The sequence below is a fragment of the Capra hircus genome, chromosome 17, assembly GCF_001704415.2.
Source record: "Capra hircus breed San Clemente chromosome 17, ASM170441v1, whole genome shotgun sequence".
Classification (NCBI taxonomy): domain Eukaryota; kingdom Metazoa; phylum Chordata; class Mammalia; order Artiodactyla; family Bovidae; genus Capra; species Capra hircus.
In genome coordinates, this window is record NC_030824.1 from 32,033,314 (window position 1) to 32,105,402 (window position 72,089).

Below are 72,089 nucleotides of genomic sequence, written 5' to 3' on the forward strand. Positions count from 1 at the left end.
ATTTATTACAAGCTATTGGAGTTGGACATGACTAAGCGACTTTATTTTCACTTTTCACTTTCATGCACTGGAGAAGGAAATGGCAACTGACTCCAGTGTTCTTGCCTGGAGAATCCCAGGGACGGCAGAGACTGGTGGGCTGCCATCTATGGGGTAGCACAGAGTTGGACACAACTGAAGTGACTTAGCAGCAAAAGTCATTAAATTACATGTCTGTACAATGGATTTAAACCAAAGTGAATAAACCTTCCATTTCAACTATTGGAAGAAAATTAAAAATATAGATACCATATATGATAAAAACGAAAACAAAGGGGGTGTTTTTTTTAATCAATGGGAGTAATTCAGTAAGAAAAATAATTCTGATTATAAGTATCTGTATTTTGTACACCAAAGATATTTTATCAACCTTTTGTCACTGTAACTCTTCCAATAATTGGATGGCATATTTCAAGGCATCAGTCCTATAAAGGAATGTGACATTTTTTCATTCATTTATAAAATGAAAACATACCAAGACCTAGTATATGTCATTTCCTGTGCTAGTTGTCTGAGATAAGGTGAGTAGGTCATGGCACATGCCACCAAGTGGCTCATAGTCACCTTGAAGTCCCTTTTAAATCTATCCTTTGTTTTTGAAACAGACTATCAGAGCACCAACAGAGTTATGGAAAAGAGGTCCTGTAGCAGTAGAGGAGAGGCGAAAGTTGGGGAGTTAAGGAAAGCTTACCATAGGAGATGATATCTGACATAAGCCTTAAATGAGGGAATAGATAGAGAGCATTTGTTTAAGTGGAAGCACAAAGAAAGGCATGAAAAACTGAAGACACTTGCAAAAGTTCAATATTGCAGGAATCAATGGTTTATGTGGATAAGTAAAAGGCTTAAAGCATCCAGATGTTGCAAAATCTTATACGACATGTAAAAGACCTTCATTTTGTGTATGCAGGTAACAGGAAAGTAGAATTTAAAAATTCTACTTTTCATCCAGTTTTTCAAAAGTGGTCTTTTCAAACTAGATGAAGCATGTGGTTTGGGAAGTAATATGTCAGATCTTTAAATTAAAGCTGCTTCACCTTTTGGTAGTTCATTATTTGATAGATCACTATTACGGTCAATAGAGACCGTGTCCTAAGTGATGTATAAATCATAAAATCCACTCTGCTATCTCTAGTATGAGGCCAAGATTCAAAAACAATTAATAGTTGTATTTATTAAGAAGTAATAATACTAACTCAGTCTTTATGAACATTAATCAGATCTTCCCTAAATGACTAAACTTCTATTTGATTTAATCATTGTATGAACCTAGACCTCACCAAGACCCTATACACTCATGTATTTACTACTGCCTTTCCAACCATGGTAAGACTTCACATCCAGACTTAAATCAATTTGTTTAAGTCTTTAAAAATAATTACAGAGGTTTTTCTTCCAGATAAATGAAACTAAACAGTTTAAAAATTAAGATAAATCTAACCACACAAGTGATTGCTACTTTCCCACTCCATTTCCTGATCAACCATGCAGATAATCAAAACAATGGAAGATGTCTTGGATCAGTTAGCATAATATAGTTGAAATACATTTACATACCAAATATACAGAGGATGTTCCTCTTTGGCTTAAACTTTCTTTTCTCTTAATTAATTTTAAATAGGAAGAGTCTTGTATTTTGAATGTTAAAAATATGGCTGATTCATGTTGAGGTCTGACAGAAAAATTCTGTAAAGCAATTATCCTTCAATAAAAAATAAATTAATTAAAAAATAGGCAACATAAATTTGATTTTTAAAATAAGAATATATTTGAAAATGATGACTTTGAAAACTTTTACAGAGGGATCTTTTTATCAGTTTGAGTTTGAAATATACAGTTTAAATTAACTTTCTCAATATTTTCTCATAGTACTCTATTATAGAGTTTAGCAATTTCTTCTGCATTTGCTCTTAACGCAAACCAAAGTAAATCATTAATGGGAAATATATATTTCTTTTTTAACATGTGATATTGGTCAGATTAAAAAAAATGTGCAATTGTGAGATGTACATTTGAATTTTTTTTTTTTTAAATCTTTAATTCTTACATGCGTTCCCAAACATGAACCCCCCTCCCACCTCCCTCCCCACAACATCTCTCTGGGTCATCCCCATGCACCTGCCCCAAGCAAGCTGCACCCTAACCAGGTTTACAAAAATGACTGGTATTAGAAAGATTAAAAAATGTCATATGGACTTAGATAAATTATAAAACTCATGCACTTATAATTTTTAACTTAAAAATATACATTACACTTATTTGATTGACAGTGATAAAGTAAGCACCTTAAAGGAATATGCTGGAAAGATACAAAGATCAAGGTTTGGCAATGACACATATCAGGAAGCTCTAAATGATCTCAGAGAAATATTTACAAGAGTTTCATGGGTTCTCCATCATGTTCGGGTTACCAATTCCAAATTTCCCAAGTTTCTCTTGGGACTCTTAGCTGCTACATAGACCTGGTATATCTGCACGAGTCTTCCTCCCTTAGCGGGCATGACATTTATTGAATGGATATTAGGGATTCATGGAACTGGTTGGAGGAAGAAAGCTACATTGGAAGAACAGGCAGGGACCTGGAAGCTTGCGAGGACTTCACTGCAGGATCCACAGGCATGGTCACCCTGCAGAAACACTCTGATCCAAATGCTGACACTGTGATGAAGGTCATCTCCACCAGTTTGGCAACTCAGGTTCAAAGTCCAGGAAGAGAACTTCTGAGGAGCCTGTTCAGTAATTGTGCCAGAGCAGGAATGTAACATTATTGCTTTGGCTTCCACAGTGGGATGCGGGAGCCACCTTACAGGATGCTACACAAGGATCCCTAAAGATAGGGACTGACACTATCTTTTGAGGGTTTGAGACTGGACAATTAAGAAACAACACATGTTTATAACACAGATCTATCTTTTCTGCCCTTCAGATACACACAGTTGACATACATCACTATTTATTTATGTGTTTATTCATTTATTGGTGGTGAGATGATGACTAACAATGATGTATGTAAATCTCATTAAATGTTTAAGCCAGTTGCTTGTCCATGAAGATTCACTATTCTACCTTCTCTTTACTCATATATTTGAAATTTTCTGTAATTAAAACCTTAACAAATATTTTGAAAATTGCTCTTAAAAATTGTTGAAGTATCTTTTCTTACCTATGTGTATTGAATTAATATGACCAAGTAAGATTTCCAGAAAAGATGACTCAGAAATCTTATTTCTTTTAAATAATAAAAACAATCAAAACTAAAAAAAAAAAAAGTTAGTTGAGGGATATGCTGGCTCTAAACCAAAATATGTAGTGGAAAGAAATATATCAATAATCAACCTTCTGAAATATTGGCATTTTTCTCTTCTGACATTTTTTATATCTTAACTCCATTTTTAAAATCTTCATTTATAAATTCATCTTTTGCTTATTTTTCCCCTTACTCCTATATTCCATCACCACCTAAAATTTGTCCCTTTAGGTATGTTTGAACTAATATAACTGTTTACAATTGGGCTATCCATGAACCAGGCCAATACATAAGGATTTGCCTTTAAGTAGTATATTTGGGAGACAATCTCAGAAACCTTCATCAGGGAGTTGCCACAGAGAAGGGAAGTAGTAACCAAGTCACCACTGTGGGTAACTGGAGTTTGAGCCCACTGGGAAAATCTGGTAGCCAGGGCAGAACAGACATATCAGTAGGATTCCAGATGAGGAGAACGAGATCTGAGATAGTTTATATTCCAGTTTACATCCATCATTGGTTTAGATTCTCCCATGCTTCCCTGGTTTGTATACAGATGGTGAAAATGAGCTCTTGCAAAACAGAAAATCATAAGGCAACAGAATGCAGTGCTAGCGGTTGGCATTCAGCCCATGTAAAGTGAAATGGTAGGGATGAGGGATTATGCGTGGAACACCTGTGGCATCCACTACAGTCATAGAGCTCCTCTTTCCCTGCCTCTAGGGGCGCATCAGCTGCCTTGTTGGCTCTACTGGAATAAGATGAAAGTCCTGACTGAGCACAGAAATCGTAAATACTTGCTGCTGCTGCTGCTAAGTTGCTTCAGTCACGTCTGACTCTGTGCGACCCCATAGATGGCAGCCCACCAGGCTCCCCCATCCCTGGGATTCTCCAGGCAAGAACACTGGAGTGGGGTGCCATTGCCTTCTTTGAGTTAATATTTAGGGACATGGATACAGACCATAAGCCATCAGGACCAAGACTTGTAAAAGGGTGAGAAGATTTAGGATGTGAGCAGGATATGGGAGTGGCATTAAGTAAACAAAGATGGGAAAACTGGGGACCAATGGGAAACTAAGGTAAATGCAGAGATGCTCTTCCCAATCCTCCCATCTGGGCTGTGACCCTCATCCCCAGATGATGGGGTGTTGCTGGCTGACAGCCCACGACTGAGTCCTTCTCTGCCAATTGCCTTTGAAAGAGAGTTGTCTCTCCTGGTGTTAAGCCATGTCCCCATCAGCAGCCACTTCTAATGACTCATTAATATAGGGTTAAAAGGCTCTGATTTCTTTCTTGGGGCATCTTTGAAGGGTCAGACCTACTTAAGAACTCCCTGGTTGAGACCACTTTTGAGACTGAATCCACTCAATGTCTCCTTCTGCCCAATCCTTCTCACTTTACTTTTTAAGGCAAATTTTTATTATTTTCCTAACAATAATACCTGGCAAACATCCTATAAACAAAAGTACTTCTAAAAGTCTGTTTTCTGGGAACCACAGCCAAAACACGAACAACAGTGGAGTGGACTACTGACAAAAGTGGAAGTATGAATCTTATTGAGCTTTGCACAGGCATAGTAGATGGTAATTGCCATTACGTGTATTTATTTACTCCAAGCATACACAGAGATGAGTTCTGATGCTTACTCTTAGCCCATGTATATAGTTATTAGCGTTTATTGATGCAGGGCTTCCCTGGTGGCTCAGACTGTAACTGGGTTCAATGCCTGGGTGGGGAAGATGCCCTGGAGGAGAAAATGGCTACCCATTCCAGTATTCTCGCCTGGAGAATACCATGGACAGAGGACCCTGGTGGGCTATAGTCAGAGGGTTGCAAAGAGTCATATATGATGGAACAACTAACAGTTTACTTCATCCTACCTGTATGCTAATATTGAGCACTTGCAGCTTACAATTCTATTGTATGCAAATACCAAATAAATGTTGAACCATGGGGAATTATGAAAAAGGAATTATTTTATGGGTTGTCAAGAGTAAAAAGCAGCTCAGAAAAGATTTCAACAGAAAAGTAAGGTTGTTATCCAGGGAGTTGGTGTTGTTGGGTGTATCACTCACTTGTCAGGTCTTATTTTGTTAGTGCCAATCTATTTCTTTCTCAGCAATATTGAGAGGAAAATACTAAGCAGGTTATTGCAATTGCTTTTCTGTAAAAATAATGACCTACATTACCGGGAATCTTAATGTCACCATGTTATTTACCTTCCATAGTTTCTGGTTCACAGGTAATTAAAGCCTTGCAGTAGACTTAGCAGACATTTATTTTAGTATGATGTTCTCCAGCCCCTTCCCATTTTAAATTAAAAAAGAACTTTTACTTACAGTGATTTTGCCTCATCTATACTGTGAAATCACTTCTCTACTGTAGGAACTCAAATATCTTGCTGAAAAGTCTCTCTCATTTTCTCACTGTTAAAATCTCATTTCTTTCTTATTTATCTTAATATACCTTACATTAATAGTTCCATGGGTAAAGAAGTAGGAATGAGAGTGGGGGAAATATTGCAATTCTTGAGACCTTCTTTTCAGAATAAAAGTAGGTTTGACCTCTTTTTTTCAATAGACTATCTTGGAGCATTTCATAGATTTTAGGAACAAAAATAGTGTTGGGAAGACTGGGACCAAAGACCCTTTATATTCTCTTCTTCTCAGCCGTGTTAACTTTAGATAAAAGATTTAATTACAGGAGAAACCTTAATATGATTGTCTGGTGTGTATTTTTACTTTTTGTCAAAAAAGTAAATGAAAGAAGTTTTAGAATTTCACCAAAGTGATGTCAAGGACATAATGAGGTTAAGTAGCTAAAATTAGGCTCTTGGGCTTAGAAAAGAAAATAATTGACTTGTGAAAGGAGTTGTTAATTAATGAAAGTGACTTCATCCAAATAGCACAATTTGCTAGTAAGAGATGAGAAGCTGTGATAGGTCTGCTAAGAGTAGATGATGATAATGTGATGTTTTCTGAGATCAAGAATCAGTGCTCATTTCAACGCCCCTGCATCCATCAGCAGTCTGCAACTGCTGGAGAAAAAGAAATACAACAGAAGGAATTAGCTCTGAGAAAGACACAAGCACCACTTTCATTCTGGTGTATCGCCCACGCTGCAAATCTGTATGCATTCATTTCCTAGGTCTGCCAGAACAAATCACCATAAACTTGGTGGCTTAAAACAACAAGACTTGTTCTCTTACAGTTCTGGAGGCTAGAAGCCTGAAATCAAGAGGTTGCCAGGACAATGCTAATTGCTAAAGGCTTTAGGGAAAGATTTTCCCTTCTGGTGGATACCACTTGCCTTTCTTTGGCCTGGTAGCTGCGTCACTGCAGTCTTTGTTTCCAGTGTCACTTGGCATCATCTGTCTGATTTTCTCTGTGTGTCTGTGTGTTTTGTCTATTTCTTCTCTTTTTCTCACCATGTGTCTGTTTTGTTTTCCTATAAGGACTCCAGTCATTGAATTAGGGCCAACCCTGTTCCAGGATGATTCACCTAATCATATCCTCAAGGACTCTATTTCCAAATAAGTTCACAGTGTGAGGTTACTGTGGACATGAATTTTGAGGGGACAATATGCAAAACGGTACACTGTATAAAAATATTTCTGACAGAACTCTTCAAATTAGGACATTTCTTAGCAGTAAATGATATGATTTTGACTTATTTCCCTTTTTTCTTGGACACCCTGTTATAATAATTTAAAAGGAATATACAATCTATAACACTATGCATATTTGAGTTTCATGATTAAAACAAAATAGACATCTAGGGTAAAGCTCTTTAAACCTCTGTTCAAATTATTGTGTTTAATAATTCACTTGGAAATGAAAATGAGAATAATTGGTTCCTAGAAAATTGAAGATATATTCTATTGAGTTTGAATTTGTGCCTAACTTTTAAGAATACCAATGGGGCAATGTGTTTTTTTTATTACTTTTTAAAATTGAAGTATAGTTAATTTACAATGTTGTGTCAATTTTAGGTATACAGTAAAGTGATTCAGTTATACATATATGTCATATATGTGTATATGTATATATATATATATATATAATATATATGCAACTCCTGATGGCTGAGACAGTAAAGAACTTGCCTGTGATGTGGAAGCCTCACATTATCAACTCAATGGATGTGAGTTTGAGTAAACTCTGGAAGATGGTGAAGGACAGGAAAGCCTGGCCTGCTGGAGTCCATGGGCCTGCGAAGAGTTGGACACAAGTGAGCAGCTGAACAACAAAATGTATATACATATATATGTGTCTCTCTCTATATATTCTTTTGCAGATTATTTTCCTTTTATATGTCATTAAAAGATATTGAATATAATTCCTTGTGCTATACAGTAGGTCCCTGCTGTTTATATACTTTATATTAACTACATAAAAATTCACAATGTGAAAATTGTTAGTTAAGTTGTATGTGGGACAAAATGAGGAATATAGCCCAGGATACAGCACCTCAGATAGCTCTGAGAAACTGCTCCAAAGAGGTGAACAGTGGGGCATGGTGGGGGGTGGTGTAGGTCAGTAGTATATGTGGCTTTGGTGGAGGAGGAGTACATGCAATCAAGCACATAATTTTTCCAGGTTCTGCTAGTCTCATGAAGGTTTCTGCTAGTCACAAGGAACATGAAGGACTTTAGTGCTTTTCTAAATATGAGGAGATGCAAGAACAGGACTCATAAAATCTTCTGAAATTATCTAACTGAAGACCTGTTCTGCCAGTTTTTCCCAGAGCACAAAGTACCTCATTTCTTCTCTCCACCTTGAATTATTCTCTCCACCTTGAATTCCTTTCAGGGGTGTTGAAGGTCAGCAGCTGCAGAGGCACATGATTTAATCCTTGTAGAAGTTGATGGCCAGTGCCAAAGGCAAGTGCCAATTTGTAGTTGACAGTATATCATTGGATGTATCTGTTAATTCCAAACTTCTAATTTATTCCTTCCAACTCTTTTCCTTTTGATAATCATAATTTGTATCCTATGTCTGTGGTTCTGTTTCAGTCTTGTATTTAAGTTCATTTATATCATTTTCTTTAAATACCACATATAAATGATACCATACAATATTGGTCTTTCTATGTCTTACTTCACTTAATGTGATAATTTCTAGGTCCTTATATGTTGCTACAAATGGCGTTATTTCATTCTTTTTATGTTGTTTTTGTTGTTCAGTTGCTCAGTCATGTCTGACTCTTTGTGATCACATGGACTGCATCACATTAGGTTTCACTGTCCTTTACCATCTCCCTGGATTTGATCAAACTCATGTCCATTGAGTCATTGATGCCATCCAACTATCTCATCTTCTCCCACCCCCTTCTCATCTTGCCCTCAATCTTTCTCAGCATCAGGGTCTATTCCATTCACATCAGGTGGCCAAAGTATTGGAGCTTCAGCTTCAGCATCAGTCCTTCCAATGAATATTAGGGTTGGTTTCCTTTAAGATTGACTGGTTTGATCTCCTTGCTGTTCAAGGGACTCTCAAGATTCTCCTCTAGCACCACAGTTCAAAAGCATCAGTTCTTCAGCACTCACCCTTCTTTATAGTCCAACTTTCACATTCAGACATGACTACTGAAAAAACCATAGCTTTGACTATGCAGACCTTAATCAGCAAAGTGATGTCTTGGCTTTTAAACACTCTCTCAGCTGTCATAGCTTTTCTTCCAAGGAGTCTTTTAATTTTGTGGCTGCAGTCACCATCTCCAGTGATTTTGGGGCCCAAGAAAATGAAATCTGTCACTGTTTCCAATTTTTCCCCATCTATTTGCCATGAAGTGATGGGACCAGATTGCACGACCTTTTTTTTGTTGTTGCTGTGTTTCAAGCTAGCTTTTTCTCTCTCCTCTTTCACCTTTATAAGTGGCTTTTTAGTTCCTCCTTGTTTTTCACCATCAGGGTGGTATCATCTGCATATCTGAGGTTGTTGATATTTCTCCCAGCTTGTGCTTCATTCAGTCTGGCATTTCTCATGATGTACTCTGCATGTAAATTAAATAAACAGAGTGACAATATACAACGTTGAACTACGCCTTTCCAGTTTTAAACCAGTTCACTGTTTCATGTCTGGTTCTTTCTGTTGCTTCTTGACGTGTATAGAGGTTTCTCAGGAGACAGGTAAGGTGGTCTGGTACTCTCATCTCTAAAGAATTTTTCACAGTTTGTGGTGATCCACACAGTCGAAGGCTTTAGCATAGTCAATGAAGCAAAAGTAGATTTTAAAAAAAATTCCCTTGCTTTTTCTATGATCTAGTGGATGTTGGCAATTTGATCTCTGGTTCCTCTGCCTTTTCTAAATCCAGCTTGTACTTCTGGAATTTCTCAGTTCATGCATTGTTGAAGCCTAGCTTGAGCATAATCTTGCTAGCATGTGAAAAGCATGCAATTGTGCAGTAGTTTGAACATTCTTAGGCATTTCCCTCTTTGGTATTGGAATGAAAATTGACCTTTCCCAGTCCTGTGGCCACTGCTCAGGTTTCCAAATTTGCTGACATATTGAGTGTGGCACATTAATAGCATCATCGTTTAGGATTTGAAATAACTCTGCTGTAATTCCATCACCTCCACTGGCTTTGTTTCTAGTAATACTTCCTAAGGCCCACTTGACTTCACATTCCAGGATGTCTAGCTCTAGGTGGGTGACTACACCATTGTGGTTATCTTGGTCTTTAAGACCTTTTTCATACAGTTCTTCTGTGTATCTTGCCATCTCTTCTTAATCTCCTTTTCTGTTAGGTTCTTGCCATTTCTGTTCTTTATTGGGCCCATCTTACATGAAATATTCCCTTGTTATCTCGATTTTTTTTGAAGAGATCTCTAGTCTTTCCCATTCTATTGTTTTCCTTCATTTCTTTGCATCATTCACTTAGGAAGGCTCTTTTATCTTTCATTGCTATTCTCCGGAACTCTGCATTCAGATGAATGTGACTTTCCTTTTGTCCTTTGCCATTAGCATCTCTTCTTTTCTCAGTTGTTTGTAAGACCTCCTCAGACACCCACTTTGCCTTCTTGCATATCTTTTTCTTGGGAGTGGTTTTAGTCACCACCTCTTGTACAATGGTATGAACCTAAGTCCATAGTTCTGAGGGCACTTTGTCTACCAGATTTAGTCCCTTGAATTTATTCATCACCTACATTATATAATCACAAGGGATATGATTTAGGTCATTCCTGAATAGCCTAGTGGTTTTTGCTACTTTCTTCGATTTGAGCCTGATTTTGCAATAAGGAGCTAATGATATGAGTCACAGTAGGCTCCAGGTCTTGATTTTGCTGACTGTATAGAGCTTCTCCATCTTTGGCTGCAAAGAATATAATCAATCTGATTTCAGTATTGACCATCTGGTGATGTCCATGTGTAGAGTCCTCTCTTGTGTTGTTGGATGAAGGTGCTTGCTATGACCAGTGTGTTCTCTTGGCAAAACTCTTTTAACTTTTTCCCTGCTTCATTTTGTACTTCAAGGCCAAACTTGCCTGTTACTCCAGGTATCTCTTGTCTTCCTATTTTTGCATTTCAATACCCTATGGGAAAAGGACATCTATTTTCGGTGTTAGTTCTAGGAGGTCCTATAGGTCTTCATAGAATCATTCATCTTCAGCTTCTTTGGCATTTAGGGTTGGGGCATGGACTTGGATTACTGTGATATTGAATGGTTTGCCTTGGAAATGGACAGAGATCATTCTGTCATTTTTGAGATCGCACCCAGTTACTGCATTTCAGACTATTTTGTTGACTATGAGGGCTATTCTATTCCTTCTAAGGGATTCCTGCCCTTAGGTATAATGTAGATATAATGGTCATCTGGATTAAATGTGCCCTTTCCCATCCATTTCAGTTCATTGTTTTCTAAAATGTCAATGTTCACTCTTGCCATCTCCTGTTTGATCACTTCCAATTTACCTTGATTCATGGACTAACATTCCAGGTTCCAATGCAGTATTGTTCTTTACAGCATCAGACTTTACTTGCACAACCAGACACAACCACAACTTGGCATCTTTTCTGCTCTGGCTCAGGCTCTTCATTTTATCTGGAATTATTTCTCCACCCTTTTCCAGCGGTGTATTGGAGACCTACTGACTCAGTGGCCTCATCTTTTAGTATCATCTTTTTGTCTTTTCATACTTTCCATGGGGTTCTCAAGGTAAGAATACTGAAGTGGTTTGCCATTCCCTTCTCCAGTGGACCACGTTTTGCCACGTTTTGACTAGCAGAGACATGTCCTTCTGGTGCTCTGTGTAGCTAGATTACATGCCTGGTGCCCTGGTGGTCCCACTGCTGGTCCTCCTTGAGTGCGTAAACTTTCACCAGCTGTCAGAGATCGGTCTACATGGCTGCTGGTGGACTGAGGCAGCAGCCCTGCTGGAGTCACCAGGAAGAGGGTCCAGAGAAGGCTGGAGCCAACATTGGAGGATGCCAAGGAGTGGAGGGCTCTCTGGTCTCACTGCTGCCACTGGCCGCCCTGGGACTGACCCATTAACCAAGAGTGGAGAGTACCCTGTCCTCTTCTCTGCCATTGATATAAATTGATGTACAACATTTTTGGAGACTTATTTTGACAGTAGTTATTAAATTTTTAAATGCTATTGACCATTCTCTTGATTATTAGGTCAAACCATTTTAAATTTCTGTTTTTTAAATGTCAAAACTGGCTTAATTTCCACTACTTGCTTGTGGTGCAACCCAGTGCTAGAGCAGGTTGAGTAATATTCCATTGTATGTGTACATGTATATAAAGTATGCATTGCTTCCATGTTTTGGCTACTGTAAATAGTATTGCTACGAACATTAGGGTGCATGTATCTTTTCAAGTTAGAGTTTTCATCTTTTCCAAATATAAGGGCAATTTTTAGTAATTTTTCTATTTTAGGAAATTTCTAGATTTATAGAAAAGGTATAAATACAGTATACAGAGTTCTCATATTCTGCATCTTTTTTTTAAATTTTAATTTTTACTTTACTTTGCTTTACAATACTGTATTGGTTTTGCCATAAATTGACGTATATCTGCCACGGGTGTACATGAATTCCCAAACATGAACCCCCCTCCCACCTCCCACCCCATATCATCTCTCTGGATTTTCCCCATGCACCAGCCCCAAGCATCTTGTATCCTGTATTGAACATAGACTGGCAATTCGTTTCTTACATGATAGTACACATGTTTCAATGCCATTCTCCCAAATCATCCCACCCTCTCCCTCTCCCACAGAGTCCAAAAGTCCGTTCTATACATGTGTGTCTTTTTTGCTGTCTCACATACAGGGTTATCATTACCATCTTTCTAAATTCCATATATTCTGCATCTTATTTCCCTGATTGCTAACTTCTTATCTATGTCTGAAATATTTGTTGTATTAGTGAATTAGTATTGATGCAATATTATTAGACCATATTTTTAAAATTTCTTTAATTTTTTCCTTATGCTGTTCTATCCCAGGATCCAAAGCAAGATGCCATGTCAACATTCAGTAGCTGTGTTTGTATGGAATACTTTTGGCTGTGATCATTTCTCAGACTTACCTTGTTTTCAAGGACCTTGACAATTTTGAATAGTACTGGTCAGATATTTTGTAGAATGTGGTTCAGTCTGGGTGTGTCTTACTTTTTTTATTTCCCATGAATAGACTGAGGATATGTGTCTTGGGAGAAAAGTCACAGATAAAGTGACATTTTCATCAAATCACATCAAGGATATGTATTCTCAACATGATTTATCATTGTTGGTGCCAACCTTGATCACCTGGCTCAGATAATGTTTGTCCACTTCAGTTTCCAACTTAGTTACTCCTTTGCCGCCTTTTCATCCTGTGTTCTTTGGAAGGAAGTCACTGAAGACTGGTGGGAGGGAAGGATGTGATGTTCCACCAGCTCCACCATATTAAGGGGAGAGTATCTACATAAATTATTTGGAATTCTTCTATACTGGGCATATTCTCAGTCATTTATTTATTTACTCAATCATTTATTTAGATGAGTGTGGACTCAAGGTATTTATTTTATGCTTTGAGTCATAATCCAATAATATGTTATTTGCTTAATTATTAGAATGGTTCCAGTTTTGGCCATTGGGAGCTTTTTCAATTGATTTCTGTTCCCCCTTTACATGCTTCCATCAGTGTGTGTATGTGTGTGCGTGTGTGTGCTTGTGTGTGTGTGTGTGTGTGTGTGTATGTGTGCGTGTTTAATATAGCATTTCCTACTTTTTGGATTAATTATGCTCCAGGTTCATATTGTGTATTACATTCCCCAGGCCTAGAATCAACCATTCTTTGCAAGGAGCTCTGATTCTGTACTGATGTGCTCATTGCACCTAAGTCTTCCCAGGCAACATTTTGCTCCAAATATTGCTGAATCTCTCCATCTGTATTTATGTTAAATTGAACATGAGTTCATGCTGGAGGCACCACGTACAATCCATAACCATATGGGTTCTTCTAGCTACTCCCCCTGCTTCTATGTAAACTCTGCCCCCCCAAGCAGTGAGGCTCCTGGCTCTTGTCATTTAGCATCCATTTACCTATGTGTTCAATTCCAGCATAATCTAGGGTTTCACAGTTATCAACCTATACTCCTGTAAGAAACAATGCTACCTACTGGAGTACAGTGCTTACATGCAGTTTCTTTCTTTCTCCACTTATTTCCAAATTTGCTTCAGTTCAGTTGAGTCACTCAATCGTGTCCGACTCTTTGCGACCCCATGAATCGCAGCACGCCAGGCCTCCCTGTCCATCACCAACTCCTGGAGTTCACTCAGACTCGCGTCCATCGAGTCAGTGATACCATCGAGCCATCTCATCCTCGGTCATCCCCTTCTTCTCCTGCCCCCAATCCCTCCCAGCATCAAAGTCTTTTCCAATGAGTCAACTCTTTGCATGAGTCAGAACATTTTCCACACCCTTCTCTGAGAGGTTGGGTGTTCCCTGGTGGTTCAGATGGTAAAGAGTCTGCCTGCAATGAGGGAGACCCAGGTTCAAACCTTGGGTCAGAAAGATCCCCTGGAGAAGAAAATGGCAACCCACTCCAGTATTCCTGCCTGGAAAATTCCATGGATGCAGGAGCCTGGTAGGCTACAGTCCATGGGGTCTCAAAGAGTTGGACACGACTGAGTGATTTCTCTTCACTTCTCTGAGAGTTTATATTACACATTTGTAATACAGTTAGATTCTCTTGCCACAGTTTGCATTCCATTTTGGGATCCCTGACCTCCTTGAACTTTTGTTTGTGTATATTAAAGTTCACTTCCTGTCGTGAAAGATTCTATGAGTTTTGACAAGTACATAGTATAATGTGTCTGACACTAGTATCAAGCAAAATAGTTACAGCACTGAAAATTCCTCTGTGCTTCAACCAACCAACCCTTCCCTTACCCCCAAGACCCTGACAATCACTAATCTGTTTTCCTTCTCCATAGTTTTGTCTTTTTCAGAATGTCATTTAAATGGGATCATAAAGTATGCTGCCTTTTCAAGACTTGCTTCATTCACTTAGTGATATTCCTACAGTTCATATATGTTGTTTTTTGGGTTGATAGTTCATCCATTCATATCACTGGGTAATATTCCATTATACTAATATACCATGGTTTATTCATTTATTCATCTATTCAAATACATCTAGGTTGCTACCAGTTTTTAATGGTGCTAAGTAAAGCTGATTTATAATTTATTCATGTGCAGATTTCTGTATAAGTTTCAAATCAGTTGGGTAAAACTGGAGTTATTCTCTAGCAAGCTATGTTTAGCTTATAAGAAACTGCCAACATATATCTCAAAGCAGTTGTAACATTTTGCTTTCCTACCAGCAATAAATGGGAGTTACTGTTGGTCCACATGTTCATCAGTGATGGATACTGTCAGATTTTAGATTTTAGCCATTCCAGTAGGTGCACAGTAGTATGTCGTTACTGTTTAATTTCTATTTCCTTAAAGATACATGACATTGAGAATGTTTTCATATGCTTATTTGCCACCTGTATATTTTCAGTGGTGAGTTGTTTATTCAGTTTTTTTGTTTATTATTGTTTTCTTAGTATAGAGGACTGAGACACTTTATTATTATGTAATTTTGTATATTTTGGATATTAGTTATTTACTAGCTAAGTGATTTGCAAATGCTTTTTTAATCTGTGATGTTTCATCCTCTTAACAGTGTTTTTTTGCAGAACACTGCTTTTTAAAATTTTTTAAAAATTAAATAAATTCCACTTTTTGCCTGTGGATGCTGCTGGGTAAGCATCACTGAAGCCTCTCCCTCTCCACTGCAATCAAGTCTAAGTCAGAGTTTCCCAAAGAGTCCAAACAGCTGCAGAAGTTCTTCATCGGAGGACTGAGCTTTGCAACAACCAATGAGAGTCTGAGGAGCCATTTTGAGCAATGCAAAATGCTCACAGACTGTGTGGTAATGAGGGTTCCAAGCACCAAGTGCTCCAGAGGCTTCGGGTTTGTCACACAGGTCACTGTGGAGGAGGTGGATGCGGCCATGAATGCAAGACCATACAAGATAGACGGAAGAGTTGTGGAGCCAAGGAGGGCCGTCTCCAGAGAAGATTCTCAAAGACCTGGTGCCCACTTAACTGTGAAAAAGATGTTTATTGGCGGCATTAAAGACAACACTGAAGAACATCACCTGAGGGGTTATTTTGAACAGTTTGGTAAAATTGAAGTGGTTGAAATCATGACTGATTGAGGCAGTGGCAAAGAAAGAGGCTTTTCAACTTTTGATTACCGTGACTCCATAGACAAGATTGTCATTAGAAGTACTACACTGAATAGCCACAACTGTGAAGTAAGAATAGCCCTGTTTAAGCAAGAGATGGCTGGTGCTTCATCCATCCAGAGAGGTCGAAGTGGTTCTGGAAACTTTGGTGGTGGTCGTGAAGGTAGTTTTAGTGGGAATGACAACTCTGGTCATGGAGAAAACTTCAGTGGTCGAGGTGGCTTTGGTGGCAGCCATGGTGGTGGTGGTGGTGGATATGGCAGCAGTGGGGATGGCTATAATGATGGACGCAGTTTTGGAGGTGAAGCTACAAGGATTTTGGTAATTACAACCATCAGTCTTAAATTTTGGACCCATGAAAGGAGCAAACTTTGGAGGCAGAAGTTCTGACCCCTATGATGGAGGTCAATGCTTTGCTAAACCATGAAACCAAGGTGGCTACGGTGGTTCCAGCAGCAACAGTAGCTATGGCAGTGGCAAATGGTTTCAATTACTGCCAGGAAACCAAGCTTAGCAGGAGAGGAGAGCCAGAGAAGTGACAGCTTCTCCACCAAAGCAGGTTGCAAATAAATTTCAAATGGAACCTGGCATCACCCTGAAGGAATTCTAACCTCCTACTGTTGGGATAGTTTATTAAAATGGCTTCAGCGTAGACAAACTTTACATAGCACATTAAAAAAAAGAGACATACATTTATTCAGTGTCATGATCAGACTATTACATTTAGCCATCAACAGCATGGGTACAAAAAAGAAATCTACATTAAAATCCTTTGTTGAAATGCTTTATGCTTTCCACAGAACAGAAACTGAAATGACCTGTTATACAATTGGTCACAAGTACAGTCCTCAATATTTGTGCCCATATACATGAGTATTGTCTAAAGCATTTCTTCTTTGTAGCAGCTAGGCCCTGCCCCAGTTTTGTGAACTCAGCCAGGGAATGAAGCTTGTGTATCACCCATTATTATGTGTAAACAAAAAAGATTTAATACCCTCCAAAAAATTAATAAATTCCAACTTTTATGTATATTTTTCTTCCATAGATTTGCTTTCAATGTTGAATTATATCTAAAAACATATCACTAAATTGCAGGTAATGCAGAGTTTTTCCTATGTATTCTTCTAGAAGTTTTGTAACTTTGCATTACATTTAGGTCAATGGTATATTTTGAATAATATTTGCAGAAAACATGAGATCCATATCCAGTTTCTTTATTATTTTTTCTTTCTTTATTTAAAAAGATGGGGGCTTCTTATTATTCCATCATCATCAATGGAAAAGACTATCCTTGTGTTATATCTGTTATATTGCCTTTTTGCTTTTGTCAAAAATCAGTTGACTTCTAGGTTGTTTCCATGTCCTGGCTATTATAAACAGTGCTGCGATGAACATTGGGGTACATGTGTCTCTTTCAATTCTGGTTTCCTCCGTGTGTATGCCCAGAAGTGGGATTGCTGGGTCATAAGGTAGTTCTATTTGCAATTTTTTAAGGAATCTCCACACTGTTCTCCATAGTGGCTGTACTAGTTTGCATTCCCACCAACAGTGTAGGAGGGTTCCCTTTTCTCCACACCCTCTCCAGCATTTATTGCTTGCAGATTTTTGGATCGCAGCCATTCTGACTGGTGTGAAGTGGTACCTCATTGTGGTTTTGATTTGCATTTCTCTAATAATGAGTGATGTTGAGCATCTTTTCATGTGTTTGTTAGCCATCCGTATGTCTTCTTTGGAGAAATGTCTATTTAGTTCTTTGGCCCATTTTTTGATTGGGTCGTTTATTTTTCTGGAATTGAGCTGCAGAAGTTGCTTGTATATTTTTGAGATTAGTTGTTTGTCAGTTGTTTCATTTGCTATTATTTTCTCCCATTCAGAAGGCTGTCTTTTCACCTTGCTTATATTTTCCTTTGTTGTACAGAAGCTTTTAATTTTAATTAGATCCCATTTGTTTATTTTTGCTTTTATTTCCAGAATTCTGGGAGGTGGATCATAGAGGATCCTGCTGTGATTTATGTCTGAGAGTGTTTTGCCTATGCAGATGAATGGATAAGAAAGCTGTGGTACATATACACAATGGAGTATTACTCAGCCGTTAAAAAGAATTCATTTGAATCAGTTCTGATGAGATGGATGAAACTGGAGCCAATTATACAGAGTGAAGTAAACCAGAAAGAAAAACACCAATACAGTATACTAACACATATATATGGAATTTAGGAAGATGGCAATGACGACCCTGTATGCAAGACAGGAAAAAAGACACAGATGTGTATAATGGACTTTTGGACTCAGAGGGAGAGGGAGAGGGTGGGACGATTTGGGAGAATGGGAATTCTAACATGTATACTGTCATGTAAGAATTGAATCGCCAGTCTATGTCTGATGTAGGGTGCAGCTTGCTTGGGGCAGGTGCATGGGGATGACCCAGAGAGATGTTGTGGGGAGGGAGGTGGGAGGGGGGTTCATGTTTGGGAACGCATGTAAGAAAAAAAAAATAAATAAACATAAAATAAACGTAAAAAAAAAAAATCAGTTGACTTTATCTGTGTGGGGCTATTTCCAAGTTCTCTGTTTATTGCTTAGGCTATATGTCTATTCTTTCACCAATGTCATGCTCTCTTGATTACTGTTGCATGACACTGAATCTTGAAATTGAGTGTTTGCTTTCTTAGTGTACAATTATTGTAATTGGTTTGTTGTTACCACCAAACAAATTGCTAGTATTTTAGCAATAGTGTTGTATTAAGTCAATAAATACATCAATTTGGAAAAAAAAATGACTTCTTTACTACTAAGAAAAGTAGTAATTGAGTTCTCCAATCCATGAACACAAAATCTCTCCATATACTTCAGTTCAGTTCAGTTCAGCTCAGTTCAGTTCAGTCGCTCAGTTGTGTCCGACTCTTTGTGACCCCATGAATCGCAGCACACCAGGCCTCCCTGTCCATCACTAACTCCCGGAGTTCACCCAAACTCACGTCCATCGAGTCAGGGATGGATGCCATCCAACCATCTCATTCTCTGTTGTCCCCTTCTTCTCCTGCCCCCAATCCCTCCCAGCATCAGAGCCTTTTCCAATGAGTCAACTCTTCACATGAGGTGGCCAAAGTACTGGAGTTTCAGCTTTAGCATCATTCCCTCCAAAGAAATCCCAGGGCTGATCTCCTTCAGAATGGACTGGTTGGATCTCCTTGCAGTCCAAGGGACTCTCAAGAGTCTTCTCCAACACCGCAGTTCAAACGCATCAATTCTTCAGTGCTCAGCTTTCTTCACAGTCCAACTTTCACATCCATACATGACTACTGGAAAAACCATAGCCTTGACTAGACAGACCTTTGTTGGCAAAGTAATGTCTCTGCTTTTGAATATACTATCTAGGTTGGTCATAACCTTCCTTCCAAGGAGTAAGCGTCTTTTAATTTCATGGCTGCAATCACCATCTGCAGTGATTTTGGAGCCCCCAAAAATAAAGTCTGACACTGTTTCCACTGTTTCCCCATCTATTTCCCATTTACTTAGTTTTTTTTTTTAATCAGCATTTTTTTGTTTAAAATTTTTGGTACGATTGTAAATGAAATTTTAAAATTTAATATTCCAATTTTCTTTGTTGATTATAGGAAATCAACTGATTTTTTAAAAACATGCTGACTTTATATCAGCTACCATGCTGTATTCATTAATTATTTTTCATTGTTTATCCATTTTATTGGTTATTTTTCAGGCTATCTACACAGTCAATCACCTTTGAGTAAAAACTGTTTCATTCTTTCTTTTAAATTTTGTGTATCTTTATTTTTCTCTTCCTCATCTTATTGAATGTTAGGACTTCCAGTACAATGCTGAATAGGAACCCCGAAACAAGATATTCTTGTCTTACCCCTGAATTTATGTGAAAAGAGTTAGTCCTACTCCACAAAAGATGATATTAGCTATAAGGTTTTAATTTTTTTAATATGTATAACTTGTATAACTTATATTTCTCATTTTCTTTTAAAGTTTTTATTATAATTGATTACTTTTTTCAAATGGTTTTCTGCAATTATTTTTGAAATTATTCCATAAAATGTTATGGAAGAACCCCAGAGGAATACTTGGTGAACTCAGAATTTCTTTACTAACCATTTAATGTGAATGGGATCAGCAGTAAAAACTTCCCTCCTTTGTGGCTAATAGTGGTAATATATGTCTTCTTCTTTTTCTTATCTAGCCTGCATAGAGGTATCAATTTTATTGATTTTTCAAGAAACCAGCTTTTGATTTAGACTAATTTTTTTTTTTAGTTTTACTGTTTTTAAATCCATTGATTCTTTCATTCTAATTTTTCATTATTTCTTTTCCTCTTATTGTTTTAGAGCTCTGTTTTGTAGCTTCCTAAAGTAATTACTTAGGTTGTGGCCAGTGTACTTTCTGCAAAATCAGGTTTTATAACGAGATATGTGATGGGGGTTCTGATACATACCTGGGATTTGACATTGCTTTGGTGATGGCAGAAAGCAGAAGGCAGTCATCAGCTGCCCCTGATATTTCAACCTTAGGTAATAGACCAACATGGATCATATTGCTAAGAGTGCAGATGAGGAAAACAGAGGGCTAAGAACAAATTAAATGTCTGTATAAAGTCAATATGTTTTCAAAGGCACATTCAACTTCCAGTCCTTTTGAGAGAAAGGACCATTCTGCTCATGACTTCCACACATTCCTGCTGATACAACAGTTCCAGGATGGTATCAGAGTTGAATCATTACTTAGTGAATTCAGGATTTCAGACCATCAGAGGATGAGTAGAATCCTCAGTTAACCATGAATGCCCAACCATCTGAACTGAGAGAAAAGGGTCCTTCCACAGAAACGATGCTGTTCATGGCTGCCGTGATTTTGCTACCTAAAGCTGATTTACAGGACCATGTGACAGTGGTATACATTTACATACATGTAGAATAGAATAACTGAGAAGGCAATGGCACCCTACTCCAGTACCCTTGCCTGGAAAATCCCATGGGAGGAGGAGCCTAGTAGGCTGCAGTCCGTGGGGTCGATGGACGTGAGACTGAGTGAATCCGGGAGTTGGTGATGGACAGGGAGGCCTGGCGTGCTGTGATTCATGGGGTCGCAAAGAGTTGGACACGACTGAGTGACTAAACTGAAACTGATGGACTGAATCTCAAGGCTGTGTTGTTAAAATAATCAAAGAGATAGAGAGGATTATTAGAGAAAATGATGAATGATTTTAGTTTTGTCTTATAACTGAGCTAATGGCCAGGATTGGATATCAGCTGGGATGAGAAGTAACTGTGCTCTTGCGCTTGGAGAGAGTCAACAAATGCATCCTCAAGAACCTGTGCTGACAGGAAGTGACTTGGGACCTTGGAGAGTGGGGTCCCCTGAGTCCTAGTTCTGAAACTTTGTGAGGCAAGCTTCTTGGACCTCTGCCTTTGATATCTCCTTTACTGTCACGTCTTTTAGTTATTGCCTCAGCCATGTGGAAACATGGATGCTGTCTATTCCTGGAAGGACAAATAATCCCATCACTAATCCCATATGTATAGACAGTTGAAGCTTTGTAACTGTTTTAAATAAGGAATGTAAAGGTTGGTTTCTGCTAAGCTGGGTGGTGATGTCCTGTTACTGAAGTCCTATACTAAAGAACTTGAGGAGAGCTATATCATTCACCTACACAAATCCTCTGTGCTTAAAGTTCATCACATTCAATGCTCATTGTCAGGATAACAGAACAGGATAAACTAAATGTATAACAAGTAGATTCTTTCACATCATTTGGTCCCGTGCTTTTTTCCAGCATGCAGTTTAGTCTACTTCTCCTTTAATGTATAAATCTAAGGTTTGCATCGTGTTTTGTATTTATAATCTGTGAATTTTTCTACCATCCCTACCACATTGCTTCTTATTTATTTATATTTTGTTTTTGCACTGTATTTAATAAAGTGATTATCTAGAGCAGCTGAACACTACGCTCATATTCTATGATAATGTACACAGTGTATTTTTTCTATTTCAGTTCAGTTCAGTTACTTAGTCGTGTCCGGCTCTTTGCAACCCAGTGGACTGCAGCACTCCAGGCCTCCATAAATATTAGAGAAATGACTCATTATGGATAGTGTAGCTGTTCATTAATTTACCTGTTGTTTTTTATTCATTCATTTCCTTATTTATTTACTGTCTTACATTTAATAGAGTTCTGGCATTTATCTGTAAAAATACTGGAGGACACATGTACAAAAGATGAGTAACGTATAGTTAGATGAGCTGACCTTCTAGTCGAGATAATCATAATAGAATTTAATGAGGACTTTGTGACAAAGGAATAAAATGCAGAAGTAGCATAGATGCAGGAAGCATTTCTTACTAGGAAGGATAAGAAAAGTCTTTTTGAAAAGAAGCAAATTTTTGAGGGAGATTTTCAAGGTGAACTAGGATTTGTTTATGTAGAGGATCAAGATGACCCTAAGGGCACAGAGGCATACAAACACAAGGCATAATCAGGAGAAACCAAATTTCTCCCTTGGAATTGAAGTAAGAGATAGCAATTAGGGACTGAGAAGTTGATTGGAGGCATTTAGCACAGAGGAGCCTGGTGGGCCACGGTCCATGGGGTCACAAAGAGTTGGACACAACTGATTATGAACATGCACCTTTTGACCAGCTTCATCCAGTTCCCCTTCCCTCCCCCCTGCCTTGGATAATCACAAATCTGATCTTGTCAAGTTTAGTCTTTTTGGTTTTGTTAGTAGATCCTGAGTTATCACAAAGAAAACATTTTTTTTTCTATTTAATTTTGTATCTATATGGAATTATGGATATTTGCTAAACTATGTGATAATCATTTCATGTATATGTAGGTCAAATTATTATACTGTACACCTTAAACTTATGGACTGCTATATGTCAATTATAATCTCAATAAAATTGAAAAAAATTAAAAATGAGGCCATAAGAATGGGGCCTTAATCTAATATAACTTGCGTTATATTTAGAACCCCTTAGAATATAATATATTATATTAGAAAGAAACAGCAGGATGTGCATAGCAGGGGAAAGCCCATGTGAGCAATAATGAGAAGGAGGCTGTCTGCAAGCCAGGGAGGGAGCCAGAGAAGCCAAACCTGTCAACACCCTGATCTTGGGCATCCAGCCTCCAGGACTGTGAGAAAACAGTCACCTAGTCTGTAGTGTCTTGTAGCAGCCCTAGAAGGTTAAGACAATTACTAAATTATTTCACAGTATTTTTCCTCTCTTTGACCTCAATTATTGCTCTCTTTGGTCATCTTTCTGTCTCTTTCCTGACTACTTCTTTCCTGTTTTCTTCTTCGGCTCACTTTCTTTCTTAGTCTCCTTAAATGTTCTCTTTCTAGATGTTGGTATTCTCCTGGTGTTTGCTGCTGGTGATGTTGTGTCCTCAACCTGTCTCATTCTCAGTCTATATGTCTCCTTGGTCAATTTTATCTGATTCTGTGATTTAAATACTGCTCATACACTGATGACTTTAAATCCCAGTCTTAAGTTCAGACTTTCCTTCTGAGCTCCTGACTGATACAGACAGCTTCCCTTTCCACGTCTGCACGTATACTACTCACAGAAGTGGCTTAAACAGCACATTCCAAAATGAATTATGGTATTCCAATCTGTTTCTATTTGTGTGACCTAATTCAGAATATATTATAGCCATTTACACAGTCACCTAAACTGAAATTATAAGTCATTCTATACTCATCCAGTAGTCCACATTCCGCACACAGGTTCAATTAATCACCAGCATCCAAAGGCACTCTCTGTATAGCATTTCTACTATTGGATTTTCCTGTTAATTCCTTTGGTACTGCTTTAAATTAAACAACTGATTCTTAGACACCCTGGCCTTTCTAATCAGGGGGGCATTTCATTCTATTAAAGTTAGTAATTTTCTAATATCTTATAATTTGAGATACTGACTCAGTAGAAGATCTCTGTGATTGGACAATTTAAATTCTGTTTAGGTTTTGATATTTCATGCAATGTAGGGTTTCCTACCCAAGATGAATAATCACTGTAAAGTTGACGTATATGCCTCCAGGGTTATTTCAGCTTAAAAATTTTAGACTGCTTAGTGTGATATTGAGTCATTAAGGATCATTAGTATAGCACAACTTCCTAGAATAAGAGACATAATTTTCTCTTATAATGTGATCTTTGCTTTATAATTTACATGTGTGACTCAGACTGAAATTTAAATAATGCCTTTTGGAAACTCTTGGTGCACTATCTTCCTTAAGCAAAGCTGCAAGAGAAACATAACAGCTAGTTAGTTAGTTAGAAATGAATTAACATGTTCATTCACCTAACACACTTGGTCAGTCACCATTGCCTAGAATAAAATTTTAACTTCTAGAATCTTCTAACTTTTTAGTTCATTTCTTTTCCCTGCAAGATAGACTCAGATCTGCTTTATAGTTCCATTCATTTCTTTTTCCTGCTCTATTTTTGCTTCTCTAGGTCATAAATCTGGTAAAAGTTTCAAATGTCTTGGTCTTCACAATTCATGAGTGGTGGTAGTTCAGATCTTTCAGGCTGCGATATAGTAGTGTGTCAACTGAATGTGAAAAGAAAACCATAAACTTTTGAACTAGAAGCCAAATGTACACAAATAAAAGCTCTCTTATTTCTTCCGTAGTTTCAGGCCTTGCTAAGAAGTTTCTTATATCATTTTCATGGATTTTGTGATGCTTCATCAATGTACTGCGAACCATTCAGTTGGAACATGGGAAAAAAGCTACTGAGAAAATGCAAATGTCAGTAGGTATCATTTTTATCAATCATTTTTATTCATAGCTGCCTTCTAAGTTCTATCATATTTTCCATTGGATATACATGATTTTGCATTGCTGTTGTTTTTATAGATGGGAAACAATCATTGGACTAATTGGTTGGGCAAATCAATAAGGTAGTACAGATTGTTTGTCTGTGACAGGAAGAAAAGCTATGATTCTGAAAGCACAGCATTTCTGTTACCTATAAAGAAGAATTACTGGTATGCAAATAATAAAGAAGATAATTAGAACTGTTTACCTCATGCTTGATGTTGTAGTAAAAATTGGCAAAAGAAGAAGTGGACATTTCCCCCTAAGCCTTACCCTTCCACTATCAAATATAATTTAGAGCTCAAAAGTAAGCCATGAGCAGTTCTATACCTTCAGTCTTGACATAATGAATAGAACAGCCCTTCTGTCTCCCATTATGACTTAGCCAGTTGAAAAGAAAGCACAAATAAAAGCAAGTGCCTCCCAGATTTGATGCTTGCTTTCAGTACTGCTGTAGCTTTAGGCTTCTGCAAGATGCCAGTGTTTTAGAACACAGTCATTTCTGAATAGATGGTTGGTGAGCACCGTCCAGTTACTGACAGGAAAGGCAACGGTGCTGAGAAAAGGAACACTGTCCATATATTTTTTCTCTAGATACATGTATTCCATACAAAAGAAATCACGAATTATTGATAGTAAAGCCCTTGAGAATGAAAAAATGTAGAGGAATCATCCTTTAAGCAAGAGAGACTGAACAGTTATCTTTACGTCGCTATCTGCTCTCTCATGATGTGTGACACAGCACAGGATGAAATACTATCAGCCCTCTGTGTCCACAGGTTCCACATGCTCAAAAAAAATGGCTTCCAGAAACCTCCAAAATGTAACACTTTAATTTTGGTGCAACAGCAACTATTTACATAACATTTATATGCATTAAGTTTTATAAGTAATACAGAGATAAAGTATATGGGAGGATGTATGTAGGTTATATGTCAACATTATGCTATTTCATATAAGAGACTTGAGCATCTATGGATTTTGGTATTGGAAGGTTGTTCCTGGAACCAATCCATCATGGGTACAATGAGATGACTGTATATTATGTATTGAAAACTTTGGATCCTTGGATTAAGAAATGATTGGATTGAAATCTTTGTACTCTTTCTTAACAGTATCTTCCTAAGCAAGTGAGCTAACTCCTCCAAGTGTCAATTTTCTCATATGTAAAATGCTTGATCCATTTGTTGTAAGGATTAAAGAAGATAATGTATTTTAACACTTACTGAGCACTCAGGAGAGGGCAATGATGATCAGTAAAGTGGAATTTCCTCTAGAGTAAGTTTATAATTCTTTTTCATAAAATGAACAAAGAAGTCCCGATAAGATGCATTTCCCTCTAAAGTTAGACAGTCTCCAACTACATCTGTGTCACTGTACTAATTTATATTTTCTTGTATCCAGTATAGAAGCTGGATCTAGACTAGGGATATTTAAAATAGATTTATTTAAACAGTAAAATGAGAGCTACCATTTATTGAATATAGATTGTGCCCAACATTTTGGTATGTGCTTTATAAGAAAGTTAAAAAAAAAAAGACTAAAATCACATAACTTAGAAACTACGAATGCAGTATTCAAGTCCATATAAAAACTCATGCTCTTAACCACTTTTGACAAAATTCTTTTTAAACTGCTGTTTTCCTTCTAAGCTCTAGAGCAGCTTAGTACCAGGAATGTTGATATGTCTGGTAACTGAGGTGAAATTTGGTATAAAGTTGGTGGATAAAACTGGAAAAGCTTTATGGGAAACAAAAACAACTGTGTTTCCAAGTTATTTTGGGGATTAGATCAAACTATCTCAACTCTTGCCTATGAGTTCTGATTTCTCTGCAATAGAAGTTTGAGGATGCTCCTTGGAAACCAGCTTCTCTGTGACTTAATATGCTTATCTAGTATGGACCCTCACAACTACAGTTTGCCTCGGATCACTCATTGTCTAAGACCCATTCAAAGAAAAGACATGATGGCAATTTCTCAAATGCTGATACGAGTCCTACACCAAGTTGGACTTTCAGGATGTATCCAACTTGCATACTATTTAGAGTGAAATCTTGACCATGTGTAACCTTCAATGCCTGCTCTCTTTTTAGTAAACGATACTACAGATTATATGCTTGGTCCACGTGAAACCATTATCAAACATGAGTGGTGATGGCCTTTCTGTGAAAATCTTTCTGACTTTGCATATATGCAGCCATTCTTACGATTGGTTATTGAAGCTGAAATAATATTTGTTAGCATCATGCACATTCAGTTTTGAAAAGGAAAGTGTTATTGGACCCTGAGCACTTCCCCAAACTCAAAATTCCTTCGTATCAAAAAGCTCCAGCAATCTCATAGAAGCCTGTTCCTCAGCTCCATACTGATGATTTGGTGAGCTTTGATCTTCTGTATAAAGCTGCAATCCCTTTTGAGCAAACAAACAAACAAACAAACAAACAAACAAAAACCAGATGAGAAGAAAAGCTGGCTTTTTACAAGGCTGCAGGAAAATGGTACCCTAGGAGTGAGCGTGAGAGACTGAAACAGATCAAACATGCCTTTTTGTTATGTATTATTAATGTGACAGATGACGGTAAGATCAAACCTGTCTCTCGATGCAAAATTAAGGAAGTAAAGCAAGGAACATATAGTTTGTATAGAATGGGGAGGTGTTACAATTGGGGTTTCTTGCTTTTCTTGTGAGGAAGGAGGACATAGCTCTGGGGAAGGATATATAAATGTGTTCAGTGTATAGATAGCATGTGTATATATAGGATATATTGTATATAATGTATATATGTGTATGGATATGAACGTATATGAACACACACATTAAAAAAAACAACAACTAGATGACTGGTTTTATATCAGTTTTCCTAGTTTTATCTCATTACTTTTGATATAGCTTTGCTCTAATTGGTACATAAATAACAATTTGGCACAGACTTGAATAAAAAAAAAAAGGACACCCTATTCTGAGAAGCTTGGTCTTAAAATCTCAAAACTTATTTACACATTGAGGTCAGTTAGAGGTAGGGTAGGAATATCACTGAAGCTGGAAAGTTGGGTAGAAGAATTTTACCGCTTTGATTAAAAAACCATCTGAGTACTTACTATACTCAACATTTATGTTAGACTCTGTCAAGTAGAAATATGCCACTAAAAGACATTACTTCTCCTGCAATCTGCCCTGAAATATCTGATAGAAAATGAAAAACCATTATGGCTCCCTGGTAGCAAGTCCAATTACAAATGACTCCAGAGCCCTCTGCAACGCGACCTGACTCTAAATCGTCCTTTAGGGTCGTCATCCAGGCTGCCGGCCTCTGCATTCTGCCTGCTCACGGGTAATTGGGAAATGGAAGGCACTTATCTGTCTTGTTGATGGCACTGTGCTCATTTGATAACAGTTTCTCCACAAGTGCACAAGACGGAGAGTACATTTGCTGGAGCTCTAAATTCACGCACTGGAGTGAGCAAAGCCTAGGTACTGCAATTGGACAAACAGACATAGGGCAAAGAGGGTAGGGTAGGACTAACAGAGCTTCTTTTTTTTAAAAAAAAAAAAAAAGGGAAGAAAAGGTGCAATAAAATAAACCTCCCTGTGACCATCTTTCTTGACCTCTTTTATCTTATTCGTGAAAAGTACAGACGAAAGGAGAAATAGGAGAACAGCAAGGACTTAGGAAATTCACAGACATTTGTATTCTTGGCGGAAGGAGATTCGAGACATTGGAGAAGATTTCACTCTCTTGATCCAGTTATCCTTCCAGGATTCTCCTGCTCCCATCTGAGGTTCACTTTGTAGTTGTCGTGTCACTGCACGTAAAAATGCTCTCTACTTTTTGGTTCCAGCAGGCTGGTCAGGAGTCAAGTCTTATTTTGCAGTGGAATCCCGCACAGGACACATTTCTTGTTGGTCTGGAGAACTGGAGCTTTGTGAATATTCACTGCTGGTGCCTGGTTCAAGAAGCCAATTTTCATAGACTGAACAGGTAGTAAAGGAGTCTATTTAGATGTAAGGGTTGAATGGAGGGGTTTTACATTTCTATACATTTTTTATGAATTATAAAAAATAAATGAACACACAAAACCACATCTGCAAATAATCAGAAAGATCTAAGACTGTGTTTAGAGACTTGAAGAGAATTTTCACTTCAGCAAGCATCGAGAAGGAGTGTTTTGCTAAAGTGCTGTCACAGCCATAAAAGCAAGAATTTCACATCTTTTATTAGCACTTCTGATTTAGGAAGCCGAAAAGCACTTTGACTCATATGTGAAAATGAAAATACTGAAACCCAAACGTCTTTCTTTCTGGTAATAAATCTCCATTTACTTCTGAGGGTTGTCTCATATGCTTTTTTGGCATATTAGTAGCAAAACTGTTTCTTACAAACCGAAACAAATACCTTTATGTGTGTCTTTGCAAGAATGCTTTATTTCTAAAGGAAAAAAAAAGAGGAGTAGGATTTGGTGAATCCATAGACATTGTTGCTTCAATGACTTAAAATTCTTTGAAGAATTCAGATCACTGTTTTCTCATCAGTATAGTATTAAAGCATCAGAATACTAATAACACAATTGATAACTGGAAATCACATAACCTTGATAAATCCTTTCCAATTTAATATTACAAAATACCAAATTCATTCAAGCACTGCTGAAGTGATTATTCTGAGTTTCCTTTTGCATCTGAAGTTTTGTAAGATGAGGACACTTGCCTTAAGCCCCAGACACAGCTGGGACTGAAATGATTGAGCCCTTATTCCTGGTCTTGCCTTTCTTTCTCTTCACTTGACAACACATCGTCCAGCAAAGGAGCAAATCAATAATAGTGAAAACTTCCTCTTTTTCCCTGGAGTGTTAAAGAGAACAGGTTCTCAGACCAGTATACATAGCAGCACTGGCTGTTCCTTGACCAAGACTAGCTATTTTAGTGTGGATCTAGTAGGGAGATGAAAAAGACAGTAAATAATGACAGTGGCAGACAGTACAGCCCTGTGGGCTAAACACAGGCCATCTGAGCTCCGAAACCAATTGGCTGTGTGACTTTGGGCTAATGGCATAATTCCTCTGTGCCTTAACTTGGCCACAAGCAAAATGGGACCTGAAGGCAGAACAGTCTTGCTTTCCACAGTTGTGGTATTAGATCAATCTTTGCCAAATACTTGCAAAACCCAGGTGCTGGGGGTAGTATTTTCTGTATTGATTTTCATTTTAAATCAAGCTGGCATTTAAACAATCTTTATTGGAGGCTTTATTAATGTCTAAATTGTTTGGGACAAAGTATGATGAGTTTGAAAATAATGACAAGTGTAAATGAGACCAATGTGGAGAGTGCAAAAGATTTTTAAATGCTAAAAGGAATATTTAATTTTTTTCCCTAAATGGCAATGTTTCAATCTAGCACAAGGTTCCCTTAATGAAGTCCCTATGTACTGTTTTAGGAACTGCAATGTGCCTATCCAAATATCGCAGGGAGCAGATCCCTTTCTCTACCTCCTATTCACTCAGTTGGGCATGGAAAACATTTCCTACATGAGGGTGGATGCAGAGTTTGAAACCTTCTATGCTTATCTCCCTTTCCAGTGATTTTGCATAAAATTCTTCCATCTTTTTATCCAAAATGGAAACTTAAATAAAATTAAAAAAAAGCAACTCAGCTTATAGTAGTTGGTGGGATGTGGTAGGGGGATGAGAAGAAGACAAAGCTGAAAGATTGTAGGAGTCAGTAGTCATTGGTAAAACACGGACCCTTACATGTGTTGCCTAGATACACCTGGCATTAACATACATAGAACAGTCCGTACAGATTCCCACCATTGCCAAACTATAGCAGGGGTGGGAGGGACCACTCCTCCACTTTGGAACCATCTGCACTTGCCCCATCAGATTCCACAGGCACACTTGATGATTTCTGAAGTTCTTCAAGACCTCTTGAGATATTCATTTTGGTATTGATTAGACTACGTAAGAGTGTCATGCTTGTCAAATGAGCAGCTGTCAAGAGAGTTCTGCAAGACTGACAGAGGAAACTGCAGTACTGAAACCAAGCAAGACCATGAGGGGCCTTCCTGGAAACAGACACACTGACTCTTCTTTGTAGAAAATCTTTAGCCTTATAGTCTTCCCTGTGTTTGAAGAGCTAATTTTATAAGAGAAATGAGAAAATTCAGAAACAAAGGAAAATAAATTAAGATAAAATAATGAGTTTAGCCATAAAACAAAGTCTCAGGGCTATAGATAATATCTCGAGCCATGCCCTTAAGTTCTTTTGCAGATACTGAAACCCCCATGAGGTGGAGGGAATTAACTACTTCCTGCCCACCAGCATGTAGACTGCAGACAGGTTGATGATTGAAAGTCTTAAAACACCACCCTGTTACCTCATTACCAACCAGTCAAAGAATTGGTCATGAGCTGATCAGGCACTCCATGATCCTCTCTATCACACTGTCCTAAAAACCCTTCCCTGAAAGTCATTGGAAAGCTTGGGTCTTTTGAGCATGAGCAGCCTAGTTTCCCTGCTTGGAATCTGCAATAAGTGCTGTATTTTCCTTCACCACAACCCAGTGTCAGTAGATTGACTTTGCTGCATGTTGGCCAAGCAGACTCAAGGTTGGTTTGACAATAGCATCTATAGTGAGAACTGATAAAGTCATCCCTTAGGACAAAGACAATTTGATACCTGACCTCTTATACACTTGCTATTGAAAAATAGTGGCTAAGGTCTCAGAGCTGTACACATACAAGGACATCTCAGTTAGGTGGAAAGTGAAAGCACAATGGTTGTGAGTCGACTTCAGGCATGAGCAAACCAGAAAGAGAAAATGTGGCAGTAAGTACTTTGAGGACTAAGCATGTTCAATTCACCATGATTTCGAAGAATAGAATTCTCAGAAGGATTCTGAGGCCCTATTGCTTGATCATAAGATCAGTTCTGAGGCCTCCCTGGTGGCTCAGATGGTAAAGCACCTGCCTGCAGTGCGGGAGACCTGGGTTCAATCCCTGGGTTGGGAAGATCCCCTGGAGAAGGAAATGGTAACCCACTCCAGTACTCTTACCTGGAAAATTCCATGGACTGAGGAGCCTGTGGGCTATACAGTTCATGGGGTCGCAAAGAGTCAGACATGACTGAGCAACTTGGATTAATTAATTAATTAATTAAGATCAATTCTAAAATATTGTCTCCTTTCTTCTTGCGATGGATACCTTAAAGGATGATTTTCTGAATGGCTTTCTTTAAGGAAATTTTTTGCGTGCAATTCTATTTAGAGTTGCCTCGGTCATATCTGTTAAGATTTCCCTCTCCACCCACTTTCTTTTCAGCTACTCTTGCCTCAAAATCCTCATCCTGCTTTTCCCACTTTTGTGAGGTCCTCCGCCTGCAGCTCTCTGTCCCCGTTGTCACTGTGTCTGCAATTGTTACTTGCCCAAGCTGGGTGAGACTTTCAATCTGCTGGAACGTGGGCAGTGTGGACCTAGCAAGTTGGAGCTGTCACTTGGTGTGGATTCTGGGATGATTCCAGCAGCCTGTCGGCTCATTTTCAAAAGAAAGCACAGTATCAGCAGAGTTGAAGCTGATCTCCTTAGGAAAATAAACATCTCTGACTGCTCTTATAAAACTCACAAATTTTGTCAGAGTAAGTTCGATGTTGCTGACAGATCATCGATTAGAGGGTGCATATGTGAAAACAAATGTGGGAAGTGACTGGTGTGTGGCTTTTCATGGGGGTGACAATGGCTCTCACCAGATTAAGACACAAACTGAAATCCATTTTCCACTCGGTTTTGACTGAAACACAGTAGAGCTAGGTTTCAAAGAGCAGGGATTAACTTACAAAACCTCATCACCTCTTCCCCTTAACTAATATCCATGGATTCCAGAAAAGTACCAGCATAAAATTAGCTAATATTATATCTTTACTGTATTTTGTCCTTACTTAATACTATTATTTATCTGTATGTGTTGTACAAGTTCCATTCGAGCAGTGTGGACTGATTTGGACTGTGCTACTAAGATTAATCAGATTCATGTCTGCTATAGAGTAGATGGTTTTGATTCACCAAGGGATGGCTCTAAGGACTTACTGGTGATTATTTCAAAGTTTAAATATTTAATCACAGTGACAAACTCTTCTTGCTCCATCTACACTGGAACATTACTAATGTGGCAATTATGCCTCAGCTGAATATGATGCATCAGAAAGAGTATTGTTATGGAGGCATACTGACTTGTGCTATGTATGCTGCCTAAAAACAGCAACTTCGGCAATTTATTTTCTTAGAGCTTTGGTTTTAATATCAGTAAACTGGGAATAATAGCGCCTATGTTGCAATCTATTGTTAAGATTAGAGAGGTGAAGCAAAACAAACACAGAGAAATTTCTTTAGTCCTTGGCAATCTGTTCAGTTCAGTTGCTTTATTGTGTCCTTGACACATAATTGGTATTTAATGGTTCTTCAGTCAGTTCAGTCACTCAGTCATGTCTGACTCTTTGTGACCCCATGGACAGTGCCATGCCAGGCTTCTCTGTCCATCATCAACTCCCAGAGCCTGCTCAAACTCATGTCCATCTAGCTGGTGATGCCATCCAATCATCTCATCCTCTGTCATCCCCTTCTCCTCGTGCCTTCAATCTGTCCCAGCATCAGGGTCTTTTTCAAGGAGTCAGTTCTTTGCATCAGACAGCCAAAGTATTGGAGCTTCAGCTTCAGTATCAGTCCTTCCAAAGAATATTCAGGACTGATTTCCTTTAGGATTCAGGAAATCAGTTTAGGATTTAGGATTTAGAATGTAGGATTGATCTCCATGCTGCTGCTGCTGCTGCTGCTGCTAAGTTGCATCAGTCATGTCCGATTCTGTGCGACCCAAGAGATGGCAACCTACCAGGCTCCCCTGTCCCTGGGATGCTCTAGGCAAGAACACTGGAGTGGGTTGTCATTTCCTTCTCCAATGCATGAAAGTGAAAAGTGAAAGTGAAGTCGCTCAGCCGTGTCCGACTCTTAGCGACCCCATGGACTGCAGCCTACCAGGCTCCTCTGTCCATGGGATTTTCCAGGCAAGAGTACTGGAGTGGGGTGCCATTGCCTTCTCCATTGATCTCCATGAATAGCGACAAAAACCCATGAGACTGCACTAATAGAAATTTATTGAGAATCCGGACACTAGAATTCAGTGATGAAAGATATTGCACTTAAGAGCTCAGGAATTTACAGCTTTGTAGCCAAGGTATATCTTGAACCATTTCCACAGGTTAAATTGCTAGAAGTACTGCTAGGATTCCTCATAATTCCTGTGTAACATAATCTGAGGCATGGACCTCTGAATTTAATCTTAGGACCATATACAGAGGAATCACTAAAAATAATCTGCCAAAAAGTTTTTGCCTCTAGTAAATGAAACTGTCTTTAGAAAGAAATCACTTTATAGATGTTTTTCCTGAGTTTTCACAAAATATTAGTTTCAGAATGACTATATTCCTACTTTCTAAAAAAGTAACTGAAGGACAGAGTTTTAAACTTGTGTCAGCAAGACAGATTTCAGGCTTTGTAATCTCCCAATCTTTGTCCATCCATTATCACTCACTTCTTATCTTTCCTTTGTTTCTTTCCACTGAAAAGACGAATGTTTCAAACAACACACAAGACAATATGTAGTTACTCATCAGTGATTTAAAATATAAAAGCTACTTTTTCGTATCCAGCAGAGGCTTATGGTTTCAACAGGCTTGTGCATTTAGAGTTTTTTTCCATTTAGAGATTTTTAAAGAATACAAGAGAAAACCGAATATTTGGAGGTAGACTTTTCTATTATAGTGATAACATTTATTAGAAGAAAATAAATGCAATGCATGGGTTAAAATTGAAAAATGTAATTGAATTATATTCTTGCTTTGTTCCTTTCTCATAAATGAATTTAATTTAATAAAAAATTTTTCTTTGAGACAGTCAAAATTAAATTTATCCAGAAAGGTATTAAGGAGACTTTGATAATTACTTAACTTTATATTGGTAGTTTTCAAAACAATTTTAGGCCGTGTGTATATGTAGTTAATAAATCTCATTATTAGGACCACCTTAATATGTATATATGTATAAAGTCTTTGAAATATTTCTAGGGTATGATATATTTCAGTAAATTCCATCAATATTGCCAAAAATTGGGAAAAAAAGATACTCTGGTTATTCAGCAAGGTTTAATTAAGCCCATAACACAGGTAATTGAATACATAAATATTTCATTGAGTGATAAACTTCACACAAGGAACTCTTCTAAGAGTTGGTAATATCGAACTTGGTGACACTACAGGTTCATCAGAAAGCTAATCTATGTGAATGATTGTGTCTCTAAGGGACAATGAGCTTAAACTAGAAATAAAATGACCTGAAAGATAGCTTGAAGCCTGAATTGAACTCTTTTTTGAACTGCTTTTGATATATATCTATTTCTTTCTCAGAGGGTAATTGTAATTTTTAGCATCTCTGCATTTAAAAGTGCCATATAAAAATACCAGTAAGCTACTGGAGATTTAAATGTCTTTATAAGGAAAAGATATTGGCATCACTGAATTACAATCTAATTTACAAGACTTTCACCTACATATTTGGATACGTGGTGTTTCCAGATAGATAACTGATAAATACAAAGATATATATTTTTTTATGAATTTAGATCTATGTCTTATAATTATTGTTCACATGCCTTGATGAACTTAATAAAGAATCTTATCTGAACCGCAGAACAAAACCAACATTAAACTTACCCTATTTTAATAATTCCTTTTGGAACTATCTTTCACTACATCTTAACACTCAAGTCTTGAGTAGTCTGGGATGTTCATAATGCAGAAACCCATCATACATTATTGTCTTCAGAGACTGGTTTAGCTCCTTACCATGCTGCAACTCTTATATCTGTCAAATATGTTTTGTAGGGGAAACAAGCAGAGGAAGTGAATACTGGAGAGAAGAGATGCCTGTTTCCAGATGCAGAGGGCACTGGAAGCTGCAGCTGTCCTTTCCATGTGCTCTGGGTGGTTATGTTAAAGGTGGATGGGGCATCTTTGTGTCTGCCATTCATCCTCCTACTGTGCCTCCATCCTGCACTTTTACACCACATAAGGCTTTTCATTAAATCTTCCATATGTATTTCAACTAGGCTTCCCTGGTGGCTCAGTCAGTAAAGAGTCTACCCACAATGTAGGAGACCTGGGTTCGATCTCTGGGTCACGAAGATTCCCTGGAGAAGGAAATGGCAATCTACTCCAGTATTTTTGCCTAGAGAATTCCATGGACAGAGGAGCCTGGTGGGCTACAGTCCATGGGGTCACAAAGAGTCAGACATGACTGAAGTGACTTAGCACATGTATTTCAACATTCAGTATGGAAACATTAATCTTATTTCCAAACTAATAACATTTGCAATTCCTTTCAATAGTGGGTGGAGCTACAGTTTGCAACTGTTGTTTTGATAGATTTGCCTTGTAGGCTGCCTGATATCTGTTGAAAATTCATGTCCTCACAGACAGTGTATTTTGTAGCCTTTTTCAGCTTGATTCAAAGTCAGGGATAGAAAGGCAAGAGGTCAAATAAGCAGGAATCATGTAAATTCTAACCTGGTTTCTGCAAGGTCTTGGGAGCCTTGGCTTTAACCTTCAATTGGGGAATATAAACATAGAACACCCTCTGGAAAACTCATTCTATAATCATCAAATATTGCTTTCTAGTCTAAAAATAGTACCTACATCTTAGAATTAATGAGTATTAAAAAGACACTGTTTTTTTTTTTTTTTGGTGATGCTGGAGTGTGGAATCTTAGTTCCCCAACCAGATATTGAACCCACAGCCCCTGCAGTGGAAACACTGAGCCCTAGCCACTGTACCACCAGGGAAGTCCCCCAAAAAGTCAATTTAAAGAACTTAACCAGTTTTAAGTATATACAAATTAGTAAATGTTATTCTTGATGAAAGTGAAAGAGGAGAGTGAAAAAGTTGGCTTAAAGCTCAACATTCAGAAAACTAAGATCATGGCATCTGGTCCCGTCACTTCATGGGAAATAGATGGGGAAACAGTGGAAACAGTGTCAGACTTTATTTTTGGGGGCTCCAAAATCACTGCAGATTGGTGATTGCAGCCATGAAATTAAAAGACCCTTACTCCATGGAAGAAAAGTTATGACCAACCTAGATAGCATATTCAAAAGCAGAGACATTACTTTGCTGACTAAGGTCCATCTAGTCAAGGCTATGGTTTTTCCAGTAGTCACGTATGGATGTGAGAGTTGGACTGTGAAGAAGGCTGAGTGCCAAAGAATTGATGCTTTTGAACTGTGGTGTTGGAGAAAACTCTTGAGAGTCTGTTGGACTGCAAGGGGATCCAACCAGTCCATTCTAAAGGAGATCAGCCCTGGGTGTTCTTTGGAAGGAATGATGCTAAAGCTGAATCTCCAATACTTTGGCCACCTCATGCGAAAAGCTGAGTCATTGGAAAAGACCCTGATTCTGGGAGGGTTTGGGGGCAGGAGGAGAAGAGGACGACAGAGGATGAGATGTCTGGGTGGCATCACCGACTTGATGGACGTGAGTTCGAGTAAACTCCGGGAGTTGGTAATGGACAGGGAGGCTTGATGTGCTGCAATTCATGGGGTAGCAAAGAGTTGGACACAATTGAGTGACTGAACTGAACTGAAATGTTATTCTTATACATATAGCTTGATCATTCAGGAAATTAAGTTCCAACCTTGTTGATTCTAGTATAACATGAGTTAAAAAGCCTCCCCTTGAGATTTCCCTGGTTTTCCAGTGGTTAAGACTTCACCTTCCAATTCAGGGGTGCCAGTTCAATCTCTGGTAGGGGAGCTAAAATGCCTCATGGCCAAAAATTGAGAACAAAAATAACAGAGGCAATATTGTAACAAGTTCAATAAAGATGTTACATCCAAAAAAAAAAAAAAATCTTTGAAAAGCCTCCTGTCCTCTTAATCCATTAGCCCCCATTTCTAGTCTTTAGTCTGTCCAGTATTTCTTGTAGATTTGCAAACTGGAATTCACTTGTTACTTAGAATACTTGACAAACTAGGGGATATTAATAAAACAGCTTCTTATTCACCTACTCAACATCAAAATGTAACAGACTGATTAAAGAGAAGGAAGACATGGATAATATGACAGAAGGCACATTAAATTTTAATCACTGTAGGTTCATCAAAGACATGAAGCTGACATGCTGAAAAGGAATTATATTTAGGTCAGGGAGATGGCAGTGTTGTTTTAGAAGCTGGTTGAGTTCATCCAAATTAATGGAAAGGTAGTGGTGGGATTAGGGCATGAAGAATAAAAGTAACTTTCTTTTTTTTTTCTTTAGTTTAAATTTTATTTTTTTACTTTACAATACTGCATTGGTTTTGCCATACATTGACATGAATCCACCACAGATGTACATGAGTTCCCAGCCTTGAACCCCCTCCCACCACCCTCCCTATATCATCTCTCTGGGTCATCCCAGTGCACCAGCCCCAAGCATTCTATATCCTAACTTTCTGATTTGTAACACAAACATTTAGACTTTTTGAGCCCCAAACTAAGCCAGATGGTGTTTTTAATGTCTATGTATTTGGAAAAAAAATGTGTATGACATTTCAAGAAATTTTACTGGAGTAGAATCTTTTGTCACCTATATAATTTAGCTGAAGAAAAGTTCCCAGAAAGTCTGTGGGGAAAGAAATACCTGAAACAGTCCCTATCTGTCAGAGACAAGCAGTAAGATGAATTTCAACTGACAAAATGTTTATTACAGAATGCTAGGCTATCGATTAGTGTGAAGTTGTACATTTTTTAAACCATGTCATTTAATTTATTCCTTCAAAGAAACTGACATGTTTGTCAGAATGAGGCATAAAGCTATTTTAACTGCCTACCTAAAAGTTCTCAAATTCCTCAGCATAAAATTTAATGGAATCCACAATCTGAATCCAATCTACCTTACTATCCACTTCTCATCTACAGTTTCAGTAACTCATTAACCATCAGAATACCCACTGACCTCAAACAGTGGGGAAGGGTCATGCTAGAAAAATCTACCCCTTTTTTTTAAAGATCAAAATGTATGTTGTATTCAAGGCTGGACTCAAATATTTCATTCTAAAATCTTTTCTGCTCTCTTATATTTTATTTTCCAGGAAAAGAGTACATAGCGTCTCTTTGCAAGCTTCTGTCAATTTGTCTGTATTTATCGTTTGGAACTTATCACTTTTGCAAACTGAAGAATGTCAGCCACCATTTGCCTCTATAAGGATTAGATCATTAACCACTGCAGTCACTGATCTTTAACACCCCCGAAAGGAGTTCAGGAATGAGGTACTCTGTAAGGAAACTGGCAGAATAGACCTTCAGATAATTAGATATTTTCAGGAGAAGATCTTATGAACTCAATTTCTTGCATCTTCTCATACCTAGAAAAGCACTAAAATTATTAATGCAGACATCTGCTCCTCACAACTAGTAGTGAGTTTCTACAGAGATGTGTGCTTGACTGCATGTACCCCCCTCACCAAAATCACATATGGACTGACCTCGCTGTTACCACTTGGGAGCAGTTACTCAGAGCTAGAGAGGCCATCTCCTGGGCTATAGTCCTCATTTTGTCTCAAATAAAACTGACCTCCCAGATCTCACATTGTACATTTTTTTCAGTAGACAGTTTTCTTCTTTTATGCTAAAGCTGAAACTCCAGTACTTTGGCCACCTCATGCGAAGAGTTGACTCATTGGAAAAGACTCTGATGCTGGGAGGGACTGGAGGAAAGAGGAGAAGGGGACAACAGAGGATGAGATGGCTAGATGGCATCACCGACTCAATGGACGTGAGTTTGAGTGAATTCCGGGAGTTGGTGATGGACAGGGAGGCCTGGAGGGCTGCAGTTCATGGGGTTGCAGGGAGTCAGACATGACTGAGTGACTGAACTGAACTGAACTGACTGAATAATTATTAATGTATGCTCCTTACTAATTGTTAAATAATATGTTGCAAAGTAATTCCTTACTAATCTTTCAAATAGTATGTTGAAAAGTAAATGACCGTGTCTTTTTATCACTGTTCACTCTATATCCTGCAAACAGTCATCTATTCATACAGTCATTTAATAATTCACTCATTTGTTCTAAAAACTCTTCATGTTCCATGAATGTTTCAAGGCTCTACAGATATTAAGCTGAGAGAAAGAGAGGCATACAGAGGCAGAGACATAGGGTTCTTATTCTGAAGAGCTAATACTCTAGGAAGAGAGAATACATGTTGCCAAGTACTTATGTTTTGATTATAATGGTATTTGAGATAAACAAATGATTCAGCATGATAGGAGCAAAGAATACTCATGAGAGATGGTAAGAGAAAGCTGAAGGGTTAAAGATGTGGTTTGGAGCCTTTATATACTGTAAACTATTTTGATTTTATCCTAAAGTTAATGGGCATTTGATGAAGAATATTATGTTTCAAAATTATACTCTCTAATTATGTGAAATATGGTTCTTAGAAATATAACCATTGAGGCAGTGAGTATAGATTAAATGTTGTTGAGGTTAAAAACAAAAAAATAAATGACAAATAATAAAGCTCAACTTCAGACAGTAGCAACAGGTGATAAAAAAGAGACAATAGATCTGGGAGCTAATTATTATAAATGTCTGACAAAGTCTAGGTTTGAAATGGGAAGGATGGTGATGGAAGAATTAAGAATGACTCCAAGTTTCTTGGCTCAGGCAACTACCTTGTGATATTAATGCAGAAGAAAATGTAGCACAAGAAGTAGGTATGGGAGGAAAAGAATGAATTTTAAACCAAATGAGGTGTGTGTGTGCATGCATGTGTGTGTAAGTGTGTATCTGTGTGTAATGGAGATTACAAGTCCTGGAATTAAGTCAAACAACTGTAAGATTAGAATCCATAGGGAAGTGGAATTTGTCATCCAAAAATACGTCTTTTTGGTGTATTAATTATTTTAAGCTAGCTGTTTTCTAAGAAACAGAAGGCTTGGGAGAAACTATGGAAACCACGAAGGAGTTACTCTTTGGTAAGAAACATTTACATTTATAAGGGAAATTTCTATTTGTAGAGGTATCTCCCTTGATGAACAAGGAAGAGACATGTAGACATTCTACAAAAGACATGTAGAAACTCTTCAGTGGAGACAGCAAAGACCTAAATCTGAATAACAATCTTACCTTTGTTAACTGTGCTTTTCCTGGTCACCTGCCATAACTTTCTCCTCCATCAACATCTTCTTTTGGCTTTAGCTGAGGAAGATATTAAGGCAAGTGCTTTGGCCACTTTCCTGAGTTACTGAGTTTCCCTAGTTCTCTCCCATGTACTTATGTTGTTAAAGTTTGTTTGGTTATCTCCCATTAAACTGCCTCATGTCAATTGAATTCATAAATCAGCCAGAAGAACTTAGAAGGGTAGAGGAAATTTGTCCCTCCTTGACATAGCCTAAGTGGCTCATTCACAGGAATGTTTAAGTTGACTGGCAAGGTGGGAGATGTTGGGTAAGTTCAGCTCAGTTCAGTCGCTCAGTCGTGTCCGACTCTTTGTGACCCCATGAATCACAGCATGCCAGGCCTCCCTGTCCATCACCAACTCCCGGAGTTCACTCAGACTCACGTCCATCGAGTCCGTGATGCCATCCAGCCATCTCATCCTGGGTTGTCCCCTTCTCCTCCTGCCCCCAATCCCTCCCAGAATCAGAGTCTTTCCCAATGAGTCAACTCTTCGCATGAGGTGGCCAAAGTACTGGAGTTTCAGCTTCAGCATCATTCCCTCCAAAGAAATCCCAGGGCTGATCTCCTTCAGAATGGACTGGTTGGATCTCCTTGCAGTCCAAGGAACTCTCAAGAGTCTTCTCCAACACCACAGCTCAAAAGCATCAATTCTTCGGTGCTCAGCTTTCTTCACACTCCAACTCTCACATCCATACATGACCACTGAAAAAACCATAGCCTTGACTAGACAGAACTTTGTTGGCAAAATAACGTCTCTGCTTTTCAATATACTATCTAGGTTGGTCATAATTTTGTTCCAAAGAGTAAGTGTCTTTTAATTTCATGGCTGCAATCACCATCTGCAGTGATTCTGGAGCCACCCCCCCTCCCCCGCAAAATAAAGTCTGACACTGTTTCCAGTGTTTTTCATCTATTTGAAATGAAGTGATGGGACCAGATGCCATGATCTTCGTTTTCTGAATGTTGAGCTTTAAGCCAACTTTTTCACTCTCCTCTTTCACTTTCATCAAGAGGCTTTTTAGTTCCTCTTCACTTTCTGCCATAAGGGTGGTGTCATCTGCATATCTGAGGTTATTGATATTTCTCCTGGCAATCTTGATTCCAGCTTGTGTTTCTTCCAGTCCAACATTTCTCATGATGTACTCTGCATAGAAGTTAAATAAGCAGGGTGACAATATACAGCCTTGATGTACTCCTTTTCCTATTTGGAACCAGTCTGTTGTTCCATGTCCAGTTCTAACTGTTGCTTCCTGACCTGCATACAGATTTCTCAAGAGGCAGGTCAGGTGGTCTGGTATTCCCATCTCTCTCAGAATTTTCCACAGTTTATTGTGATCCACACAGTCAAATGTTTTGGCATAGTCAATAAAGCAGAAATTTATGTTTTCCTGGAACTCTCTTGCTTTTCATGATCCAGCAGATGTTGGCAATTTGATCTCTGGTTCCTCTGCCTTTTCTAAAACCAACTTGAACATCTAGAAGTTCATGGTTCACGTATTGCTGAAGCCTGGCTTGGAGAATTTTAGCATTACTTTACTAGCGTGTGAAATGAGTACAATTGTGCAGTAGTTTGTGCATTCTTTGGCATTGCCTTTCTTTGGGATTGGAATGAAAACTGACATTTTCCAGTCCTGTGGCCACTTCTCACTTTTCCAAATTTGCTGGCATATTGAGTGCAGCACTTTCATATTGAGTGCATCATCTTTCAGGATTTGAAATAGCTCCAACTGGAATTGCATCACCTCCACTATCTTTGTTCATAGTGATGATTTTTAAGGCCCATTTGACTTCACATTCCAGGATGTCTGGCTCTTGGTGAGTGATCACACCATCATGATTATCTTGTTGTGAAAATCTTTTTTGTACAGTTCTTCTGTGTATTCTTGCCACCTCTTCTTAATAATTTCTGCTTCTGTTAGGTCCAGACCATTTCTGTCCTTTATCGAGCCCATCTTTGCATGAAATGTTCCCTTGGTATCTCTAATTTTCTTGAAGAGATCTCTAGTCTTTCCCATTCTGTTGTTTTCCTCAATTTCTTTGCAGTGACCGCTGAGGACAACTTTCTTATCTCTTCTTGCTATTCTTTGGAAGTGGAGAAGACTATCAGCCAACGGCAAAAATTCTTTGGAGAAAGTGTGTGAATTACCAAAGGTTAATCCATGAAAGAGTGTTCCCTGGTGGATCAGATGGTAAAGCGTCTGCCTGCAATGCTGGAGACCCGGGTTCAATCCCTGGGTTGGGAAGATCTCCTGGAGAAGGAAATGGCAATCCATGAAAGCAACATGTTAGAATATCTGAAAGGACTGATCCTTCAAATATATGTTACAAAATCTACCATAGTAGCATAAGTTAGTAACATGACCATTGTTTGATTAGGAATTGGGTTTCAAGATTTCTATCAGAAACAATACAAATACATTACCTAGGAGAAAACAATGTATCACCAAGTAACACTTTAGCATTAAAGATAGACCTTGGCAAGGAAAAAAAAAAAAAAAAGGCAGAGGAGGAAAACAAGGAAACATTCATTGAGCACCTGTTACCTTATGTCACCTAAATTGCACAGCCAACTTGAAGGATTTATTATTTTTTACCAATGAAAAAATATATCCGATGTGGCTAAAGGTCTTGCCCTATCTCGTACCCAAAGTGACTCAGCTCCTAAAATAATTCTCTTTCTATTGCAGCAGCATAACACTGAGAATGATGATAGTGTTGAAAAATACCATTTCCTAGGCACTTTGCTGGAGAAGGCAATGGCACCCCACTCCTAGCCTTGCCTGGGAAATCCCATGGAAGGAGGAGCCTGGTAGGGTACAGTTCATGGGGTCACTAAGAGTCGGACACGACTGAGCGACTTCACTTTCAGTTTTCATTTTCATGCCTTGGAGAAGGAAATGGCAAGCCATTCCAGTGTTCTTGCCTGGAGAATCCCAGGGACAGAGGAGCCTGGTGGGCTTCCTTCCCTGGGGTCACACAGAGTCGGACATGACTGATGTGACTTAGCAGCAGCAGCAGCAGGCCCTTTGTACCAAGTTTGGTGGTATGTGCCAATACACCACATTTTATTTAGTCTTAGCATTTCTAAGCAGTAGGTGCTATCCTCATTTAAATTAAAGAAAACTGAGGCCTATAGGGATTGAATAACCTAGTCATTATCATGTAGCTAATGAAAATGGTGAAACAGATTCAAACCTGGATGGGACTGGTTTCTTAGTACAAGTTTTTAAACATTAACCTCACTGCTTCAGGGACTTACGCTGCTGCTGCTGCTGCTAAGTCACTTCAATCGTGTTTGACTCTGTGCAACCCCATAGACGGCAGCCCACCAGGCTCCCCCATCCCTGGAATTCTCCAGGCAAGAACACTGGAGTGGGTTGCCATTTCCTTCTCCAATGCATGAAAGTGAAAAGTGAAAACTGAAAGTGAAGTCGCTCAGTCATGTCCAACTCTTAGTGACCCCATGGACTGCAGCCTACCAAGCTCCTCCATCCATGGGATTTTCCAGGCAAGAGTACTGGAGTTGGGGTGCCATTGCCTTCTCCACAGGGACTTATGATTCCTAGATAAAGATGAAGAATGTAACAAGATGATTTCTTTTAAATGCTATGATTCAACGCATTGGCAGCATCTTATTATTTAACATACAGTTAAGAAATCAGGTATTTTTAACAATTGAATCCTTGCCAATGTCAGCTCTCATTACATCCTTATTGCCCTTCACTCAAGAAAATTCACATCATATCCAAATAGGATATAATATCTTGTAATAGTGTCTTGTGCTTCACCTGGAAGCTCATCTGAAGTTCATTAGGAATGTCTATTTTAATCAGGTTTCTACCTTGCTGTACCAAGTGAAAAATCATCTTTACTTTTTGACAACTCAAAGAAGATATAATCGATTTACAGTTGCATTTAGCATGGTCATTATGCTCTCCTATTGGAACGGTTAACATTTATTCAAAATCAAAGAGCTAACTGTGTTGGGAAAATAACACTGAGCCATGACTTTCTCAGTCAGCAAAAAGACATAGCTGAGGCAAGTTGTTATATTATAGGAAAACACTAGAATATGAGAGAACATGGAATAATGATATTTATAGGCTAAATCATGTTAATTATTTGCCAATCAAAGTGAACTATATTTAAAGATAGAATGACCCAGCAGACAGTCAATTGATTTTAAATAGATGGACTATGCCATATTTTGTTCTTTTCTTTCAAGATGGTTAAGGAATAACATGAGTATTTTTATGTCCTAGTGGCCACTAGGACATTAATGGAATATGTTTAAGAGATTAGCATACTTATCAACACCCTAGATTTAGAAGCAGGAATCAGAAGATTAACCCATGAATGAATCAAGCAACCATGAAAAAATCTCCTTGCACTCTGAATTTAAGTATTATACACATTATTCTCAAGCTGTACTGCTTCTGTTTCAATGGATTGATGAAAAATGTTTCATCTCTGTTGCCAAGGAGTGAGAAAAATGCTTTGTGTTTTAAAACCTTAAAAATTAAAGTTTGGTTAAATGATAAAAGCTATACTCTTGTTTTAAGTTCGCTATCTCTACAAGTTATACTTTAGAGCTTAATTCCATTTAAGTTGGGTTAATTTTAGTAGATTCCAAGGAACTTCAAGTGATTCTAGAGGCACTTGATGAACTCATGTTTAATCTCATACAGATTATGGTGGGGTGAATTTAATTGGTATGTATGCTAAGCACTTACTAAAATGTTTTCAATTCATAGATAATTGTTCTTCCAATGGTATCAGTTGTAGAAACTCATTATTTTGTACTGCACAGACAGTGATTTTCCAGTGTTATGAAGGGAGAGATAGCACCTATCAATTTAAGTGCATTATGCATGATATATAATGAATTTTAGAAAAATTGAAATCAAGAACTATTGAATGGAGACTCTACCTATAGAGCAGTGAAGACTTAATTAGGAGTAAAAACTTGCAATGTTATTTAAGTGGTCTTTAGTTGCACTGACTCATTTTGCTATTGTAACAAGCTGCCAAAATCACTGCAGATGGTGATTGCAGCCATGAAGTTCAGAGACGCTTACTCCTTGGAAGGAAAGTTATGACCAACCTAGATAGCATATTGAAAAGCAGAAACATTACTTTGCCGACTAAGATCCGTCTAGTCAAGGCTATGGTTTTTCCAGTGGTCATGTATGGATGTGAGAGTTGGACTGTGAAGAAAGCTGAGTGCCAAAGAATTGATGCTTTTGAACTGTGGTGTTGGAGAAGACTCGAGAGTTCCTTGGACTGCAAGGAGATCCAACCAGTCCATTCTAAACGAGATCAGCCTTGGGTGTTCTTTGGAAGGACTGATGCTAAAGCTGAAACTCCAATACTTTGGCCACCTCATGTGAAGACTTGACTCACTGGAAAAGACCCTGATGCTGGGAGGGATTGGAGGCAGGAGGAGAAGCGGATGACAGAGGATGAGATGGCTGGATGGCATCACCAACTCCAGGGACATGAGTTTGAGTGGGCTCTGGGAGTTGGTGATGGACAGGGAGGCCTGGCGTGCTGCAGTTCATGGGGTTGCAAAGAGTCGGACATGACTGAGCGACTGAACAGACTGATCACCAATTGAGCAGCTTAATCATCACCTATTTATCATCTCATTCTCCACAGGTCAAAATTTTGGCACAGCCTCACTAAGCTGATTCTTGGCTTGATCTCACAAGGCCGGAATCAAGATTTCAGCCAGGCAGCATTCTTTTCTGGAAGCTGTAAGGGAGAATCCTGTCCCAATTCATTCAGGTCATTGCCAGAACTCAGTTCCTTGCGATTGCAGGACTGATGTTCCCCTGTAGTTGTCAGCGGGGTTTGCTCTCTGTAGCAGTTTCCTGAATTCTTTAGCTCATGGTCCGCTTTATCTCCAGAGCCAGCAATGATGAATTGAGTCCTTCTCACACTTCTGATCTCTCTGACTTCCTCTGTTGACTTCCTCTCTTGTGCATTTGTCTGACTTGATTCTCTGCCTTTCCTCTATTCTCCTAGAGGTAGAAGTGATTATAATGAGCTCACTCAGATTAATTTCTTATTTTTATACCTAGTTAATTAGTAACCTCAATTCCACCTACAAATTTCCATCACAGAAGAAATTTAATTAATTTTGACTGGATAGCCGGGTGATGGAACTCTTTAGGGGACACCTTTTGAATTCTATCGGAGACAACATCTACTTCGATTATATTAGGACAACAGAGGAAAGAGTACAAGGAACTCTTTGAAAAGAATCCAATCTTCAGAGAAAAATGGTTTTATATTTTCTACAGCTGTGTGGACTGAAAAAAAAAAAAAAGCACCTCAGGGATTTAAAATATGCGTCTCCCTCTCTTCTCAACATCTTCCCTACACAAAAATTAGTCATATATCTGGTGATATACAAAATTTTAGTGTACTTGGCTAGCATTTACATACCTAGTTAAAAAAAATACCTAGTCATTTTGAAGCATAACACATTTAATTATGTGATTTGATCAGCTTAAAATAAGTTAAAGTAAATAATGTTACAATGATAAGTTAATGGTGAATAATATTCTCCAAACATTTAGTTTTATTTCCTTGGAAAGAAAGTTATGACCAACCTAGATAGCATATTGAAAAGCAGAGATATTACTTTGCCAACAAATGTCTGTTTAGTCAAGGCTATGGTTTTTCCAGTGGTCATGTATGGATGTGAGAGTTGGACTATAAAGAAAGCTGAGCACTGAAGAATTGATGCTTTTGAACTGTGGTATTGGAGAAGACTTTTGAGAGTCCCTTAGACTGCAAGGAGATCCAACCAGTCCATCCTAAAGGAGATCAGCCCTGGGTGTTCTTTGGAAGGACTGATGCTGAGGCTGAAACTCTAGTACTTTGGCCACCTCATGCGAACAGTTGACTCATTGGAAAAGACTGATGCTGAGAGGGATTGGGGGCAGGAGGAGAAGGCGACAACAGAGGATGAGATGGCTGGATGGCATCACCGACTTGATGGACGTGAGTTTGAGTGGGCTCTGGGAGTTGGTGATGCGCAGGGAGGCCTGGCGTGCTGTGATTCATGGGGTCTCAAAGAGTTGGACATGACTTAGCGACTGAACTGAACTGAACTGAACTGATAGTTACATATGGTCTTCCTAGGTGGTGCTAGTGGTAAGGAATCTGCCTGCCAATGCAGGAGGCATAAGAGCTATGGGTTCGATCCCTGGGTTGGGAAGATCCTTTGGAGGAAAGCATGCAACCCACTCTAGTGTTCTTGCCTGGAGAACCTTATGGACAGAGGAGCCATGCAGACTACAGTCCATGAGGTTGCAAAGAGTCAGACTTGACTCAAGCAACTTAGCATACATACATATATACATACATATATATATATATATTTTTTTTCTGTAGACAGAAAATGAAAAGAAGAAAAAGGGAAATAAAAAAATCAAGAAGCAGATGGAACAGATGCCTATTGTGACATTCAGAGGTGTTGCACAGATGCTTCTCCAGTGCACTTTGAGCTCTCCTCAAAATATCACCTTTTTGTTAGATGTAGTGTCTGCAACAGTAGGACAGTAGCCTGTTAAGCTTTTCATGGCTTGATGATGTCTTGTTTGAATAGTCCTTGGGTTTTTCATTTCTTGGAAAAAAAAATCTCTCAGGTATATTCCATAGGATGAAACAGTGCATGCTTTCTAAATGTGTTCTTCCTATAGGTTGCTACTGATTATGTCAACTTTACAGAAATGTTTTAGCTTTCTTTGTTTTACCTGAATTCTTGCAGCTGGCATTCTGCTCTTCTCTTACACATCACTTCTGGCAGTGATTGTCACCTCTTTTCCTGTGGCAGTTTTTAATCTTGGCTGCTATCTCTTCTCCTTGACATGCCTGCCTTTTGCTGTTATTTTTCTTCTCTTCTCTATGTCCCTCTTCCCTCTTGTTACCTATTTGTTGCCATTGTAGCAACCCTCTCCTTTTGTCAAAAGTTCTTGAATGTAAAGAATATCTTTAACCATTCCCTTTTCTTGTTCACACAATTCATAACCCAAGAATTGAAATATTCTTCTCTTCAAGGATATCAATGTCACCTAAGTGAAAATATGGTATATACTTTTCCATCCTATCTTCCTGGGTCAATGTGTTACACTGTGGAGTCTCCTTTCATCCTTAAGTGCCTTGCATTTCTTCAGATTCTTTCTTACTATTTCTGTTTTCTATTTTCACTTCCCACAGTTCTTCTCCCTGTAAAAAACAGTGCAGATTCATAAGGCATGGTGTCCATGTATGGTGATCACTCCCTAAAAGGTATCCATGCCAAGACCTCTCTTCTCAAGGTCCAAGTTGACATGTCTGTTTCTCTGGAGCATGACCCTGCTGTCGTAGGTTGCATTCTCCAGAAGTGAATGCAGAGAACAGAGTTAGGTGTGTAAAATTATCATCAAGCATTGAGAGGAAGGGAGAGGAAGAATGCTTGGGCAGAGAGAAATGTTGGATCATGGTTCAGGCTGAGGAAATCTCAGCTGACTCAATGGGATGCCTCAGAGCAATTACTGCCTATCAGAAGAGACCTGCAGTTGCTCAGAATGGCCATATTCTTAGACTCCCACTTTGTATAGTAGATGTACAATGCCATGTAAGGGAAAGTGTGATTTTGGCTGTCAGAGGCAGATCCTGAAGCAGCTCATGACTGCAGACTGTCTGCTGAAAGCTTTCCTTGCAGCTGGGGAGCTGGTCTTTCCTCGAGGGAGGATCTGGGTAGCATATCACCATGTTGACAATGCCGCCTGAATGTCTCCTAATTAACTAAAATTCACATTTCCCTGATGTTATCCAAGGTCTTCACTGCCCCTTGGTTGAAATTAATTAGTCTCTCCCTAGTGAATTTATTAATTCAACTAAAATTTATCAAATGCCAGACCCTGTTCTAGACACTAGAGATTCATTAGCTCTCAAGACAGACAGTCTTTCCTAATGGGGCTTACATTTTAAACAAGTAATCAAATATACAATGTTTAGGGCACTGTGACCAACTTTCCCCTGTTTCTGTGTCTCTGTGGATGAGCTCAAGCCCATGTGACTCTCTTGGCCTCTCTGTTCACATGGAAATTCATTCTTTCCCCTGCCTAGCAGCAGAGTACTGAGAAGCAGCTGTCATGGTTAGGAAAGGAACAAAACAGATCCATAGCACACTCCCCTATAGGCTGGGGGAGAGGACCCAACATTGTCTTTCTCTGCACTGAAGCTGAAGCTTTGAAATTCATCTTTTTTCTCCTCTGCTTTAATTTTCAATTCAGTTTAAATGTGGGAGGATAAGGGTTGGGTATTATATTTTGAACTCCCTAAAATTCCACCACATAACGTGTCAGGTGGAGAAAAGTGTCAGGAAAGATAAGACCAGGGTGAAAGGGCAGAGGTTGATGGGAATAGGTGGTAGATACAGGGTTATAAGGAGCTGTCTTTCTGAAAAGAAGACATTTCGCAAAAGCCTTCTTGAAGTGACCTGAATTCAGTGACCTCTGGAGAATGACAGTCTGGTCCACAGGTTTCCTCTGTTTTTGATCTTGATTTCCACAGGGTTGGCTCACTTTTACACTCAATTATTTCTCCAGATTCACAAGGACAAAGATCTCACCAAGTACTGATCAGTCGAGTTGACTTTACTGGAGATGGGTAGGTGTTCACAGAGGGGCCACATCACTCAGCTCTGTAAACTTGACTGGCTGCCTGTTGACCCCACCACTTCCACTCTACTCCAGATTCTTTTCCCTTTATAAAGGAGAAGAGTCTAAACATCAAGACTTCTAAAGCTGGAAGCTAACTGACTTGTGGCCCCCAAAGTCGAGGTAGAACATTCTATAACTCACTCATAAAAATTTATGGCCTTTTTCCCTCATAATAAAGTAACTCTTTCTTTATTAATCATTTTAGTAATAGTTAGGCAATACTGCTTTCTCCACATTATTTCATAGCAAAAATGTATGGCATCCTTACTCAAAACTGTTTCACAAACCACCTCTTATCTCAGTGGTGAAGAGGAACCAGGCACAAAATTTGACTCTGCAACTTAAATGTCCTTACCCAACCTTCTCAGCTTGACCAGGGCTGAAGAATTATCTGGGACACAGGAATTCCAGAACTAAAACCAAAGAATCCCAGACAAGCTAGAGTTTTCAGATTTCCTTTGACTTAATTCCCAAATCTCCTGCTTTGAAGGTGTGGAGGGACTCTTTGAGGACCCTAGTTAGAGTATAATTTTTTAGCTCAGTTCTAAGGCTCATTCCTGGAAAGAGTTGCTTGCCCACTGGTTGCTTGCCTCCAGGTTTACACTCTTCCCACTGGGCCACTTTTCCCCTAGATCCCTCATATAGAGGTCCTGCCAAGTATCCAGAAGTTTCTTGTATGCCTTGGGTGGCTGGGAGATGCAGCTTTGGGCACATTTATAGAAGATCTAAAACATAAGCAAGTATCAGTTCATTCTCTGCTCTCAGAAACAGCCCTTACTGATGTTCATGATCTTTCAACACTAGGGTAAACTAAATGGGATTCACTTGTCCTATTCATCTCCCCGATAAATATCTCTATTCTTTTACAGATTCTTTTCCCTTATAGATTATTACAAGATTGAATACAGTTCCCTGTGCTTACAATGAGTCCTTTTTTTTAAAAAAAATCTGTTTATATATACTAGCATGTCTCTGTTAATCCCAAACTCCTAATTTATCACTCCCTGCTTTACCCTTTGGTAAGTTCAGTTGCTTAGTCGTGTCTGACTTTCTGTGATCCCATGGACTGCAGTACCCCAGGCCTCCTTGTCCATCACCAACTCCTGGAACTTGCTCAAACTCATGTCCATCAAATTGGTGATGCCATCCAACCATCTCATCCTCTGTCATCCCCTTCTCCTGCCTTCAATTTTTTTCCTTTGGTAACTACAAATTATCTTCTATTGGGTTTATTTCTCTTTTAAGAAGAGGGTTCCACCTCACTTATCCTAACGTTCCCCCCCCCCCCCCCAACTTCACTTTCTGGATAACTGTTTAGGGTTTATGATGGATAAATTTCAGAAACTAAAATAGAAAGATTGTTGCTTCACAGAGGTCTTTGCACTTTTCTTCCCCAAGTAGAAAGGAAACTTCTTGCTAATAGGGTTTAATTTTTATGTGGTCACATTCTGGTTATGACTATTTCATAGTAAAGGGGAACAAAGTAGTGCACGCAGCAGTTGACTTGATTCAACTTCAGTAGTGACAGGAACTTCATAGAGGATTCAGAGGACCCCACTGTTCAGTCTATGCCGTAAAGTTTTGTTTGACAGGAATCACTTCAGTTCAGTTCAGTCGCTAAATCGTGTCCGACTCTTTGTGACCCCATGAATTGCAGCACGCCAGGCCTCCCTGTCCATCACCAACTCCCAGAGTTCACTCAGACTCATGTCCATTGAGTCAGTGATGCCATCCAGCCATCTCATCCTCTGTCATCCCCTTCTCCCCTGCCCCAAATCCCTCCCAGCATCAGTCTTTTCCAATGAGTCAACTCTTCGTATGAGATGGCCAAAGTACTGGAGCTTCAGCTTTAGCATTATTCCTTCCAAAGAAATCCCAGGGCTGATCTCCTTCAGAATGGACTGGTTGGATCTCCTTGGAGTCCAAGGGACTCTCAAGAGTCTTTTCCAACACCACAGTTCAAAAGCATCAATTCTTCGGCGCTCAGCCTTCTTCACAGTCCAACACTCACATCCATACATGACCACAGGGAAAACCATAGCCTTGACTAGACAGACCTTTGTTGGCAAAGTAATGTCTCTGCTTTTGAATATACTATCTAGGTTGGTCATAACTTTTCTTCCAAGGAGTAAGCGTCTTTTCTTTCATGGCTGCAATTGCCATCTGCAGTGATTTTGGAGCCCCCCAAAATAAAGTCTGACACTCTTTCCAGTGTTTCCCCACCTGTTTCCCATGAAGTGATGGGACCAGATACCATGATCTTCATTTTCTGAATGTTGAGCTTAAAGCCAACTTTTTCACTCTCCTCTTTCACTTACATCAAGAGACTTTTTAGTTCCTCTTCACTTTCTGCCATAAGGTTGGTGTCATCTGCATATCTGAGGTTATTGATATTTCCCCCGGCAATCTTGATTCCAGCTTGTGTTTCTTCCAGTCCAGAGTTTCTCATGATGTACTCTGCATAGAAGTTAAATAAGCAGGGTGACAATATACAGCCTTGATGTACTCCTTTTCCTATTTGGAACCAGTCTGTTGTTCCATGTCCAGTTCTAACTGTTGCTTCCTGACCTGCATACAGATTTCTCAAAAGGCAGGTCAGGTGGTCTGGTATTCCCACCTCTCTCAGAATTTTCCACAGTTTATTGTGATCTACACAGTCAAAGGCTTTGGCATAGTCAATAAAGCAGAAATAGCGTTTTTCTGGAACTCTCTTGCTTTTTTGATGATCCAGCAGATGTTGGCAATTTGATCTCTGGTTCCTCTGCCTTTTCTAAAACCAGCTTGAACATCTGGGAGTTCACAGTTCATGTATTGCTGAAGCCTGGCTTGGAGAATTTTGAGCATTACTTTACTAGCATGTGAGATGAGTGCAATTGTGTGGTAATTTGAGCATTCTTTGGCATTGCCTTTCTTTGGGATTGGAATGAAAGCTGACTTTTTCCAGTCTTGTGGCCACTGTTGAGTTTTCCAAATTTGCTGGCATATTGAGTGCAGCACTTTCACAGCATCATCTTTCAGGATTTGAAACAGCTCAACTGGAATTCCATCACCTCCACTAGCTTTGTTCATAGTGATGCTTTCTAAGGCCCACTTGACTTTGCATTCCAGAATGTCTGGCTCTAGGTGAGTGATCACATCATAGTGATTATCCGGGTCATGAAGATCTTTTTTGTACAGTTCTTCTGTCTATTCTTGCCACCTCTTCTTAATATCTTCTGCTTCTGTTAGGTCCATACCATTTCTGTCCTTTATCAAGCCCATCTTTGCATGAAATGTTCCCTTCGTATCTCTAATTTTCTTGAAGATATCTCTAGTCTTTCCCATTCTGTTCTTTTCCTCTATTTATTTGCATTGATCACTGAGGACAGCTTTCTTATATCTCCTTGCTGTTCTTTGGAACTCTGCATTCAGATGCTGATATCTTTCCTTTTCTCCTTGGCTGTTCATCTCTCTTCTTTTCACAGCTACTTGTAAGGCCTCCCCAGACAGCCATTTTGCTTTTTTTGCATTTCTTTTCCATGGGGATGGTCTTGATTCCTGTCTCCTGTACAATGTCAAGAACCTCATTTCATAGTTCATCAGGCACTCTATCTATCAGATCTAGTCCCTTAAATCTATTTCTCCCTTCCACTGTATAATCATAAGGGATTTGACTTAGGTCATACCTGAATGGTCTAACGGTTTTCCCTACTTTCTTCAATTTAAGTCTGAATTTGGTAGTAAGGAGTTCATGATCTGAGCCGCAGTCAGCTCCTTGTCTTGTTTTTGTTGACTGTGTAGAGCTTCTCCATCTTTGGCTGCAAAGAATATAATCAATCTGATTTCGGTGTTGACCATCTGGTGATGTCCATGTGTAGAGTCTTGTGTTGTTGGAAGAGGGTGTTTGCTATGACCAGTGCATTTTCTTGGCAAAACTATTAGTCTTTGCCTTGCTTCACCGGTGTGCTAAGCGCAGGTGGCTGCGACCGGCATGCTAAGCACGGCCGAGAGGAGCTATCCCACGTTTGAGGTCAGGGGCAGAAGCTATCAGGACCCCATGCCCGAAAGGCGGCAGCCAAGAAGAGTGACCCCATGCCCGAAAGGCGGCAGCCAAGAAGAGTTACCCCACGTCCGAAGTCAGGGGCAGAGGCCGAGAGTGTCAGGCTGTGACGGTGCAGGAACGACTGAGAGGAGCTACTTCGCATCCGGGGTCAGAGTAGATGGCCGAGAGGAGCCACCTCGCGCCCGAGGCCAGGGGCGGCAGCCGGGAGGAGCCACCCCACACCCAAGGAACAGTGGCTGCATTGGCACAGGAGGGTCTAGAGGAGCTATCCTACATTGAAGGTCAGGAAGGGCAGCGGTGAGGAGATACCCCTCATCCAAGGTAACGGGCAGCAGCTGCGCTTTGCTAGAGCAGCTGTGTAGAGATACCCCATGCCCAAGGTAAGAGAAGCCCAAGTAAGATGGTAGGTGTTGCAAGTGGGCATCAGAGGGCAGACACACTGAAACCATACTAACAGAAAACTAGTCAATCTAATCACACTAGGACCACAGCCTTGTCTAACTCAATGAAACTAAGCCATGCCTGCGGGGCAACCCAAGACGGGCGGGTCATGGTGGAGAAGTCTGACAGAATGTGGCCCACTGGAGAAGGGAAAGGCAAACCACTTCAGTATTCTTGTCTTGAGAACCCTGTGAACAGTATGAAAAGGCAAAATGATAGGATACCGAAAGAGGAACCCCCCAGCTCAGTAGGTGCCCAATATGCTACTGGAGATCAGTGGAGAAATAACTCCAGAAAGAATGAAGGGATAGAGCCAAAGTGAAAACAATACCCAGCTGTGGATGTGACTGGTGATAGAAGCAAGGTCCGATGCTATAAAGAACAATATTGCATAGGAACCTGGAATGTCAAGTCCATGAATCAAAGCAAATTGGAAGTGGTCAAACAAGAGATGACAAGAGTGAACGTTGACATTTTAGGAATCAGCGAACTAAAATGGACTGGAATGGGTGAATTTAACTCAGATGACCATTATATCTACTAATGCGGGCAGGAATCCCTTAGAACAAATGGAGTAGCCATCATGGTCAACAAAGCAGTCCGAAATGCACTACTTGGATGCAATCTCAGAAACGACAGAATGATCTCCCCTTGTCTCCAAGGCAAACCATTCAATATCACCATAATCCAAGTCTATGCCCCAACCAGTAACACTGAAGAAGGTGAAGTTGAATGCTTCTGTGAAGACCTACAAGACCTTTTAGACCTAACACCCCCAAAAGATGTCCTTTTCATTATAGGGGACAGGAATGCAAAAGTAGGAAGTCAAGAAACACCTGGAGTAACAGGCAAATTTGACAGGAATAAGACCTCAAAAATCCTAGTCCATCCCAGTGACAGGTCTTCAGATTTTGAACTAGCACTTCTAGCCCCAGGTTTGTTCTTTTTCCCTATGATTAAATGTTTTCTCCTTATCTTCTGGTTCCTTCTAGAATGGCTTTATTTAATACAGACAACCTGGGAGTTCCTTCAATGACTCCTGGGAAATTTTAACTTTCTAGGAATGTTTTGGGATGCTTTGTTCCCACAACACTGGCTTGAATGAAACTGAATTGTTTGCCACTTTCTGTAGCTTCTAGTTATACCAATTCTCTTAAAACACCCATATATTGAAAATTTGTGCAGAAGTCTTTCAAACTTACCCCTGGAAAAGAGCAATAGTTTATTGTAAGAGTTCCAGCAACTTTCAATATTAGTAGATCAAAAAAAGTAAAATAATGATTATACTAACTATGTTTAAACTTTCTTTGAGTGATTTTTTAAACTTCATTTTAAGAGTTCAGTGAAATTGTGATGCTGTTCTAGAATTTATCATGTAAAGTTACTAATATTGAAGTAGTATTTTAAAAAAGAACTCATTAAATGAATATCTGCCATTGTCTAAAATGAAATCCCATTGTAATATTATTATTTAATGAAATTTTAAAATGATTAAAAGTTTACACACAGAGACACAAACACTAACAAAAACAAACAAACAAAAAACAAACAAACAAAAAAACAAAAACACCACTGGTTAAATTAGTGAACAGCCTATCTCTTTGACCACAATCAACTCAATTCCAGGAATATCTTTGAGTGTTTCTCAATTAAATATCAAATCCTAGTTGAAATAATGGCCTTCAGTTTTTGCAGTTTTGTTATTGTGTCTGTGTAATGTTGAACATGTCTTTTAGAAACCTTCCCTTACAAACACATCACTGTGAAGAACTGTATGTAAACACATATGTTATAACTCACATTTGAGTCTCACTTCCTTTTAAGCTCTGTTGTTCAGTCATCCAGTTGTGTCCGACTCTTTGTGAACCCATGGGTCACAGCACACCAGGTCCCTCTGTCCCTCACTATCTCCTAAAGTTTGCCCAAGTGCATATCCATTACATTGGTGATGCCATCCAGCCATTTCATCCTCTGATGCCCTCTTTTCCTTCTGCCCTCAATCTTTCCCAGCATCAGGGATTTTTCCAATGAGTCAGCCTTTTGCATCAGCTGACAAAATACTGGAGTTTCAACCTCAGCATCAATCCTTCCAATGAGTATTCAGGGTTGATTTATCTTACGATTTACTGGTTTGAGCTCTGCAAACAGGATTTATAAGGCCCAGCAGGCTTTTTCTCTTTATAGACTGAATTTTCTTTTCAGTATTTTGAATGAGCATAATATGTCTTTAGTCAGGCAGTCAGTTCAGTCACTCAGTCGTGTCTGACTCTTTGCGACCCCATGAATCGCAGCATGCCAGGCCTCCCTGTCCATCACCAACTCCCGGAGTTCACTCAAATTCATGTCTGTCGAGTAGATGATGCTATCCCAGCCATCTTATCCTCTGTCGTCCCCTTCTCCTCCTGCCCCCAATCCCTCCCAGCATCAGAGTCTTTTCCAATGAGTCAACTCTTCACATGAGGTGGCCAAAGTATTGGAGTTGCAACTTTAGCATCATTCCTTCCAAAGAACACCAGGACTGATCTCCTTTAGAATGGACTGGTTGGATCTCCTTGCAGTCCATGGGACTCTCAAGAGTTTTCTCTAACACCACAGTTCAAAAGCATCAGTTCTTCAGCTCTCAGCTTTCTTTGCAGTCCAACTCTCACATCCATACATGACTACTAGAAAAACCATAGCCTTGACTAGATGGACCTTTGTTGGCAAAGTAATGTCTCTGCTTTTCAATATGCTCTCTAGGTTGGTCATAACTTTCCTTCCAAGGAGTAAGCATCTTTTAATTTCATGGCTGCAGTCACCATCTGCAGTGATATTGGAGCCCCCCAAAATAAAGTCTGACACTGTTTCCACTGTTTCCCCATCTATTTCCCATGAAGTGATGAGACCAGATACCATGATCCTAGTTTTCTGAATAATGAAATTTAAGCCAACCTTTTCACTCTCTTCTTGCACTTTCATCAAGAGGCTGGCTTTTTAGTTCCTCTTCACTTTCGGCCACAGGGATGGTGTCATCTGCATATCTGAGTTTACTGATATTTCTCCCGGGAATCTTGATTCCAGCTTGTGTTTCTTCCAGTCCAGCGTTTCTCATGATGTACTCTGCATAGAAGTTAAATAAGCAGGGTGACAATATACAGCCTTGACGTACTCCTTTTCCTATTTGGAACCAGTCTGTTGTTCCATGTAGAGTTCTAACTGTTGCTTCCTGACCTGCATATGGGTTTCTCAGGAGGCAGGTCAGGTGGTCTGGTCTTCCCATCTCTTTCAGAATTTTCCAGTTTATTGTGATCTACACAGTCAGAGGTTTTGACATAGTCAATAAAGCAGAAATAGATGTTTTTCTGGAACTCTTTTGCTTTTTTGATGATCCAGCAGATGTTGGCAATTTGATCTCTGGTTCCTCTGACTTTTCTAAAACCAGCTTGAACATCTGGGAGTTCACAGTTCATGTATTGCTGAAGCCTGGCTTGGAGAATTTTGAGCATTACTTTACTAGCATGTGAGATGAGTGAAATTGTGCGGTAATTTGAGCATTCTTTGGCATTGCCTTTCTTTGGGATTGGAATGAAAACTAACCTTTTCCAGTCCTGTGGCCACTGCTGAATTTTCCAAATTTGCTGGCATATTGAGTACAGCACTTTCTCAGCATCATCTTTCAGGATTTGAAAGAGCTCCACTGAAATTCCATCACCTCCACTAGCTTTGTTCATAGTGATGCTTCCCAAGGCCCACTTGACTTTGCATTCCAGAATGTCTGGCTCTAGGTGAGTGATAACACCATCATGATTATCTTGGTTGTGAAGATCTTTTTTGTACAGTTCTTCTGTGTATTCTTTCCACCTTCTCTTAATACCTTCTGCTTCTGTTAGGCCCATACCATTTCTGTCCTTTATCGAGCCCATCTTTGCATGAAATGTTCCCTTGTATCACTAATTTTCTTGAAGAGATCTCTAGTCTTTCCCATTCTGTTGTTTTCCTCTGTTTCTTTGCACTGATCGCTGAAGAAGGCTTTCTTATCTCTCCTTGCTGTTCTTTGGAACTCTGCATTCAGATGCTTATATCTTTCCTTTTCTCCTTTGCTTTTCGCTTCTCTTCTTTTCACAGCTATTTGTAAGGCCTCCCCAGACAGTCATTTTGCTTTTTTGCATTTCTTTTCCATGGGGATGGTCTTGATCCCTGTCTCCTGTACAATGTCATGAACCTCCATCCACAGTTCATCTGGCACTCATTCAGATCTAGTCCCTTTAATCTATTTCTCACTTCCACTGTATAATCATAAGGGATTTGATTTAGGTCACACCTGAATGGTCTAGTGGTTTCCCCTACTTTCTTCATTTTAAGTCTGAGTTGGCAATAAGGAGTTCATGATCTGAGCCACAGTCAGCTCCTGGTCTTGTTTTTGCTGACTGTATAGAGCTTCTCCATCTTTGGCTGCAAAGAATATAATCAATCTGATTTCGATGTTGACCACCTGGTGATGTCCATGTATAGAGTCTTCTCTTGTGTTGTTGGAAGAGGGTGTTTGCTATGACCAGTGCGTTCTCTTGGCAAAACTGTATTAGCTTTTGCCCTGTTTCATTCCATATTCCAAGGGCAAATTTACCTGTTACTCTAGGTGTTTCTTGACTTCCTACTTTTGCATTCCAGTCCCCTATAATGAAAAGGACATCTTTTTTGGGTGTTAGTTCTAAAAGGTCTTGTAGGTCTTCATAGAACCATTCAACTTCAGCTTCTTCAGCATTACTGGTTGGGACATAGGCTTGGATTACTGTGATATTGAATGGTTTGCCTTGGAAAAGAACAGAGATCATTCTGTCGTTTTTGAGATTGCATCCAAGTACTGCATTTCAGAGTCTTTTTTGACTAGATGGCTACTCCATTTGTTCTAAGGGGTTCCTGCCTGCAGTAGTAGATATAATGGTCATCTGAGTTAAATTCACCCATTCCAGTCCATTATAGTTCGCTGATTCCTAGAATGTTGACGTTCACCCTTGCCATCTCCTGTTTGATCACTTCCAATTTGCTTTGATTCATGGACCTGACATTCCAGGTTCCTATGCAATGTTGCTCTTTACAGCATCGGACCTTGCTTCTATCACCAGTCACATCCACAACTGGGTGTTATTTTTACTTTAGCTCCTCCCTTCATTCTTTCTGGAGTTACTTCTCCACTGATCTCCAGTAGCATATTGGGCACCTACTGACCTGGGGAGTTCCTCTTTCAGTATCCTATCATTTTGCCTTTTCATACTGTTCATGGGGTTTGAAGGCAAGAATACTGAAGGGGTTTGTCATTCCCTTCTCCAGTGGACCACAATATGTCTTTAACCAGCTTAAATCCATTCTGACCTATATCAGATTTGATTATAGTTTTCATTAGTCTCACGCGTCTGTAATGTGCATTGTCTCCAGGTAGCTGAAGAGACTATTGCCACTCTTGTTTTTTCCTAGGACTTACTCTAAAGGTGCTCAGTGTTTGTTGACTAAAACTTCTTTTTATTCAAGACTTCTAAATGAAAGTTTATAAAGAATTTAAATTCTAAACCTGCAAATGTCATAGTATTAAACAAATATATCTCTTTGGTTTTAAGATGCTTCCATCTGAGGATATTAGAAATAATAGCAGTAAGTAGAGGTGGCACCACCAGGTTGCCTCAAAACCAATATGCTATGTTGCTGTATAACAAAGAAGCCAGGAGAGTGGAAAGGAGATGGAATTGTAGGGAATCCTGCTGTTCAGGGAATTACTTGCCTAGTAGTTTTAGTACTATTCTTCTCATGTCCGCTTAACTCTTGGCTGTGTATCATCCAGTTTAGAAGTTGCCTGGTTTTTTATTCTATGCTTCTCCTTGATCAGGTAATAAGCTACTGGAGGGCAGGGGCTACATCTAAAACTTTTGTTTTTCTTTCTCAGTATTCTCTTGTACCAAGATCAGCACTTAAAAGATGCTTAAAATTCTTGGTCAATTGATCTTTTTTTCTTTTTTTTTTTTTCAAGATGACTGATAGCTCCCCCTAACCCCACCTCGATGGATTAATTGAAATCCATTTGGCAGTAACTGTGCCGGTGACTTTGATCCAAGAAAGGAAAGCTTGGGCAGTCTAGGGTGAGTCATTCATCATGATAGAGTACAGAATCAGTTTCTTGTAGTAGGCTAAGAATGTCTGATATAGTATAGTCTAAGTGGATGACAAGCAGACCAGAAGATAAATGGGGTCATTTTACTATTACATGGGAAACTTGGATTAGGAACACAGCACCCAGAGTCTTTTATTGCCCTATCCACCTCAGGAAATTGTTCAAAACCATATCAAATAAAGGCCTCTGCTGAGGAACTGATAGTTACATATTGGGGCAGTAATGAGGCCCTTGTGGTTTGCCGCTTTCTGAGTAGTCTTATTAAGCTTTGACTTTGTATGTCAGGCTGTTCTAAGTGTCTGCCAACCCAGACTGACATTCCAAAACAGAGTTTAAACCAACTGAAAGCCCAGAAATATTGCTACCCAGAGACATAACTGGGGGCTGAATACCATGACCTGTATTTGTATAGGATTTTTACAGTGTTGCCAACCTGTCAATTTTATTTTATGGTTAACTACCATGAAATGCTATAGGAAGAAAGTTTCATTTTCTCCTCCACTGTAAGGTGAAGCCTATAATACCACATTTCCAAATCCCATAAGTCCTCTCTTTCTCTTACTGTTTGAATATTTATACATAAGCTTCCAAGGTAAATTAGACATCAATACACTTTAAGATTAAGAATCTATTTCATAGGAACAGTAATAAATGTGAAGGTGAAAGAAAATTTTGAGCATTTTGTTTTGTAGGGGAACTATTTATACCATTTTGTTTTGTTTAGAATGAATCAGTTTCAGTTTGTTCCAGGTTAAATACCTGGAATCTACAATAACATTTATTTCAGGACAGTCTAAAGCACATATTGTTTTGTTCATCTTAGTTTATCTCAATTCTATTCACTTTAAAAATATAATGGCTATATCTTTCATTCCTTTTTTCAAAAAGAAAGACATATTAGAGCATTTCATATTTTTATTTGATGTCACTTTTCAGATATCTGGTAACTGTATATTTAGTTTTAGAATTAAGGAATACTTTTTGGATTCCATCCTCTAGAGGTATAATGAAGTCACCAAATGTAAGATAGAGTACATGAATTTTAATAAAAGTAATTCAACTTTAAAATAAGGAAGCAATATCTTGAGCCAATAATCTAAAATTTCTGGTTTATTATCAATTTGTTAATCTTCCATTCACTTATTCACACTTTTTTGGACCCAGCTTTTGGAAATACAAAGTAAATAAGGCAAGAGCTCTGCCCTTAAGTAGCACATAACACTAAGCTTAAGTGCTGGTAGACATCAGTTCAAGGGTTGACAAGACCAAAGATACCACAAAGAAAAGCATAGTTTACAGAAACACACACACACACACACACACACACACACACACACAAAACTGATGTTTGAAAAAAATGAAAACTGAACAAATTAAGACCGGTATTGTTAAGCTATAATTGCTCAAAGAGAAAATTTAGATGAGTTTGAACTACATACGAGGCAAAAACAAAACAAAAAAACTCTGGAATTAGTTTTTCAGTTGTAAGTCATTCTGACTCTTTGCATCCTCATGGAGTGCAACACATCAGGCTCTCCTGTCCTTTGCTGTCTCCAGGAGTTTGCTTAAATTCATGTCCATTGAGTCAGTGATGTCATCTAACCATCTCATTCATTGCTGCTCTCTTCTTTTGCCTTCAATCCTTCCCAGCATCAGGGTCTTTTCAGATGAGTTGGATCTTTGCATCAGGCAGCCCAAATATTGGAGCTTCAGCTTTAGCATCAGATCTGCCAATGAATATTTAGAGTTGAGGCATTAGGAGGAAGGATATATAAGCTCAACAGTGGGCCACCCATGGAAGTCATCTCTGGTGGCTCAGAGTAGTTGGCTAACTCTAGAAAGCAATGTATAAAAGAATAGTAATATAAAACTTACAGCAAATCACTGAAACAATTCTCTTTTTTATTTCTTGAGTCAATTTTATGTTGTTCATAAGTAACCACTGGTGCCATGCAGTATATACTGAACATAGTATTTAATGTGCATGTATATACACATTATATGCATCAATCTATTTATTTATCATCTATTTTTCACAAACTGAACAGTAAATCTGTTCCATTACTTTACAGATATACTATAATAATGGTTCATCTTGTCTAGAGCCATTTTCTTATTTAGATGGTCAGTCATTCTCTTTAAAGTTGTGTGAATATAGTTTGGGGAGAGGAATATTTTCCCCTCTACTATGCTTAAGTTTTTGTGGCTGGAATAAAAACAAAATTGACACAAGACAGATTAATGGAAGAAAAAGAAATAAATTTTATTTCATCCTTGTGGAAATCTTACAGAAGTGGACCTAGAGGTGACCAGAGCAGGCAGCTTTTATAATTTTTGGACAAACGAACAATAGATTTATGAGCAATTAACAGGTCAAGGAAACTTAGGCTTTGGGTGCTCAGTTAGTGAAGAATCATCTAAAAACCGTTTGGGCTTGTGGTAGTAAATTTAGAAAGAAGTATGGTTTGTTTACTCCTGCTTGTCTGCCCGAATTCTCTGTCTCCGACATTAAGAGTGTCCTTCAACCACCAGATGCGGGGGGTGCACCTTTCACAGGGGAGGTTTATTTCCTGTTTTCAGGGAGACAGAGAGGATGGTCAGAATGTCCATCTTGCATTGGCCATTTATTAACTTATTTTAATTCAAAATAATCAGTATGCCTTTGTGGCATATTTAGGGGAGGTCCTCCCTGAGCCCCAAAAGAAAAAGTGAAGAATTATGTGACTATTTACAGTTCAAACTGAAAATTAGATTTTTCTAAATTTCAGATAGGGCTTCCTGGGCGGCTCAGCAGTAAAGACTCTGCCTGTAATGCAGGGGATGCCAGAGACACTGGTTCAATCCCTGGGTCAGGAAGGCCCTAGAGGAGGACATGGCAAACCACTTCAGTATTCTTGCCTGGAGAATCCTCATGAGAAGAGGAGCCTGGCAGGCTATGGTCCATAAGGTTGCAAAGAGTCAGACATGACTGAAGCGACTTAGCATGCAACCAAACTTTAGATAAGACGTATACATTTGGTATACACTTGTTTTTTATTCAGTTATGTGGATAAATGGCACAGTGAACATCTTTTTGTAAATTCCCAGATCAGTTTATAGGCTCCAACTCTCATATGAAATCCAGGCCTTACTTAGCATATTTAGCTATTTGTCAAAATAATTAGAAATCCTTAGACTAATCATAAGCTTCTCTCTCAGCTTATTGGTCTTATACTTTCTATCTTCACTAAAGATTTCCAATGCCATGTCTCCTAAGCTAAAATAATTTCTATTGACAATTATTTATTCACTGTTTTATTTCTTTTTTTAAATCTCCCATATCCACTTGTTAACAGTTCTTATTGAATTCTTGATTTGCTTACCCAAACACTTGTCTATACCTTCTTACCATCTGGTTCAGAACCAAATTTTTTAGGTTACTGCAAAGTTCTCTCTTTGCTTAACTTTTTTTCTCCTCTTCATCTTATGCCCCATAGTTCCAAAAAAAAAAAAAAAAATCAAAGCTGCCCATGACATTTCTCATTCAAAAACCTTTGGTTTTCTATTACCTGTAGGACAAAAATTTAATTTCTTAGCAAACCATATTGAAGAAAGAGTCTAGTTCTTGACCAGAAAACCTATGTGTGATTTTTTTTTAGCCCAGATCTGACAGGCTTCAGAGGGGAAGCTTGGTGTCTAGGCAACACACTGCAGTGGAGGACTCAGGACCCCAGGTTGGCCACACTCTTGTGCTCGTTGTATTCCTATCCCAGGTGCCTATATTCAGGCCTCTTCTTATTGTGGAAACTTGAACGTATCTTCCAGACTGTCACTCAATTTTCAGTAATTTTCTACTCCTGCCTTTTCTCTGCATTGCAGGAATCTTTTGTTTAAGGCTCCCTCCTCAGGGAGACACCCATACTCCTGTGTTTATCCACCCAACCCTGAAAGTGTTAGTCACTCAGTCATGTCTGACTCTTTGTGATCTCATGGACTGTAGCCCACCAGGCTCCTCTGTTTGTGGAATTTTCCAGGCAAAAATACTGGAAGGAGAATCGAAAGAGACACACGTACTCCAATGTTCATTGCAGCACTGCTTACAATAGCTAGGACATGGAAGCAACCTAGATGTCTATCAGCAGATGAATGGATAAGAAAGCTGTGGTACATATGCACAATGGAGTATTACTCAGCTATTAAAGAGAATGCATTTGAATCAGTTCTAATGAGGTGGATGAAACTAGAGCCTGTTAAACAGAGTGAAGTAAGTCAGAAAGAAAAACACCGACACAGTATATTAACGCATATATATGGAATTTACAAAGATTCTAACGATGACCCTATATGAGAGACACCAAAAGAGACACAGATTAAAGAAGAGAGTTTTAGACTTTGTGGGAGAAGGTGAGGGTGGAATGATTTGAGAGAATGGCACTGAAACATGTATATTACCATATGTGAAACAGATCGCCAGTCCAGGTTCAATGCATGAGACAGGGTGCTCAGGGCTGGTGTGCTGGGATGACCCTGAGGGATGGGATGAGAGGGAGGTGCGGGGGTTCAGGGTGGGGAACACATGTACACCCATGGCTGATTCATGTCAGTGTATGGCAAAAACCACCACAATATTGTAAAGTAATTACCCTCCAATTAAAATAAATAATAATAATAAAAAATACTGGAAGGGGTAGCCATTTCCTTTTCCAGGGTATCTTCCTGACCCAGAGATCAAACCCAGATCGCCCTCATTGCAGGCAGATTCTTTACCTTCTGAGCCACCAGGAAAGCCCCATCACACTCTGGAGTGATGCTATTTCATAGAGGAAAATGGAGCAGGGGGAGAGTTGGTGCTTTTTCTGATTTTAGCCTCTTACACTATCACAATAAGTGATGAAAGGCGTTATGGAGACTTCAATTCTGGCTCATTTTTGATTGACTTAGCTCTTTTCAGATCACCTAGCTCTTTTGATGAACAGATTTTGTGAGTTGATTAAGCATAAGGCCGTTTGCGAAAACCGAAAAGCCTGACAATCCCTAATGAGCACCTTTGTAGTGGGGGCATAGGGGAGTCCACAGGGCATTCTAGAGGAATGCTTGTGGTTTGTCTGCAAGGGTTTGAAGGTTCTGTGGGCATTTTGCCAGTGGTTCCTGGGAAGTGCTGGCAGAAGCTGTGGGACTTTCTTGGAGGATGCTAGAGAATTTGTGTATGTTTTTTTTGAGCTTTGGCCTTCTTTTTAGCCCAGCTGACTCTACCTAACCTTGCTCAGTGAGTCAAATCAGGCATACAACAGAGGGGCTCAGACAAAGCTAGGGAAGCAGTTCTGTATCTACCCCTTGGGGCCTCTTCTGGTGGGTCCAGAGATGATCAGCTCTCATGAGCTGAGTAGCCCTGAGCACATCCCTGGCACTGGTTGGTGTATATTCTGCAGCGCAGAAAGCTGTCAACATTTCATAAGAAAAAAAAGGTGTAGCGCTCTTTGCGATTGCTTTGCACAGAGGTCCCTAAGAGACCTTATGGACTTAAATAGATCCTCTCTGGAGGTAATTTTGCCCAAGTTAGCAAAGGAGAATTTCACCTTATGGGACACAGTATACGAATCCTCTTTCTTCAGAGTCCCCTGACAGCAGCCACTTCCAAGACAACAGAATGTGAACAGCATCAGCCACTGCCTACTGGGGATCACCCCTTCTGTGGAAGCACAGGCTCCTCTTAAGCTAGCTTCCTTGTGACAACAGACTCTTGACCAACTGCTCAAAATTTGTGGCCAAGTGGCCACAAGTGGCTCCCATAACTGAAATGGCTGTTCTCTCCACCCTCCTTGTGTGCCTGGGAGTAAGTCTGAGGACTTCACTGACTGTTGTCCAGACCTCTTGACTTTTGAAAATAAACACTGGGGATTAAACTGATGGCACTCTGTCTCTAGGAATGGCCAGAGGCACTATGCCACAGTTAGCATTCAGAGGGCAGGTGTGGGAGGATGACATTTCTTGGGCTTACCATGTGCAGTGGACAAGTGACTGTGTGTGTGGTCCCTGCAATCCTTGCACCAAGATGAGGGATAAATGGATCGTGGTGTCTGGTTTGAGGTCTGAGGTCATCCGCACTGGGGCCCTTGCCCGAGTCTGACTGTAGGTGGGTCCCTTCGGGCCCATCTGAGACTCCGCTGTAACAGGTCCCGTGACTCACTGCTGTGTTACTGGGACTGATGTATTCTCTATGCACACTTCTGCTTGCCTTTGCCCCCATTCTGGGACAGGGGTTGATGCCATCAGGGACATTTTGGTGGGAGACTGTGAGCCTGCCAGACTCACCGGCTCTAGCCACCTGACTGGGCCATTGGCCAACCTCAGAGTGACAGCTGAAACAACCCCTCTGTGAGGAAACAACATTTGATTAAGAATTGGTTCTTCTGCCTGCCAACGAAGGAGACACAGGTTTGATCCCTGGACCAGAAAGATCCCACATGCCACAGAGCAATGGAGCCCGGGAGCCACAACGATTGAGCCTGTGCTCCAGAGCCTGGAAACCATGCTACTGAAGCCCTCGTGCCCTGGAGCCTGTGCTCCACAAGAGAAGCCACTGCAATGAGAAGCGCAGGCACCAACTAGCGAGTAGTCCTAGCTTGTTGTAACGAGAGGAAAGCCCAAGCAGCAACACAGACACAGCATAGCCAAAATAAATAAGTAAATAACATTATTTAAAAAAAAAAAAAAGAATCAGTTCTGCTCCTAAAGTTCGTTTTCCTCATGTGTCTGCTCCCCAGACAGGTCCCTATGCTATCCAAGGACATGACCATTTTCTGTTATATGATTCATCATATAGTCCGCTTCTAAAGGAATACTATTCCTCCCTCTCTTTCTTCTTCTGACCCTGAGCCAGCGCTCACCGGGCCATTTTTAATTTAGTGTCATCGTAAAGACTCCCCCTCTATATTTACTGCTCTTTCTCCCCTGCTGTTGCTGCTGCTGCTGCTGCTAAGTCGCTTCAGTCGTGTCTGACTCTGTGCGACCCCATAGATGGCAGCCCAGCAGGCATTTAGCCTAAAAAACCTAGCTCAAATCTTGACTTCATTGTCACAGGCTCCTTATATTCCTCACCTAGAGTTTCAAGGACCTACAGTTTCTATAGCAAGGGTATTATGATAGCCGTTAGATGGAGAAACAGGCATTTTTAAATCCAGTATGTGGCATCCATATGTTTCTGTGTGTTTCTTTAGGAGAAGCACCATGGTCTCACTTATCACTGTGTCCCTTGCCCTTTGAACACAGCCAGGTAAGTAGGAGGTTTGCTACAAAGTTTGTCGACTAAAGAAATAACAAATCCCTGAGTAGACTGAGGTTGTTTACCTATGTAACTCATAAACTAGAACTGTGGCAAAAGTAATATAGTTCACAGGGTTGGACCCTCTTAATGTTCACTATTAATGAATATTGCTGCAGCTGTATCAACCAGCTTTCTATAGAGGACAGACTATTAGAAGCAGGAAGAAATCTAAGATATCCTCTGGAACAATGCTTTAATCTGAATGATGAGGAAACTATGACCCCATAATTAAGTAACCTGACCCATCTCTCACATCTGACTTGATAGTATTTGCAATGCTTGTTAGATAATATACTCGTAATTATGCTATAGTTGATGCTTTGCTGTAAACAGAGAAGAGATAACTTTTAAGCATTTATCACACCTCTCATTTGAGCCCTATCAGAGAAATTAGATTTATGCTCGTTAATAAACCCTGGGTAATACTCAGCCCACCGATAGTTTATTATTGCTGCTTTGTCTTGTATCTAAATAATATGTTGTGGTAATAATGCTTTATCAGTTTTGCATCTATAAAACAGAATTTAATCAACCAATAATAATCCATAGTTCATATTATTTTACCAGCTTGTTCTATGCTTGAAAATATTCCTCTATTTCATAGCATATTTTAAAGTTACAATAGCTGTATTTCTGTAAGACTAGAGAAAACTGGATTTTTTTTTCTCTTGAAGAGCTGCCTTGTAAGTGGTTACTTCAAAATGTATATTCCATTTTTTATTTTGATATTCTTTATCCAAATTCAATGAAGTTGTTTAAGTTTTACTTAATAAGTAATCTATATTATTATTTAAAGTTGTGCCTTTTGATGAGGCTTTAACTCTATCCTTTCAAAAGTCTTCATCTATAGAAGTAAACAAATATTTTAATTTCAGGTAAAATGTGATTACCAAATCAGTTTGCAGACTAATTACTATTCAGTCTTGCAACTATTAGGCTCTGGTTCACAAGAACAAAAAGAGCATTTATACAGAGTAAAGTAAGTGAAAAAGAAAAGCAAACATTATATATTAAAGAATATATGTGGATTCTAGAAAAATGGTGCAGATGAATCTATTTGTTGAGAGGAATAGAGACATGCACATACAGAACAGACATGTGGATATGGGGAGACGGGATGGGGATGGGATGAGTTGTGAGATTTGGACACACACTATCATGTGTAAAAGAGACAGCTAGTTGGAAGCTGCTGCACAGCACAGGGAGCCCAGCTCAGTGCTCTGTGGAGACCTGGAGGGGGGAGATGGGGAGGGTGTTGGAAGGAGGCTCAAGAACAAGGGGATAAATGTATGCATACAGCTGATTCACTTCATTGTACAGCAGAAACTAACAACATTGTAAAGCAATTATATTCCAACAACAACAACAAAAAATTCATAGAAAGAAAACCTGGGTTGTCATCCAGCCTTCATTTCTAGAGAGCTCCAAGATCTTAAATACTTCATTTATCTGTTTTCAATTATCTCATATATGTTTAATGGATTTGCTATTGTTACAAGGAAAAAAATTTAAAAATCAATGTTACACTAAATTAGTTGTCGTTTTTATCTTTCTCCTGGAGAGAACTCAGGGTCCTGTTCGGATACCTGGGAGCCAGGCTGCCTGAGTTTGCCATTTCTGAACCATCAGCTTGGGCCAGTAACCTAAGTTCCCTGTGCCTGTGTCTCCTCCTCTGTAAAACAGGGGTAGCAACAGCAGTACCCATCTCATAGGGCTGTCACATGGACTATATGAGAAGCACTTAGAGCAGCACCAGCACGCGGTGATTCCTCTTCCCTTTTGTAATACCTGCCTATTATCTGTTGCTATAATGGCACAGATCTACTAAGAAGCAGCCATTCACAAGTTTTGTATTACAGCTGAAAATAACTGCAAGAGAGAAAAGGAGAACTTCAAAGGGAGAGGACTCAATCCATGCATACTTTCCCCCACTGTCAGAAATGGAGTGTCTGCTGAGGATTAAGTGCATGATGTGAGTTCTCGAGGGGGCAGGTTTGGTGCTGTAATGAACAATCACAGAATCAATACAGACCTGGGGGAGGTAATCCCGACCTCTGCTTTACCCACGCCTGATACGCTGAGCTCTTATCCCAGTTCTCAAATATTGCTTCTTTTTTCCCCCCTTTAAATCAATAAAAGCTTCAAAAATCTTTTAGAGCTATAGATTTAGGCTATAAATGTTTCAAAAAATTTAAAGCATAATTATAGCATCAAGACCATCTTGCGTTCAGGTTTTAACCATGTCCTTGAAGATTTTTGAAGTATAAATATATAGGCTCTTTCTCTAAATGAAGTGGATAGCTATAATGATAGCAACAAAAATGATTCACTGTTCCTGAGGACTAATCATATATAGGCCCTTTACTTATGGTTTTATAAATGCCATCCAAATAAATGAATAGAACCATGCCTTTTGGTATTGTTATCTGCTCTTTTCAAACAGTGAAATGGAAGTTCAGAGATTTAAGAAAAATATCCAAGAATACAAAGATACAAAGTCAGTAAAGGTTAGAAGCAGGATGCAAAACCCCATTAGTCTGACTTAAAAGACTGTGTTCTCAAGCAATATCCTATAGTGACTCATCTCCAAAGAAAGGATAATGTGTCCCACTCCATTTACTGATTCTGTCTTCACAGACAAATCTAAATGGGAATGGTCACAGCAGCTGCTATTCTTTGTACTAGAAGAATAGAATGATTTTCACTCATGAAGCAGGTGTACTAAGAAATAGCTTCCCAGTAGTTGTGAAGTTTAAAGTTCTTTGTGTACTGTGCGTGACTGGTACCGCAGTACTGAGCAACCTCAGGAGTGACTTGCCTGATTTTCTAAATAAATTGTCCTTAGAGGAGAACAGGTTACTAGGAACTAGGTGACCTGTCCAGAAGAAAGTAGCATTGTTCTTGTCAAAGTGATCATTGATTTTTCTCTCAGGTTTCTGTAGGGACTTGCAGGATAAATTTCTATTTGGTACAAAATGAAAAAAAAAAATCGTTCTTAGATGGACTTCTGTGTTTTAGAAATACAGTTTTGGAAGGGAAAAGAAGCCTAACAGGATAATCAGAGTTTTCTTAAAATTGTTTTTGAAGTTTCTCAAGACAAAATGGCTTTGAAGAAAGGAAATAATCCATTTCAAATTTCTTTTCAGTTTTTCGAGGGAAAAAGGTTTGTAAAAGCAATTTAATTAGTAGAAAGTCATCTTTTTAGTTATACTTATGGAGATTTCACAGTGTAAGTTGTGATATACTTGCACTTATTTCTATATTGATAGAAAACTTTTCAAATTCGATGGGCCAAATGAATCAGCAGATCTTTCAAATCA

General features: G+C 39.2%; 1 pseudogene; it reads left to right on the top strand.

Moving 5' to 3' along the window:
- On the top strand, positions 2,553–16,528 carry LOC102190061 (annotated as a pseudogene).